Genomic DNA, 68563 nt, shown 5'->3' on the forward strand with positions numbered 1-68563 from the left:
AGCTTTATCAGAACATTGGACCACAAATTGGTCATTATATGCGTGTGTGTGTGTGTGTGTGTGTCTGGGGAAACTAATACAATGTAATCAAAAATAATTAGATATATTTTGTGCCAGCTATTTCCCACTGTTGTGGCAGATAATAGCCCTATATTTGTGTTGTATATCAGGTGGATGGTAAGAACTGTTTCTACTAACTTTCTATTTATCTTTACTAAAAAGAGTCTGTAGTCTTAGCCCTCAGGCTTTAGGTTAACAAATTATCTTCTGTGTTTGACTTTGGTGAGTCCTCAACAAATAACAACCACAATGTTGGAGGTCATAGTAACCCGCTGCATGAACTTACTTGCTTGGCCTAAATATTGCAACATAAAGTTGTTATTTCATCATTAGATATGAGGAACCACAGAGGCCACTTCCTCGTAACAAAATATTCGTGATGTGCAACGTGATGCTTATTAAAGTTGCAGAGAGTTTAAGACCATTTTATGCTATTGATATAAATTAAAAAAGAAAAACACTCAGCCATATCCAGGTCAGCAAAAATGATCAAGGTCATGTCCACCCACACATCGTTCAATACTTCCTTGATATCATTATTGTGACAGGGCTCAAATCCACCACGCATCTCAGACTGATGATATCTGACTATCTAAGTGCAACGGAGAGTGGGTGGGCACAGTCCTTGAGTTTAGTGCATTAAAGCACATGGAAATCAATTTGAAAGTAATTTTTCCTCTAATCCTCTGCATGGATTCCTGTCTCCTCAGTCAAAGACCTGCCGCTGCCCCGGTTCGTGGTGGGGAAGAACGAGGCGGAGGCGAGGCACGCAGCGCTGTACACAGACACGGACGGTCTGTACCCGGCCTCCGCTGCTGCCGTGATGCCCAGACCGCCTGGCTGGGTTATCCAAAACAAGAAAGGTCCCCCAGCATCCACTTCACTTCCTGTCCATGAGGTCGTCCAGCCCCTGGCGCCAAGCATAGAACCACAGGTTAGTAATCCTACTCTCCTCATATAGAAATTAACACGAATGGTGCATTTCCACTACAGCGCGGAGCGCGGTTTAAGCGTGCCGTGCCCGGCCCGTTTTTGGTTGCGTTTCCACTAGGGGTAGTTCTGGCTAGCGGGTACTTTTTCACAGTTTTCTGGCTCTCCAAAATCGAGGTTCTTTCCGGGTCAACAGCCGGGCTGAGTATGCTAAACTAGTGAGAGAATCGCTGGCAACTACAACAAGATGAACATATTTGACCGTGATTTAATTGCAATACACGTTTCAAAATGATGCCGAAGTAACAACATACTGATACCGGTTAGTAAAAACCATGAATTAATGCTTTGACAAGTCTGCAGACAGACGGCAGGCGAAAAACCTTTTAAAATGCGTGTTTTCTGAATGGAGATTGGCTAAGCTAACGTTGTATATGCTCCGACCGTCCACACTCACAACAACGGCCTACAGACAGAAATAAACCAGCGACTGTATTCGCCATGACACAGACAGTCTGTGGTTTGTACTTGTTTAACTTTTGTCTAGTTTCTGAACATATATGAGGAGCTGTGAGCTCTGAGTGCTAACAGCTAACGGCTGATGTTGGTTTTGTGTTTCACATTGAAGATGACGTCACGGCTCCGCCTACACTGCGTTACTATAGTTACTACCCCAGTTCCTAAACTGTAATGGAAACGCAGCATAAAGTGAGCCTGGCCTACCAAGGCCTAACTATACCGTACTAAGCCGTGCGAGGCCCTGCAGTGGAAATGCGCCATAACTGGTGTACAAACAAACATGAGTGTTTGATATCATCACGTGTCTTTGCTCTTTTGCTTGATTTAAAGATACTGTACACGTATACATGCAAAAACAATAAATGAAGGTATTAGTTTAGTTCGATTTTCTTATTTTTCTTATTCTTTATTTGGGGTCGTAGTATTTGTATTGCATTTTGCTCAGTGAACAGTTTAAATACCACACAATTGCAAACAAACCAAGATACAATAAATGAGTAAATAAACAAGCAAAGAAAATACACACAAAATAAATATAAAAAAATAGTAGACATGGGGTGTTTTTCTGTGTTAAAGAAAAAAGTTTAGTAGTTATACATTATTTATTTTTATTTTTCCCACAATTAATAACACATTGAACTTTACTTTCATCTCCTTTGCATTTGATTTCCTCCCACCACTGAGTGCAGCAGTTACTAAAGATATGCTGTCCTGTTTCCTGTGTTTTTTCCTGTCCATATTTGTGTCCGTAAAGCTCAAATGACTATCTGAAGTTTCCTGCTGCTGACTTTTTCTTACAGTGTGTTGCCTCTGATTAACGTAGACCGCTTATCTATTTCCATCTATTGTGAAATAGCTAGTAGCTTGAACATCCCTTATCTGTGATGAGCAGATGATAAAAGCTTTGAAGCAGTCATTTTTGGCCGTGGATGTTCGAGATGGAAATCTTATAGTATTTGAAATGGCATCTGAAAGTGAATATACTCATAACATGTGGAACCATAATATAACCGTAGAGGTGACACTTCTGCACACTGAGCTTCTGCTTCCTCACAGTGTGTCAAATTAAGATTTTATAACGCTGCTTGTCAGAAGCTGGTGATTCTCATTCAAGCTGTAATTGTTTACTGAATGTATTTTTTATCTGCATACATATTTCATGTTTGATTGTACTTGTGTGTGTTACCAGCCTGAGCCAACGTCCCCGGTGGTTTCCCCTCACCAGTCTCCCCCCACCTCCCCTCAATCGTGGAGGAAACACAAGCGTCAGGCCAGCGGAGGGAACGCAGACAGACAGCCGGTCGTTGCTCCAGCTGGAGCCGTGTGGACGCACTTCAGAGAAGCACAAGCAGCCGGTAACATCCCGACCGTTGATATGATGGCATATTGAATTAATGTGTAGCTGCAACATGTAGTCAACTAGGTGATGGACAATCAGTTTATCGATTGTAATTTGTTGTTTGTTTAGAAACAATGCCTGCATTCTTCTGTGCCAGTCTCTACAGTGATCCAGCTTTTCTGTTTTATATAATTATTGACTGAATGTCTTAGCGTTATAGACTGTTGATCAGACAATACATCACATTTCAAGCCGTCACCTTGGAGTCTAAGAAACGTAGATAGCACATTTTCAATATTTCCTGATTAATTGTCAATATAATCATCAGATTAACTGATAGAGAAAATAATCATCAGTTGCAACTCTTAAGTTTTATGGCGCTTTTCAACTGCAGCACGGTTTAAGCTTTTTTTTGCTTTTCATCTAGGGGTAGTTCCGGCTCAGGAATTTTTTCACCTTTTTTCTGGCCCTCCAAAATCGAGGTTCTTACCGGGCCAACAACCGGGCTGAATATGCTAAACTAGTGACGTAAACACTCGACTGCTGAATGGTCAGAGAGAATCGCTGGCAAGGGGGCTACAACTACAACAAAATGAACATATTTTACCGTGATTTAATTGTAATACACGTTTAAAAATGATGCCGAAGTAACAACATGAATGCGTGTTTTCTGAATGGAGATCAGATCGATCAGGCTAAGCTAACGTTGTATATGCTCCGTCCACACTCACAACAACGGCCTACAGACATAAATAAACCAGCGACTGTATTCGCCATGACACAGACAGTCTGTGGTTTGTACTTGTTTAACTTTTGTCTAGTTTCTGAACAGATATGAGGAGCTGTGAGCTCTGAGTGCTAACAGCTAACGGCTGATGTTATGGTTTTGTGGTTCGCATTGAAGATGACGTCACAGCAGTTTTACGCAGAGTCGCTCCGCCCGCCGAACAGCCGATCGCCCCGCCTACACTGCGTTACTATAGTTACTACCCCAGTTCCTAAACTGTAATGGAAACGCAGCTTAAAGTGAACCTGGCCTACCAAGGCCTAACCATACCGTACTAAGCCGTGCTAGGTCCTGCAGTGGAAAAGCGCCAAAAGACAATGGAAAGAGGCGACAAGATGAAGGATAACTCTTGGAGTGTTTTCTAAAGTTGAAAAGCTTAAATATATATTTTTAGATGAATAACACATACCAGCTATTATGCTTTGGTTACAGTTGTATTAACTCCTTATGGACCACCAGTGATGAACATTGAGACAAGGACAATGAGAAAGACCTTGCAGAAAAGTCAGTACAGAGCATATTAGTTGTGTTTGTATTACTTCCCGATGTTTGCAGCTTGTACATAAATGATGTTTGCTGAGAGTGGCAGTTACATCAGTTAGTCATTAGGAGAGCAAAGAGGAACATCACATGCCCTGAGCAATGCTTTCATCAGCACAAAATGTGTCAAAGATACTCTGGTAATAAAGCTGGTATGAACATGATCCCTTAAAAACTCCAAGTCTGAATTGATTAGCAGTTGCAGCCCTAATCCTCTCCTAATAACACGTGTGTATCATGGAGATGTAACTGTATGTTTCCTCTCCTCCTCCACAGGTGCGGTGCCCGCTGAAGGGATGTGGCCGTCTCACTCGCCCCCCCCTCCGGGTCAGGAGAGTTGGGTCAGTTTCACAGCGGACACGCCGCCATCCAGCGCCATCCCAGGAATGCATCCCTCATCAGCCCAGGTAGGGCAGTCCAACACTTCTATCACCATCTTAATAAAGAACTGATTTCCCTTTTTATAAATTGCAGTTATATTATGTGCAACTCACTTTTCGTTGAGGTGGCTTGGCTTTAAATTCTTCAGTTGTTTAAAATGTTCAGGATTTATTTCTATAAAGCACACAATCGGCATTTGTCTTACCCAAGTCCACATACATAGAATTTAACTACAGACTACTGATAATACATCAACTTTACACAGACAATTGGGTCTTGAGATTGTGAAAAGGACAATGGATGGATTCTGACAGGCTGTGATAATCATTGCAGTCGTCATCACCCTCTTTTATCAAATGAAAAGGCGCCATCGGGCATTACAAACATAAGATATCTTACTAACTGAAGTGGTGACTTAAACATATATCAATGTTTTCTCTGCCTGCACTTAGACCTTAACTCTTGTGTGACATTGTTTAGGCAAAGTTGAAAACCAGCCCCTGTACCCAGTGTCTGATTTTAGACAGACGTCATGCTGATCTTTTGTTTCTTGAGTAATGTTATTACATTATCTCAAATATGAGATGATTAATGGGAACTAATGATAGGCTTTCTGACTATCCTACTATTCCAAATTCCTTGAAGAACAGGACTTTTTTGGAGGAGTAACATTAGAATATTATGATATGCCACATGTAATCAACAGTCATGGGATTTCTTTTTAACAGTTTCAAGTGTAGAAAAAGAAAATTCATACAGTACACATAGGACATGGTTTATTCTGAATTTTAATATATATCCATGTATATTAAACCAGTGCTGTTATCTCAAATGTTTCTGTAAATGTCCCATTTGTTCCCCATAGGAAAGCACAACGATACGAACGGTGGCCTCAGGAGCAACAGCCAATGAGATGCAGCGACAGACGAGCGGCTACGATGATCCGTGGAAGATCACGGACGAGCAGAGACAGTATTATATAAACCAGTTTAAAACCATCCAGCCAGATCTAAACGGCTTTATACCTGGTAGGATTATGCAGAAAAAAACACAATAAAACAAACGTTTAAGGATAATTGTTTAACCATCAGTTTCTTTGGGTTTTAGGTTCGTCTGCAAAAGAGTTCTTTACCAAATCAAAACTACCGATTTTAGAGTTGTCACATATTTGGTGAGTCAACCCTTTTATCCACAAACACTATGATTGTCTGTGCTGAATGTATACAGTTGTTTTGTGAGGACTGCAGACTCACCTACGTCTAATGTGTGCTTTGAAGGGAGCTGTCAGACTTCGATAAAGACGGGGCGCTGACCCTGGATGAATTCTGCGCCGCCTTTCACCTGGTCGTGGCCAGGAAAAATGGATATGACCTCCCTGAGATGCTGCCTGAGAGCCTGATGCCAAAGCTGATTGACCTGGATGACTCAGCAGGTCCGCAAGCCTCCCTCCCCCCACCCTCCCTTCCTCTCACTCTGACTCTCTGTCTGTGTTCCTACCTCCCCTAATGTCCCAACCTCAGGCCTCATAAAGCTTGTGAGGTTACAGCACTGCAGTTGTAGTAAATCTATACATTTACTCGGGTGATGAAGTACTTTCTATAATGGAGCTGCTGTAGGTTTCTGCTGCCCTTTCAAAGTTATATACAGCAAAGACAGACTCAATTATTTGGTAAATTAGACAATTGTTTTCTGTATTTAAGGGAAAGGTAACACACTATGCAAAAGTCTTATTTTTTAAATATATATATATAATATCCCCTTAAAGGTAGGGTAATTCACAACACTTGTTATATTCCATGGAATGCTCTTAACATCCTGATAGCAATGAATATATGAAATGCTTTGACAATGAATACATTAAAAAAAATCATCTGTGGAAGCCGTGGCGCTGTAAAAAGCACGACCAATCATCTGAGCCGGCCCGGCTAAAATAACTGGATGGCCTACCTGCCTGTCAGCCTTCCATCTGTGCACAAACTTATCTCGTGCCCTCATTGGTCATGTGCGCGTTCGTGTGTGTTGGAGGAGGGGCTCTGTAAGGAAGTGGCAGATTTTTTCCGGCTGCGTACTTTCAAATTCTAGCGCACTGGAGCTGGTTTCTCCATTCTTACCTACCCTACCTTTAAGAGCAGTTCCATTAATGAACTGCTTACAGAGATTTGGTATAATTTTGTCATAATATTAGGTTTTACTCTTGTTTGCCTTTTAAAAAAAAATGTTTTATTACATTTTAGATTTATAGAGGAAAACTGAGTATATCTGTCCTTCAACAATTACGTTTTTAAAGAGCAAAAACTAGCAAGAAAAGTATTGACAACTTTCTCAAACAACAAATAAAGAGATTATGTATTGCCTTTTGTTTGCCACCCGGACCCTTCATATTTTAGTTGTGGAATAACATGGCTTACCTGTGTCTAATGTTCTGTGTCCAGAGGTCCCGGACCAGGCCGCGGACGTCGGGTACTCGGGCTCCCCGGGCTCCCCGGTGGAGGTCACCCCCAACAAGTCTCCCTCCATGCCTTCACTCAACCAGGCCTGGCCCGAGATGAACCAGAACAGCGAGGTTCACAACACAAACATTTCTTATTGCTCCATGTTCGTTTGCTTTGCTGTGTTGCATTTGATTCATCATGATTAATTGCTGAGGGGTAAATGGGTGCTTTTTCTTTATCCATCCATCATGATTTGACAGCTACTTCATCCTCTTCATCATCAAACATAATTACTGATAATTCAGCACCTCTTCTCTCACTTCCTGTGCTGTTCTGTGTGGAAGTCTGTTGTTCCCACGCCCGCCGATGATGTCACATCGATGGCCGATGTCACACGACGGACGCGGCTCGGGCTGATGATGTAAATGTGTGATGTCACTGCACTGGCTGACTGACATGTTTTTTCTCACTGTCTGTCTGTCTCCTGCAGCAGTGGGAGACGTTTAGCGAGCGCTCCTCCAGCTCACAAACTCTGACCCAATTTGACTCTAACATTGCACCAGCTGACCCTGTAAGTCAATCACTTAGTATGCATGGTTTCACCATTAATGGACAGACATTAACCCTCTCTGGTTCTCCATGAGCTCTCTGTCTCTCTCTCTCGTTCTCTCGCTCTCTGTCTCTGTCTCTCTCTCTGTCTCTCTCTCTCTGTCTCGCTCTCTCTCTCTCTCGCTCTCTCTCTCTCTCACAATAGCTGTGTTTCCATTTAATTGTCAATAGATCTTTAAGCAAAATGAATATGAATGCTGGTGTAGAGCAGGGCTATTCAATTAGTTTGGAATCGGGGCCGGTTAATGAAAATGATCCAAAGCAAGGGGCCGGGAAAAAGATGGCTTGAAATATGAGCAATCATATTAAGAGCTTCAGATACAGTAAATACTACAACAGCATAGTGGAGTGCTTATATTGTGTTTCATTAAATCAAACAACATAGCCCCAAGGCCTTTCTAGATCTAAATGGCAAGTTCAGAACTCAGTAGGCCTACATGTGAAGTTAGTTTAACCATCAACATCATTTCATTTGATTTCATTTAGGTGAAATTATCTAATCATTCACGCAGAGATGCAATCAATGACAGGAGTTGTCACTACAGTAGCTAGTACAGTAGGTGGGTTCGAAACCCGAGCCCGCCAAAGTTTTCAGGCAATGTCTTCCCCTCTATCTCTCAATTTAACACCCTCTCTGGAATAAAGGCACTGTGGCCCAAAAAAAATTATTAAAAAAAAGTTGATTATATTTTAACATTATACTCAAAGGGCCAGTAAATATCACCCCGCGGGCCGCCAGTTGAATAGCCCTGGTGTAGAGTGATAAACTGCTACACAGTGTAGTTTTGTCAGAAGTTAGCTTTGTTTTATACATGGCAAGCAAGCGGTGTAAAATAAGTAGTGGTTGGAAATTGGAAAACAAACGAGTCCATCTTATCCATTTACAAGAGAAAAATGGGGGAGAGGTTTTCAGGTCTATAATAATATAATAATTGAGATGTACGGAGACAAAGACACATTTCTAATGCATTTGCTGAAAGAGGAACCAGCGGAGTGCTGCAAGTTAGATGCTCTCCACATCATAACGCATTCCTTATTATTGTTTCCATATCCTGGTTATCACATGAACTCCTTTTCGCTTTCGACAAAGGCAAAAACAGCCTTGAAGCGAGTTTAAAAACAGGACATAAGATTTAATTTTGACGTTTCAATACATATTTTCGAATGCTTATTTGGAAAGTGGAACACAGCTCTCTCTCGCTCTCTTTCTCTCTCGCTCTCTTTCTCTCTCTCTCTCGCTCTCGCTCTCGCTCTCGATATCTCCTCTCTCGATCTATCTCTGCTCTAGCTCTCCCTATGCTCTATTCCTAGCTCATTCTCTCTCCTCTCTCTATCTTTCGTCTCTATCTAGATCTTCTGCTCTCTCTATATATCTCTATAGCTATCTCGCTTCTTCTTCTTGCGCTCTCTCTCTCTGTTTTATCTCTACTGCTCTCTCTCTATCTCTTGTCTCTCTCTCTCTCTCTCTCTCTCTCTCTCTCTCTGCCTCTCTCTCTCTGTCTCTCTCTCTCGCTCTCTTTCTCTCTCTCTCTCCCTATCTCTCCCTCTCTCTGTCTCTCCCTCTCTCTCTCTGTCTGTCTCTCTCTCTCTTTCTTTCTGTCTCTCTCTGTCTCTCTCTCTCTCTCTCTCTCTCTCTCTCTCTCTCTCTGTCTCTCTCTCTATCTCTCTCTCTCTGTCTCTCTCTGTCTCTCTCTCTGCATGATGTTTTTTCAAAGTTCAGCAGCAGCCAGTGTGTGTTGTGACTTGGCTGGCTTAGCTTCTATTGGACATCACTTGTTTTCTACAGTGACCCCACCAATCACTATTGCATTTGCAGATTGTCACAGATAGGTTTTTCCATATATGGTCAAATGCTGTAAGTACTTACATTTGTTTGGTGCTGTGTCATTTACTGTGGAAGTTTCCAAGTCCTTTTTTGCCCCTAAAGCAGAATTTCCTCACGAATAGCTCTGCACTATAAATCAGGCGAAAAACTGCAGTATTGACGACCACTATTTTCCCTTTAGCAAGAGTCTGCATCTTTTTTAGAGTGCTTTTGGGTACCTTGAAATTCTGGGCAGAAATCCCAGCAAATAAATACTGAGTGGTACCTGAACAAGGATGTCAAATGTCCCCCTTAAATCTTTGGAATGGCAAAAACTCAGAGTTCAGTACCTGTACCTCAAGTACAGTTTATGTACAAAGTAAAGCTACTTTCTTAGTACGTTAAAAGACTCTGATACCACAATCATATTACAATTACAAACTCACTTTAATACTTCAAATACAAATGAATCCAAGTGGCAGAAGGAGGAAAGCCTGACAAAGTAATTGGAAAATAAAGTGTTCCGAAAACGTGGATTACAAACGTATCCTTCTTTAAAACGTGTCTCTCTCTCCCTTCAGAAGTCTGTCTGTCTCACCTCCTGTAACTTTTATCTGTTCTTCAGGACACGGCCATCGTCCACCCGGTCCCCATCCGGATGACACCCAGTAAGATCCACATGCAGGAGATGGAGCTGAAGAGGACCGGCAGCGGTGAGACAACCTGCTGCCTTCAGACTGACTTTCCATTACAGTAGTGCAACATTGGATAAATGAGTGTAGTTTTTAGGCACAGCTACAAAGCCATAGACGAGGTTTTTAATTCCAAATGTATGACGCGGCACCGTAACCAGTGGCACACTAGGAATAAGTGGAATAAGTGTGTAAAATATTTAAATTGTATTTTCGGATCCTGAACGAGACCGCCGCCAGAGCGCGTCTCCCCGTTACCTGCAGGAGGAAGCCATGCACGCAGCGCAGCCCCGCTCTCTTTAACTCCAGGCGACTTTCTGCCGCTTTCCTTCATGGTGCAGTGCTGATCGTTTCGCCACGGAGGAAAGCACAGCTGCCGCGCCGGCACTTCACAAATTGCAGTACCCATAAGGAGCTGTACAAATGCCGCAGTTTTTGCGTGGCTGTGTCTTTAGTTGAAAGCCCAGTGGCGATCTGCTCATCTCTCCTCTAAATAATATGCTACACAGAGGCGGACTGGCCATCTGTGTGTTCTGGAGAATCACAGAACAGACGGTCGTCCTTATTATTATGCCGGTTAAACCAATTATTTAAATGTGTTTAAACGGCATCATGTAAGTTGCGCTGACAGGTGAAAGAGGTCCACACACTGCTTCCCCGCGGCGAGGCTCCCCCCCCGTTGACAATTCACGAGCGTCAGCACACTGATCTAAACATTTTTTTTTAATGGCACTTCATATCAAAAAGGTTGCCGACCCCTGGAGTACATCATTAACTGTCCAGAACATTGTGTCTCCTACGATGTGAATCAGGTAGTAAGAAACCAAGAGGCTGCTGTTTGTTTTGAGTAAACAGTACTTGGCGTCATTAAACATAATCACTCTGGATTTGATTCATAAACATACAGTGGAAATATTCCGTGGTCATGTTTCCCAAGCTGTTCCTCAAGATATTTAGTGATAAAATGAGATGGTCTTCACCCCGTAGAGCTAACTCAACATTTGTTTTATCTTAAACCCTCAGACCACAACCACCCGACCAGTCCGCTGCTGTCTCAACCTCCAGAGCTGTCCGAGGAAGCCAATCTATCGACATCCATGTTTGTAGCCGCCAACGCTGTCGGTGAGTAAAGGATGGGCTGCTGTGCCAGGGAGATGTTGAAAAAATACAAATCAATGCAACATTTGTTTTTTGCCCACTTTCTTCCTTGTCAAAACCTGGTGCCTACATTACCCACAATGCAACTGCACTACAGACCATTCAGCCTGACATACTTTTGCATTATATCCAAGTCATCAATCACATTGAGGTTGTAACTAACTGGAATAAAATGTCTTCACATGCTGATGTTTTGTTTATGGGATGTGTTTTATTATCTCTACCTTAAAGGTGATGGCTACAGCAGTTCAGACTCCTACACCTCAGACCAGGAGCCAATCACAAGACAAAGGTCAGTATTGATTTATTGACATGTCTTTGTGTTGTGTATCCAAGTTCCTGTACCTGTTATTATTTTTCCAATCTGCTCTGATCAATCTCATTGTAAACAGATTAGCGAGAATTTGTTCATATCTTGCCTCCGATAAACATTCCTGTTGTCATCTTGCAATATGCTAATATATATAAATAGTTATCACGCAATAAACCGTATTTAATTTAGTCTTAATTTACATTATTTAACTTCATATTCTGTTCTCGTACATATCATATTCTATTGACATGTATAAAGATTTTTATCACTACTTTGTATTTTGTGTTTTTGCATTTGATTATATATGTTGCATTGTTGGAGGAGCTCAGGTCAGAAGAATGTCATTGCCATTTCTTTGAATTTTAATTGAAGAAACATATTTGTGTCCAGGTCTCTGTCGGGGACGTCTCCAGAAACTCTGAAGGTGGTAGCCCCCCCTCCGCCGCCCCCCCGCCCGCACCCCTCTCACTCTCGCTCCTCGTCTCTCGACATGAACCGCACCTTCGCCGCTGTAACCGCTGCAGGACAACCGCCATCTTTAGCCATAACTTACCCACCCGCTGTGCCTCCGAGACCCCTCCCCACACAGGTGAGAGGGACAGAAACACTCAATGATGCAAATTCAAAACCCATCTCTTCGCATCGGTCTTCCTTGTAAACTAATCACCTAGTTTCCGTTCAACATTACCATCACTTCAGTCACATGCTTTTATCACATGGCAATACTTATGTTGCTGTATAATGTTTTTATAATTTTTATGCTATGACATTTGTACAGAAAAACATCACCCAACCTATCGCATCGTCAAAATTAATTAAAAAAAATTATATAGGGTTATATAAATTGTATTGTGATCTGTATACCTATACTATGTACCGTGCGCCTTGGCTGCATAGCATTTTATTGAATTACTTGAAAGAAAAAACTCCTGTATCAAGTGTCATTTTACTCATGAAGGCCTTCACCCCTCCCCTCCCTCTTTTCAGTCGTCAGCACCACACACCGGGCATCGTTCGGAGGCTGAGGTTGTTCCAGGCGGTCCTGCGGCGCTCACCACCTCCACATCCCCCCATCAGATTCCCCATCAGCCCAATTTCGCCGACTTCAGTCAGTTTCAGGCCTTCGCTGCGACTGACCAGCCTTCCAGCCTGCCGGAGGACGATGTCCACAGTGAGCCAGGACAGGTTTGTGTGTGTGTGTGTGTGTGGTGAAATTGACATCTGCTGTGTTATTGAAAATTACATTCAGAGTTTCACAACAATGTACAAATTGCATTAACAACAAACTAGCTGGGGTATAGTTGTCTTAAGAAGAAAATACATTTGATGAATGTCCAAAATGATTACCCTTTTTTAACTTCTCTGAGTATATCTTTTGAATTACATTGTGTCTTTTCGTAATTGTCGCACAATCCCTTGCATGTGTGGGAAAAATGACAGGCATCATTTTAAAGTTGACACCCAAAGTGTTTCCCATTGTCTGTGTTCGTCTCAGAGTGTACCATCTGATGTTTTTCTGTGTGCCGACAGGTGGAGAAGCCTTCAGAGGGCGCCGGCCCTTTAAGAACCGTGAAGAGTGACGGCCAAGTAGATGAGAGAGTCCCAGCCACTGTCAGCTCCGTAAGTCAACATATTCTTCTATTAAATATGAACTGAATATATTATCAACTACTTCCAACAATACTTATCAACCATTAAATATCATTAAACCAAAGATATTCAATATACCATTTACTTTTGTTTCCCCGTCAGGCCAAATGTTCTGGGTCTGGTCCGTTAGGCCCGCCTCCCAAACCTGTGCGCCGGAGGTTGAAATCTGAAGACGAGCTGCGACCGGAGGACGAGGCACCCGGTCCGCAGAAATCAAATGTCATCGCTGCCGTCCTGGCCACTCAGCCCTCCATCCCCAGGTAGGACATTCAGTTAGTCTGTGAACAAGAGCTTTGGAAGAACTATGTAAACTTGAGTTAAGGCAGTGGTTCTCAAACTTTTTCTGTCATTCCCCACTTTGAACGGGTGGGCCTTTTCAAGCCCCACCTGTTCCTCATCGCTCCAATAAAATGGTAGGCCAAGCTTAAAATTGTCAAATGTATCGTTCTATAACAGGGGTCTCCAACCTTTTTTAGGATGAGAGCTACTTTCAAAAAATAAAACAAGTCGTGAGCTACTTTTACATTAACATTATGATATGCTTACCTTTAACCTTTGTGTGCTGTTTGGGTCTGTGGGACCCGTTTTCAGTGTTTACTAAAATAAAATGTATTCAATTTAATTATTTTAACCTGCTTTATTTGGGGGTGGACCTAACCTCCTCCTGAGCACAAAATGAATTTATGGATACAGCTCTCAACACTCATATGAAAGGGAGCTGTATACTTTTCAATAATCCAAACATCTTTAGAATATGATCACAACCAATAACAAATCATTTAAACTTGTTTATTCTTATCTTATGTTACCTAGTTAGCATTCTTTTTTATTTATGCATATTTTACTAATCACTCCCCTTTTAAACAGTTTTTTTTATACTGTCCTATACACATTGGAATGATTTCTTACTTTATTTTTTACAACTAGGCTATATTAAATAGATAAAGGTGTGCTCTCTCTCTCTCTCTCTCTCTCTCTGTCTCTGTCTCTGTCTCTGTCTCTGTCTCTGTCTCTGTCTCTGTCTCGCTCGCTCACAGAGTCTGTGCTCCTCCGTGGCGATGACGGCTTGCGTTAAAAAAAAATAAAATAAACATAGGCCTATTGGGCCACCAACGGCAGGGCCGCTGCCGTTGGTGGGCTGCTGCATTCCGTGGGCCGGTACCGCATCCGCCGCTGCAAACACCCGCCGTTGCGAGGCTCCGGCGGGTCCGGCGCAGCAGTGCTGTGAAAGTCCACCGCTGTTGCGTGTCTCCGGCTGTAACAGTCCACTACCGCCCGCGAGGACCCAGGTTCGATTCCGGCCTGAGGTCCAAAAAAAATAAAAATAATAATAATCTCCCGTTCATCGCGTCCATTCGCGACCCACCAGTGGGGCGTGCCCCACACTTTGAGAAACGCTGAGTTAAGGTTAGCATTTTCAAAAGGGGGGTTCGTTTAGCATGAAACACTTGAAATAACTAAACCACATGTGTCAAACTCAAGGCCCGGGGGCCAAATCAGGCCCTTGGTGGATTTAATTTCGGCCCGCAGGATAATTTTTAATTACTATTAGATCTGGCCGTCGGTATATTTCTGCTAAAAAGTGAGCAATGATTGAGAGTCAGACCTAAACATTTCAGATGTGTGTATCTCACACTGCATAGTACCTTTTGTTATTCATGTTCTATTATCTTTGCTTTTAAATTAGTGTTTTTAAATGCCATTTTATAATATGTTTCTTAATGTCTTAAGTAAAGCTGTAAAGCACTTTGAATTGCCTTGTGTTGAAGTTGTTTTTATGTTTGTCTTTTTAATCCAAAAGTATGTGTATTTGTGATTTCAGGTCAGTTGGAAAAGACAAAAAGGCGATTCAAGCTTCTATCAGAAGAAACAAGGAGACGAACACAGTGTTGGCACGACTTAACAGTGAACTGCAGCAACAGCTGAAGGTACGCACAATCAAAATAAATAACGATATGACTCTCTTTCAGGCTGGGAAAAAGATCACTCCTAACTTCCTCTCATTCTCCAGGACCTGCTTGAAGAGAGGATATCCCTGGAAGTGCAGCTGGAGCAGCTCAGACCGTTCTCTCATCTTTAACCAACGTGAGGAGGAAAACTCTGCTGTAGTTCATCTGAAGCGAGGCTGTGACCCTCGGTGTGAATCCCCCCCCCTCTCCACCTCCTCTTCCTCCTCCCACCATCTCAGCTTGGAGGCTCCGGCCGGCTGCAGGGTGCTCCGTTAAAACTCCTACGCTCCATCACACACATTAATCATAAACCAGAAGCAACTGAGAGCACAGATCCACCAACAGGAGGAGGCGGAGGAGGAGGAGGAGGAGGAGGTGACAGGAGCGTCGTGGGGGGGGGTGGGATTTACACAAACTGGCACTTTTCAATTTTTCTCAAAAGAAAGTGAGGACGACTGAGAAACGGTTAGGAGTGGCGGACAAAACTGCGAATGCCGTCTGAAGACAAAACTGCTGGTGTCTGATCACTTTGTGAATGACTGAAGAAGAAAGGTGTGTGTGTGTCTGTGTAGCTGTGTTCCTGTTTAGTGATTACTTGAAGCTAGCACCAATGTGTTTATTCTGTCTTGGGGTACGGACTCTACCACACCAAACTCCTTTTAAAATCAGGCACATTTTAAAGAGCAGTGTAGTATTTTTGAGTAGTCAAAGTAATACTTCTTCACTATTTCTTTTGTTAGAGAAGATCCATATCATTTAAATGGAGTCTGTGATTAGCTTAGCAAAGGCTAGCTTTGAGGCTTCCAGAACATCTACACCAGGAGTTTGGTGTCGTCTGTCTCCATTAAAACATACTGTGCTTCTTCTGAACAGGACTGTGTGTGTGTATGTTTTTGTGAGGCCTTACACGGCTAAATCATTATGGTGAAGGCTTTTTGTTTTAGTTTGACGCATCCTGTGACATTAATTAAATTCAGCCCGTGTGTGTGTGTGTGTGTGTGTGTGTGTGTGTGTGTGTGTGTGTGTGTGTGTGTGTGTGTGTGTGTGTGTGTGTGTGGTGTGTGTGTGTGTGTGTGTGTGGTGTGTGTGTGTGTGTTGTGTGTGTGTGTGTGTGTGTGTGTGTGTGTGTGTGTGTGTGTGTGTGTGTGTGTGTGTGTGTGTGTGTGTGTGTGTGTGTGTGTGTGTGTGTGTGTGTGTGTGTGTGTGTGTGTGTGTGTGTGTTGTGTGTGTGTGTGGTGTGGTGTGTGTGTGTGTGTGTGTGTGTGTGTGTGTTTGTGGTGTGTGTGTGGTGTGTGTGTTTGTGTGTGTGTGTGTGTGTGTGTGTGTGTGTGTACTGAATGAATGGTTTAAACTTTATGCCAAATGACTGAACTCTGCTCTCTCACCTCTGTCTGTCTGGGCTGTGTTTTTAAAAACAGAAATGCAACTATTTTTTTTCCCCTTCAGGTTTCTCTTGTGTGTAAACATCTCAGCTTTCTTTTTTAAACATTTCAGTTGCTTTTTTTACCGTCTTTCTTTCACATGGATGGGAAACCAGTTCAAAACACATATTCACTCGAACGGTTTGAAGATTTTCCAGCTGCTTGACTGCAGGGGTCTAAATTTATGAATAATTCTTCTTGTGATCAGCAAACTGCACAGATCTAGAGTTACAGATTTAAAAACTCAGCGGTTTTCTAATCGGGCAGGCGGCACTATGCAAGTACGGGCGATACATCCTCACAACTATACTTAGCTGTTTGTACTATGATAGTAGCAACTGTGTGAGCAGTATACTCTGGTTTTTGTATCGTAGATCTTCCAGAACACCATTTACTTAGTGATTCAATCGGCCTTTTTTCTTTCTTCCTGGAGCTCTCCCCCTGCTCCAGAGGGAAGTCCAGATCAGTGTTTTATCGGGGCACTTTCACCCTAAATGTGCGAGATGTGACCATGGCTGGGTGTAGACGAAGCTTACTACAGACGGAGACCAGTCGACAGAAAAGGAGACCTGAATGACCCAACTGCACTTTGAACCTAACCCCCCCCCCCGCTCCTTGTATTTTTACTTGTTACATCCCTCTTCCTGCTTTCTTTTAACTTGCATGTTGTCCTTCATGCGTATTTAAAAAAAAGAAGAAGAATGAACCACTCATTTTATTTCTTCACCTTGGAAACTGTAAGGTTTTTTGTGCCAGTACCCTAAAACTCTTGTTGGGTTAATTATTTTTTATAAGTGTTTTGTCCCCGGAGCTTCCTGTGTGTCTGAAGAATCTGTGTTCTTCTCAAAGCCTTACTCCCCGACTGGCGTTCAGGTTTCCTCCGTGGCTGACTGACCTCTGACCCCTTGTCCTATCAAGGCTCGCCTTCTTTTTTCTGCTGTTGAGGACGATGATGTTCTTGGTGTGTGTGCGTGTGTGTGTGTGTTATATCGTTTCCAGACCTGGAACTAATACCATTTGAAACCCTATTAAAATGCAGGATTGATTTATGTTTGCTAGCACAACAGCTCCCCGTTCATCCTTTAAACCCCCAAAGGCAATCCAGACAGGCAGAAGCAATCACCTCTTGAGTCTTTGATGGGATTTTGAATGCTATTTGCTCCCAGATCTGTGTTGTATATTGTATATGATACACACTTTTGGACTCATATGTACATTTGCATTAATTGCTGACTAACAGCGAAAGAATATTCTATTTAATTCCTTCTCTCTTGGCTGTGGGATCCTAGATGTTTAACTGCATGGATGTACTGTATCTCTGCAGAGTCAACTAGCAGCTGTGTGATTTTTACACAAAAATAAAAAACGGCACAATATTTTAAACGCTGCTCTCCTTTGTTGTTTGGCTCTGGAAAATATTTTCTGTCTACAGATCGTTTAATGAGAAATTAAAGGTAGGGTAGGTAATTCACTTCAGATACACTTTTTGTTATATTCCATGGAATGCTGTTAACATCCCGATAGCAATGAATATCTTAAGTGCTTTGACAAAAAATCCATACAAAAATGTCATCTGTGGAAGCCGTAATACTGTAAAAAGCACGACCAATCATTTTAGCCGGCCCGGCTAAAGTAACTGGATGGCCTACCTGCCTGTCAGCCTTCCATCTGTGCACAAACTTATCTCGTGCCCTCATTGGTCATGTGCGCGTTCGTGTGTGTTGGAGGAGGGGCTCTATAAGGAAGTCTGAAGGAAGGGGCAGATTTCTTTTCGGCTGCGTACTTTCAAATTCTAGCGCACTCGAGCTGGTTTCTCCATTCTTACCTACCCTACCCTTAAAGGGGACCTATCATGCAAAATGCACTTTTGTACGTCTTTTATACATGAATATGTGTCCCCGGTGTTCCAGGGAACTCACCAAGTGTCAGAAAACACAACCCTCTCTATTTTCCTCCATACCCAAATCTCTAAAAAAGGGTCTGCAACGGATCTGATAAAAACTGATCCAGATTTGAACACTGTCCTGACGTCAGGACGGTGGCGCTACGGCTATTGGGCCAACTCCACCAATCAGGAGGAGACAGCCACGGCCATTGCCGTTCGAAAGCGCTGGAGACGCTGTAGTACATATGCCAGGCCTGTAGATGGTGCTGTTCTCACTGAATCTGCCCTTGCCAAAACAGGGGTAAAACATGTCAAATTGAGCGAAATGAGGCATGGCTAAAATGCATGATCTGTTTGGTATTTTGAAGGAAAAAAAAGTATAAATATGCCTTATATAGGTATGGTCCTACACTATATTATTCAAATATAGAATGATAGGTCCACTTTAAGGTATGATATGAATACACACCTTTTGCCAAAAGGAGAACTTTTTGGGGATGTTTTACACTTTAAAATGAACTCCATGCAATTGTGTCTTTTGCACTTATTGAAAGGTCACAGGAAGTAAACAAATAAAAGCAGTTTTGAGTTAATTTCTTTACTTTTCCCTTAAACTTTGGTTGTTGTTTCAATCATGGATATTTCATATTATGTAAAGATACATTGGAGGAAATCCAGAAATAATTATTTGTTCTCCAAAAAAGTCATTTCATTTTGTAAGCCTGTTTGGTTTCATTTGTTTTAATGTTTTTGAGGAAAACCTTTCATATTTCCAGAAGCAATTACTATTAAACCTAATATCTATATGATGTCAAATAACAGAATAAATCCTTTTGAAATTGCTCGAATTTAAACCAAACCAGATTAAGGAAGAACTCAATACTGCAGTGAAAAAAAGCAAACGATGTGGATGCAAGGACAGAGAAGTACGCATTTGCAAATCGTTGATTAAAACTTGACCCATTACTCTTCAACAAGTTCTAGAGAAATCTCAGGATAATCCGAGCAAACAGGATTTACCTGAGATCATTTTGGAGTGGCGTCACACAAAGGACTGATGAGAGATATTTGTTTTTTTAAAACCATATCAAATCTATAATGCAAAAAGAAAGAGTGGAAAACGTCTTGTATACTTTCAAAAGCCAACATAAAATGTGTCTCAGCATGTGTTTGTTCCCCTGTTTCTGTGCACCAACTTTAAGCCAGAAGAAGTTTGATAAAGAAGTTATATTGTTGAAGTTTTCCATGTCAGCAATTGTATAAATGCAGACCTTCACCACTCTAGCAAGATGGATGCATTTTGGTTCCATTAATGAGAAAATCTCTGTTTGGCAAAGGGTGTCAAGCTGTCCAAAAGAAACACAACGACACTGATTGGGTTTGAGCAGGTTTATTACATCTCTATGTATTCCTTCTTTGCGGGACTGAGGGACTTAAAGCAATCACAAACACAAACTCTAATCAGTGAGTTTAGCTCCAGAGAATGAACCACTTCCACCAACTCCGACAGCAGCTATCAGAGATCTGTAGGACGGTGCATCGGGTAAATAAAGTCACTGACACAACTTGAAGTAACTCACTCCAAACTTACTTAACATCTTCTACAAATCTTAGCAACAAACCAATCCTTGTTTTACTGAAATGTGATGGGAGGAAATATCAGTTAATTCATCTTTATATATAAGAAAAGCTGTGTGCAGATTTCTTTAATATGAAACTCAAGCAGAAAAAGCCCCTTTTTTGCAAAGCCAAGCTCACATGATATACAGCCTTTTGTTGTTATCTACATCTACTGAATATCTTCTCTGACAGCAGGACAAAGAGCTCTAAGGTTACAATATAAATCTCTGAGGTTAAACTGAGTCGTTGTCTAAAGCAGGATTTTGAGAGGATTTACAACAGAGTCAGTGCGTTGGCTTCAGGTTTATTTTCCAGGTGTGTTTATGTGCGGGGTTTCTGGTGATGAGTCCAGAACATTCTCCTGTCAGCAGACAGCGCAGGTTTGGGACTTTATTTGACCATACTGTTGAAAAACAAAGAGAAGGAGATTAGAGATCGTCTGTTACTCTTTTTGTGTGACATGCTATTCATTCATTCATTCATTACCATGCTGAATAAAGTCAGAGAGTAACCAGGAATTGAGGACAAGAACTAAGTGTTCTGTCAGTGTTAATGTTTTTTTTGTCTTTGGAAACAAAATAATTAAAGGTCCCATGTCATGCTTTTCCGGTTATTACCCGTCCCCTTGTGTGTTATGTAGGTTTGTATGCATGTAAACGGTCTGCAGAGTCACAAACCCTCAAAGTACACCCTGTAGCGAGTAAAACTCTAACACAGAAAAGACCTGTCTATGCTGCCCCAGAACGCCTCGTTGGAGATTTCTCTTTTTCCATTTCTTTCTTTCGGGAACCAAGTGATGTAACGACGACCCCTCCGTGGATTGGTCCAAATTGACCAATCCACGGACTTCCTCACACACACACACACTCAATCTTTTCTCAGCTGCAGCTCCGCCGATTTCTCCTCCCTGAGACGGCGGGACGCGGCGAGGCTGTGAGTCGGTGTGTGAGCACACACACAAACTCCCAGCCAGGCTGCGGGTGTGTGTGTGTGTGTGTGTTCGGGCTGGTTTCGCTGTGTCTCGCTGTGTCTCGCTGTCTCGCAGACGGCCACTGGGCTCACAGGGAGGGGGGGGCAGGAGCTCCAACAAGCCGTTTAGGACAGAGAGTGAATATACATACTACACAGAGATGCTGTATGAGAAACCAATGTGAGTTTGGAAAATTGCACAATATAAATCTATTCTAGTAGACCTCAACAATGGAATTATGATCAGTAGAAATGGCCATGACATGGGACCTTTAAGAAAATTAGCTGAAAGAGATAACAAGATTTTCATCAAAAACAATTAAATCCAAATTGTCAAATAATTGAATTAGGTAAAGGTAGCGTAGGGAGAACTAGTATGCGTTAGATATTGTGAGTTAAAAAGAGAAAGTCTATCAAAATGGAAAAACTATAGTTATTTAAATTGGTACCAAAGCACTTAAGTGCAGTTTAGTAACTCTGTGGTCGTTTCCATTATGTAGAACATTTGAAATTCTAGCAGCTCTACAAACGATATGGTCGGTAACCTTGGGTTTATGTGGCAGTGCAATGGACAAGAACATGAACAAGTAGCAAGGAAACACACATTTAAAGAAATGTCGTTTTTGGATATTATACACCAAATGTGCTGGACACTCACACGCTGCTCTCCCTGTAGCGATCCAGAGCCTCCTGGGCCACGACCTCGGAGAACTTGGGGTCGCTCCAGGGAATGTCGCCCGGCACGCTGACGTTCATGGCCGGAGCGTCGAACAGCTGCACGGACACGCTCGTTTCTGCCGGCTTCTGCTCCTCGCCGGGCTTCTCTTCAGCGTCACTGCCCGTCACCTGCAGGGAAAGGTAAGAGGATCAAATCCACTGGGTAAAATAAGGACAGCAATGAATCGATAAAGAAGTGTTCGCAGTGGAAAGGTATTGAAGTAGAAATGGTTATAATGAGATAGAGAGCCTTTGCAGACCATTCACATGCAAACAAACCTATTTAACACACTACAGGAAAGGGAAAACCCCCAAAAATATCCGTATACATTTTCTGTAGCAGACTTTTAGAAATTCATATGTTGTTGATTGAGGAGAGACTTCATCACACACATGGAGTTTTGCCACAGGTGTACGTACCGTGACCGTCTGAACCTGGAAGACGTCAGTGATGTTGGCCAGAGAGGACACCCAGCCGAACTCTCTGTTGAGCATGTCGAGGACGGAGGAGGTGTTGAGCATCTTCTCCTCGAACCTCTTCAGGAGGAGGTTGTACTGCTGAGTGAACCGCTCGGCCAGGGCCAGCGCCTCCTCCAGCTCCGCCTTCAGAGGGCCTTCCAGAGGCTTCCTCCCGGAGCAGTCTGCGGGGGAAATATCATCAAGACGCACGAGTAAGGTTAGAAAAAACACTTATCTGATTACACCGGGATAATAAGGACATTTACTTTTTATTAAGTGCAGGATTTTTGGCAATTCAGTCCAAGACTATATGGCCTATCTGACCAAAGACCTTTACTGTGGTGTATTTTAGGTGTTATTTTTGACGATAGTGGCCAAAAATCACTTATTTTGGGCTTAACACTTCATTATATCTGAAAAGACTGACATCAAGCACTGTTAGAAAGATGAAATGCTATATCTCACCCATCTGCTGGATTTCTTTGCACTTCTGACACTCTTCTCTGAACTTGATGCAGCCGGCTGAGTTGCGGCGGATCTCCCTGCAGGTCATCGAGCCGTCGCCAAAAGGTTTGGTGATGACCACGTCCTCGTTCAGGCTGCCGTCTGCAACAAGACACAAAAGCAATCAAAATCAAATGTTCGTTTTAAGTACATGTATGATTGAAAACTAAGTGAAAAACCCTGCAAAATCCACTTTCAATATCCAACTTGATATTATATTTTCGCATTATTTCCCATGATATGACACAAATGTGCATACTGTACATGTATGAGGAAGTTTGTATACCCAATAATTGCATTTTAATGGTTAAACGGTTACCTTTTGACTTAGATGGGACACATTTTTCCCTTTGTCACACTTTAGTTTTTTCCACAATGCAATAACAGTTTGCATACAGGTGGCCTGCCTTTTTAATCAACTGGTTTTTTTCATACTACTTTAAAAACGAATCTACCTCACTGCTTAATGTGTTCTTTTTGACCTGGGTTTTATAGATGAGAGTAAATGCTATGAACAGACCTAACCTAAAACGACTGATCTGACTGAGGGCTTCTACAGTTCTGATTTATTTATGTCAGAGATGTACCTTCACTGGGAGCTGTGTCTGAGTCCACCATGGAGCCCATAGAGCTGAAGATGTTTCTGCTCATGCCCATCATCGGGGAGAACAAATCCTGGAAGCCGTGGAACGGATCTCTGAAGAGCGAGCGAATGCTTCTGCTCCGACGAGTGAACGGTCCCAGGAAATCAGAGAAAAAGAACGATGGAGGGTTGAAGTGCAGATGGTCAGCCACCTGAGAAACAACAACAACAACAACAACAACAGAGACACCGCCCGTTAATGCCTTTGATTCAAGATCCATTATCAGTGTTGGGAAAATACTGAATGTAATCATCCAATATCAGAGTCCACATGATAACAAAGGTATCCCAACTGTAGCTGTGTGCATGACAGGATGTATGATTACCTAGAAGAGCATCAGGACTGTTTTAGGCATATGATAGCTATGTGATTAACATGATGATTCAGCCTCTATGGAGATAGACACATAGCAAGCATGATCATTTCTGACGTGGAGCTAATCTGAACTAAACATTGAATACTGCTTTCTATTCCTCCATCTTGTGACTGTGTAACTCCCTCTCTTGTATATCAGCATGTGAAGGACACTGTTCAGGAACTAGTTGATGCTCTGTATGTGATGACTACTTCCATTCTTGAGAGGATCATAAACACATGGATCCTGATTATTGAAGCTCAAGCCGGTGACGAGTGATATTTTTCTAACAATCATCTAACAATTCACCACACAATTCTACTGTTTGAGCTTTTATATATATCTCTGTGTCCAGTGTTTGTATCCGTCTTACCTTCATGCTGTTTGAAAAGATGCTGTTGACACCGTGGGCCATCTCGGAGTATTTCTCCTCCAGGTTGGTGAACTCTTGGCTCTGCCGCTGCCCCTCCTGCTGCAGCACATCCATGTTCTCCCCGTTGATCCAGATGGAGAAGGGGGACGTTCTGTTCAGCACCCCTTCCAGCTGCAAGCAAAGAGTCATTCTTTATATTTAATATCTGTATAAAATATGTATTTGTTAAGCTTATCAGGAGAGACAAGAGAGGGAGAGACTGGGGTTGGGTTAGAGTTTTTTTGAGAGGTTTCTGCTCCTGATACCAATATATGCCAAGAAAAAATTGCATTACAGTCACTTCCTATAATGAACCAGCAATAGGGATTCATTCTCCAAGCAGTGTTTACGCAATTAAACTCCATTATGACCTTAAATAATGGACTATAATCAAAGCTCTGTACATGTTATCTTATCTTATGTATCATGTTCATACAAATGCTCAACTTTTACTGTGATATCCTGTTTCAATAGTTACTTTATCCCAGTTTATTTTTGCTGTATTATTATTTTAATTTGTATTCTGTGTTATCTTGATTTTGACCTTGTGTGAATCCTGTTTTTCATTCTGACCCTGTTGCTGCCATAAACGCCTGAATTTCCCCAAGGGGATAAATAAAGTTCCATCTTATCTTATCTCTTAGTATGAGTACATGTATTTGTAATGTTCTGGTCCTACCTGGCGCCCCACCAGTCCAGACCCACTGCTGCAGGTACGAGAGTAGTATTTGACGCAGGTGTTCTTCAGGCAGGGCTTGCACTCCTCCCACAGAGCCCTCATGGTGTCGTTACAGACCTCCTCCTCCTGCTCCAGCTTGGCCTCCATTTCCTGAGCCGAGCGCATTGCCTCCTGAGGGCAGACAGAAACACACATTTAAAGGTCACCTATTATGCAAAATCCACTTTTTCATGTCTCTTCTACATCAACATGTGTCCCCTCTGTGGAAAGAGATTCTGAACGTTTCAGGAAAAAAGATTCTCTCTCTTTTTGTCCTGAACCATTTCTATAAAAACCTGTCTGAAAATGAGCTGATCAGATTTTGCCCACTTTATGATGTCATAACGATTTTCTGGCTTGTGTAACCATTAGCCAATCACCAACCAAGGTAACCCCCCCCCCCCTTATCACCTGAATCTCCTCCTAGAGCACCATTGTGTTCTTTTTAACCAAATATCTCTCAGAGGGGCGTGGGGAGGGGCTCCTTATTTTCATCTAAAGTAACAGACAGAGAATCAGCACTTTGGAAACAGGGCTGAAACAGAGGGGATTATGGGTAATGCTGCAATGATCTGTTTGGTGTTTGGAGCCAATCAGAGACAAGTTCTGTATATATCTGAGAGCTATAATATATTGATGAAAAACAGTATAATAGGGGACCTTTAACAGGCAAGCTCTTATTTTGGCGGGATTGTTTATCATTAGTTATCGTTGCATATAAGGTTTTTCTACGGATCAATTTGGATGTATGGATCAAATAACCAACCCAAATTAAATACATTTTGCTTTGATATGGAATAATGATGAGCTGTTTCTACCTCTTTTAGGTCCTTGGTCTTCTCCAGGGCGTCCAAAAACTTCTGATGCTCCTCTGAAGATGTCTGCATCACGCTCTCCATCTCCTTCACTCCGTTCACGGCAGTCTCGATCTGTTTATCCAGAAACTTCTCCCCCTGGATGGAGATCTCTGTAAAGAAGAAAATAAAAGGGAATGTATCTCATATCCACTGCAGGTGAGGGTTCTTGTAACTTCTGCATTTCTGCCCTCTTTGACAAAACTGATTATTTCATGTATTCAATAATTAATTTGTTGGTTAACATGTATTTATATTTAATATAATTCAATAACCTTTTAACTTCTTGCTGGGCGCCTGAAACGGCCACATCCTCACATATTCATAAAAACATGAATATAATACACGGGGTAAGTGTCTTTCCTTTTCTGGGACCAGTTCAAACTAAATGACAATGCATTTGTTTTCTCTATTAATATCTAGCTATTGAAATACTGTAACTTTAGTGTCAAATGGCCAGGGTTTTAGACTTTTGTTTCTGAAATATATTGCAGGTAACGGGTATTATAAAATGTGAAATCCCAACCGTTTTTAAAGAAAGAAAAAACATGTAATCTTTGTTTTTTTATTGAAGTCTTCTGATGCCTTTGTCGAGAAACTTACGGTTAAGATCTTCTTTTGATGGAGGAACAAGACAGTTGACTGAAGCCAGAATTAAAGCCACCACGGCGAGGATCTTGGACCCCTTCTTCTTCATCATCATCATCATCATTAACATCCTCTCTGACTCTCACAGGGCCAGCAGGCAATGATGAGAAAAAAAACTGGAAAGACATGAGCATACAGATTCAGTTTCAAGTCCTGTAATGTTGTTGTAAAGTCCCTCCATCTCCACTAGAGGGCGCCACGAGCTGTGGAGAAACCAGAGACCTACGCAGGAGATAATGACCATCATTGCTCAGCAGTTTTCCCCCCTTACACAGCGAAACCTAAAATAACCGCAGTGATCAATACTGATAAATAATTCAAACTGATCCCTGATGAATGCATCATTTTTCTTGCATGCTGTTCCTTTCACTAAAAGCAAGGTCATTATCAATCCGCTGACCTCAGATCAGTGTTTCCTGTGCCTTTAGCCAACTGGGCATTATATAAAGAACAGCAGGAGCTTTTTTCTGTTTACCCAATGTTCCTCTGTGTTTGGTCAGCTGCCAGTACAGACAGTTTTAACAGACAGACACATTTTGTCCACTTACAAACAAACACATAGAAAGAAAGTAATCAGACAGATGGACCGGCCTTATCTCGGCTCGGTGAGGCTTTTCCCAAACAGTTTAAATCTGCTCTCTGTTGATTATTCCTGCAGCAGGGTTTAATCCTCCCTTTTCCCTTAAATACATGGTGATCTAAATCCACCATTCAATCAGTCCAACTGCGTAGACACCTTGGCGTTATACCTCCACTTTTCTGAGCTTTAAAACTGAACCAAATCAGATAATTATGAGCAGAAAGATGCTAAAACACACCTTCTCGTCACCCTTCTAACCCTGAGAGATCACGAGCAACTCATTTATACATAGTGATTCTGTCCATTTGGTCAAAAAACACTTCAGATCAGAGCTTACAGGGATGCAGTGAAAAGTAAATTGTTGAGTATCTGTATTCAGTGTTTTTATAAAATGTCAAAAATGAAATATCTCAAATTCTTATGTAAACGTATTGATCAGACTCCTCCCCTCCTCAGTGATGTTTCTGCAGTGCGTGCTCGCCCACCATGAACTGTTTCTATGGAAACAAGTAAAAATGATTTTTTACATCATATTTGGGATAAATCAGTCCCCAAAAAGTGAGCTATTAACATACAGTTTCTGCACTTTTTCAATCTTATTCCACTTTGTCTGGCGGTATAACATACACAGACCACTCAGTATTGTGAAGTTGCAAACTTTTCATTCAAGCTCAGATGTTCAAGATATTTTTATGGCTGCTGCATTAAATATAATTTAAATATTTAATACGCAGATAATCTAAATGTCAGCTGACTTATTTAGTATTTTAGGACACAGAATAACACAACATAAGGATTACCTCAAACTCAAATGGATTGTGTCACCTTGTAGATACATCTAGTTTACAATTATATTTATTAATAGGATGATAAATTCAGTAGTGTCGATGTAAATTCTCTCATTCAATGTGCTTGTAATCTGCAGTGAGAAATGAAAAAGAAAGGACTGGACGCCCACCTACTGTAGGGCCTAAAAAAAACTAAAATGTCCTACTTTCTCCATATGAGCTCATCTGTTCACGATGTTAACACGTACAGTGCAGCAAACTGCGGCGGCTTGCACAATGAGGTCATTATTCATGCCACAATAAGCCTCTCGCTTTAATGACCAGTTACTGGAAGGTTAGTGAACAGGGGAAGACTGGGACCAGTGAGACCTTTTTTTAATGAGAAAAAAAGTAAATCTTGACGTGCAGAGAGAGGAAAGAATGAGAAACACATGAGGAAAACACCGAACCTGAGAGAGCTAGACACAGAAGGGAAAGGTTAACGGGGAGAAAGTCAAACATATAAAAAGGAGAAGGAGAGAAAGGAGAAATAATTTACAAGGCAGAGGTGGAGGGACATTATTTGCTGAATAGCAGCTGCAGGGACCCTGGTTACACAACTGAAAGAATGCAAACCCAGCGACCGTCCAGATGTTGCCAGAAAGGCCTTCCAGAAAGTTCTGTTTCAGCTTTGTGGAGTAAAATACAGTAAAAGTGTTTGTGTCTACAATTATTTTAATCTAAAACCGATATTATTACACATATGGTAATAGTATATTACTATTATCTTATCAACTTTGTATTTTATTATTATAGTAAATACTATATATCATGCTTTTCTCTTCCATTTCTATTCTGCATGCAGCACTTAATGGCATTGTTATATTACTATATAGTCTGTCACACATATTGCATTGTGTATATCACTACATGCTATGAAGCTGAAACTATTTATTGATTTGTTGCCTAAAATAGATTGAAAATGATCTTTTAAATATTATCTTTCTTGAGCTTCAATGCCCTAAAATATCTCTTAAGAGCCTTTATACATCCGCTGATATCTGCTTGTTTTCTGCTTCTGTCTTATTCTCTCTATTAGAAACTCAAACCTACACGAACAGCTCTCTCAATAGCAGAATACGAAGGACGAATTCATCTAATCTGGATCATCAGGGCTTCTTCTACAACAAATGGGACACTGGCACATGTGACCTCATTTTGGCCTCATTTCAGGTGTTTGGGGATTTGAGTACCCAACGCATACACCTGTCATGTGGTTATGGAGAAATGAAGGTCAGTTCTAAACTACAATACGCACAATACCTTTTTATTTTTAGAACTGTTGATATTACAAATAGTTATTCTAGGCATATGCACATTGGAGGAAAAATATGACTGCCAGAAATGTATTTTTCTTTCAACAGTTCATTAACAAAAAGCATGTTAACGTTCCTATTTCACTGTTATATTGGTGCTTGGTGTGCCCAATTTAAAGTGCATCAAAGAAAAACAACAACATGATGTCATCTACCCTAATCCAGTTGTTTTGATCCAAAAATGGAGGTCACACCCATGAGTAAGCTATACAAAGCAGCAGTCACCTTGTCAGACATTAAAACAACTAAAAGAACCACATTTAAAAGACATGCAAGCTATATAATATACAGCCGAATCAAAGTTAGAGATGTTGACATGTCCTGAGCTAAACATGGGAAATATGTTGCACTCTATTCTATTTTCATTTGGCATAATAACGCTTTTATCACGACCCTTGCATTAAATAGATTTTCTAAAAGCATCACCAAGCTGCAGATTCTCTACAAAATAAAAGCCCCTCTGACTCACCTCTGTTTGTTTCCTGAGACTCCAGACCGTCTGAAGCTGCGTCGTTCTCTCTGCTGCTGGTTTTTATACCCGCGGATAACTGCGAAGGTGCAGACACGTGACTCATGCTGCACGGCGCCGCTACTGTCAAGCTACAGCAACATAAAAGCCCACTTCCGCTATTGCCCTTCAAAATAAAAGGCTATCATGAAAATGTCTTTCAAAGTTTGGGGAAAACACAGTCATGGTTAAGTATTGAGTTCCCTACTTAGGTATAATTACTAAAACCACACTGTAAAACCCATAAAAAACTAAAAATGTGGCTTTTCTAGGTTGTCATACTGGCTCACTTCTAACGGTTTACTGCCAACGGCTAACTGCTAACGGTTAAAAGCTAACAGCTTAATGCTAATGGCACGAGGGTTAACTGCTAGCGGCTAAATGCTAAGGGTTAGCTTTTAATATAAGACTTGCTTTCCATGCTTTTTTTTATTCAGAGAGGGGATGGTATCTCGTCAAAAATAAGCTTAAATTATATCAAGCACCTTTCTGAGAGGATTAACAAAGTAGAAAACAGAAGGGACAATGTTGTGAAGTTTGGCAAACATAGGCAAATGGACCAAATTGACGGCTAAGCAAATTGATGAGAACAGGTATGTATTCAACCGGATTATCACCTGTGTGGTTAATGTTAAAACGTACTACTGTTATGTCACATTGTGTATTTCTGGTTTCACATTCGTTCAAGTAGGTTGTTTACCTGCCATTTACCACCTGGAAACACCACTGCATAATTCCTGAATATGTTTTATGTAGTGAGAAGATATTTATCTTGACTTTCATCAATGATGCATATTATAGCTATCTGTTATTAGAAATGTCACTATGATTAATGGCTATTTATGTGTACCACTGAATAATTACCTTGTTTCCTCTACCATTTGTAAACAACATTGTGATTTTATTTTGAAATCTGAATGCGTTTAATTCTTGTTATTGTGTATAACTTTACCTGGCCTGAGCCTGAGGACTTGACTAGAATATTTGTAATTTACTGGCAGCAGCGCTCAGAGACAAACAGTTGATTCATCCTGACTGTGACTCAACATTTACCAGCCCCCCTTTCACCTTTTCACAGACAAACATGTGACCTAAAACTAAAGTTGCATGCACAATTCATAAAACGGTTTCCATGTTGGCAGCAAGTCTTTAGCAAAGCCTTAAAATGTGTATTCAATAAATGTGCATATGCATACTTGCCATCTTAAAATGTAAAGGAAATGGAAACAGGAAACATATGCAATGCAGCCATCATTATTGTTATGGATGGCAACTGAGCTTTAACTGCTTTCTCAGTGCTTAGTCGTGAACATGTTTGTTTCTTTAGTGAAACTGCAGTAGGCCTACACTGTACAGAAGGATGTGGGAGTTACCGGTACTAAAACAATGCAACAAAATAAAGACAATCCTAGAGGCAGTGTGTTAGTAATGCAATCTCACCTTAAAACTGCAAAAATGACTCTGAAACCAGTCGTTATTGATCACACACACACACACACACACACACACACACACACACACACACACACACACACACACACACACACACACACACACACACACACACACACACACACACACACACACACATACACACACACACACACACACACACACACACACACACACACACAGATGTTTACAGTGTATTATAATACATCTTGTGATATTTGATAAGTTTAAACATGACCCTGTGACAAAGGCTCAGGAATCTTCTGGTACTTTAACTAATAAAGAGTTTATTTTGGAAACTGTCAGACTCAAAATTGTCACAGAAAAACAACTAAGTGCAATAGCTGATTGTAACACTAGGTGGCAGGAGCTCCATTCTTATACAGTACATTCTCAACACTGAGTACCTACAGTACTTGACTGTGTATTTTCAGTTGTTTGTGGAGTGTTATATCTTTCCTTTTATACACAGTATTTATAACACATTTCTGAGATTAAGTTTAAATGTAAAAATAATATTCAATATCTTATCCCTTTTTCGTTTTTTTAACACACATTTAGGGAGTCACTTTGAGCCTTTTAAGAAGCATCCCACTGGATCTAAAATAAATCAACAGGAGTGAGCAAAACATCAGTGTGAAAAGACAGAGTATAGAGAGAATATTGGACTTCTAGTTAAATGTGAGTGGGACAAAGTGAAAAAATGTCCTCTACACTCGGTCCAATATGGCCCCCATGTGTGAATTCCAGCCATTCGGGACACAGCACCCTCCATTAAACAGCAGCCAGGCGTAACTGCAGCTTTAGTTGATTGAATCTATGAAACAAAGTTTATATCCATTGAAAACCATGCATGCAAAACTGACAGACAGTGTTTAAATCATAGTGATCACGTTTGGGGGGAGTGGGACAAACCAGATGTCAACTGTAAAAGTGTTCCTGCATATCACTTTGTTCCTGTTTTCCCACACTGTTTTCCCACACTGTTTTCCCACACTGTTTTCCCACACTGTTTTCCCTCACTTGCTGTATTTCTTTTTTGGTGACTAATTTGTTTCACCATCTACTCCGGATGGAGCTTCATCGAACAAAGATGGATGTGTTGTTGCAAAAGATCAAATTGTTGTCAGACATGCAGTGCAGAAGATGGGATTCTTGGAGCATCTTGCAGAGTTTACCCTTTACTCCCTTGCACACGCACAGATGCTCCTCATCCTATACATGCATAGGGAGATGTAAAATGTGCTTTATTTAGATTTTTCACTTATTTTTGAGGCATTGGCGCTACAGGATGTTTCTGATAAACAATTCTGGATAACACATGCAGTTTTGTTTTGCCCAACAAATTAGGACAATGATTGTCATCCGGACAACAGACCAAAACAAATTTGGTTTTGGCATTTGTTTTAACGCAAATGTGGAACAAATGGGATTTCCAATTTGTCCTGGTGCTAGTAGAGATTTTGTTGAGTGTGTGACTCATTAAGTTCCCTGCACTTTTAATGGCATTAAAGGTCATTGAATAAAACACATTTATCTACGTGTGCGTAAGGTGCATGCAAGTTCTTCTGAGATGTCTTTTTAAATCAAACTTTTGTGGTGTGAGGTGATATGTCATATTTCTCAAATGTTTGCCCTTTACTTGCATTGTCTTGACTTTTTGAAATGTTTCCACAAATGTCCCAAACAGCATCCACTTTGCATAAAGAAGCAACGGGGGTTTGGGGAATGTGGGGTCAATTTGAAGAAACTGAAGCATAACAATCATGTTTTTTAGATCTCACAAGACACAAGACTTTAAAAGTCAACTGCAAATAAAGGGATACGTCTTGTTGACCATTACAAAAATACGACAACATCAGCTGTCTCTACTCTTTCTTTTACTTCCTATTTTACCGGCAGTAAAATAGTTGGAATACTCGATCGATTTTGGCAGTTTACTCCAACATTGGCTGGCTCATGATGTTAGTATTTAAAAATATATAATTATGCATGAGAACCAAAATGTTTATTCCTACCAAACTTTTTTATCAAAAAATGTTACCTACATGTCCCACAATGCATCTTGACTTTATATGTTCAGTTGGAGATTAAGTTGTGATGCTAGTAAGCAACTAGCCTCAGGCAGAGATGAGGAGCGGGATATAGGTATGTTAAACTTATTTCTTTTGATTCCACATCTCCATCTTTTTTTTATCTTCAATCTTGTAATGTTCTGACATAACTGATGTTCAATTATTAAAACTTCACATAGCTCTAAAAGCTCAAAAATGTGCTTAAAAACCCACTCTCCAAGTCGTAACTAGTTAGTTAACATCTGTACAACTTATATGAGAACATTTTACACATTTTGACAAAAACAACCTTTGTTACATTTGTTACCAGCTTATGTAAGTTAGATGTTTCCATCACACAGGCCAACGGTGCACATGTGGAGTTAAAACTTACTGGCCTGGAGGTTTGTTTACTTTGTGTCGTTCAGTGTAAAAAGTTTACCAGCTGTAGATCCTGTGTGACTAAACTAATTATCTGTTACATGACCCTTTGAATTCTTCTGTTTTGCTCCACTTTGTGTGTGTGTGTGTGTGTGTGTGTGTGTGTGTGTGTGTGTGTGTGTGTGTGTGTGTGTGCGTGTGTGTGTGTGCGTGCATGCGTGCGTGCGTGCGTGCGTGCGTGCGTGCGTGCGCTCCACTGTTAAATTGGCCACCGAATTAAAGCCATGTAGCTCTGCAGCCAATACTGGATCAGTGGCATGGATTCCAACATCTTCATACACACGCAGAGGGCTCTGAACGAGCTGCTCCGCTGGCTTCCAACACAAAACATAATTATCAGCAGGCTTACTTGGTGGTAGTGAACGACCCGTGGCTAACAGATGAACTTCAAACATTTGGACGATTCTGGTATCAATTTCGGGGAAATGGTGTTTCTGGGTAGATTCATGGGTATGAGTGTGTTGGAATGTGCATGATTTGGAAACTTCACATTCCGGTGGCTTCAAGATCAAAGTCCTGCTGACTGATGTTGGTCATTAAATTACCTCTTAAGATCCTCATTTGTTCAAACTGTAGCATCAAAAGCTAAAATAACTTGTCAAGAAAAAGACGGGATGGAAAAAGGGTCTTCAAAGGCATGCAGGGATGTAGAAGTAATCAGCAAAAAGGCGTTATGCACTAAGATGTAATACAGAACAATTTGACTTTTTGGGCTGGAAAGTGTTTATCTAAATAGCTTTTATTTATTGTGTGACCATTAGTTGTTGTGGGTGTGTGGGATTTCAGCCTTTGCAGACCATTTACAAGCAAACAAACCTCTATAACACACTACAGGAAAAGAAAAACCCTAAAAGCATAATAGGGCCACTTTAAGTCAATAAATGAAAATGTATTTCTACCCTGGTATTGCTACTTTTACTCAAGTTATGACCTGAGAGCCACCTCTGCTGATGTCTGTGCAAAAATACACGGTGGTTTTCAAATTTTTTGGATGAGTATGAATCTAACAACCCACTAGAATAATACACACATCTTCTCTTTTTTGCAGAGGCAGGAGAGGAAATGAAAGAGGTGAGAATCAGCGATGCCAGATAGCCACTGGAGCCGCCTCGTCAGCTGGAAGGCCGGATGTGTGTGTCGGTGAGATTATTACACCTGCTGTTGAGTCTCACACACGCATAGTGGAGGTTAGCGTGAGCAAGCTGAGAAGACTGCGACCCGGTGCCAGATAGGGATTATAGCTTTGACATGTGTGTGTTTGTAGGAGTGTGTGTAGGTGTAGGTGTGTGTTCAGAGAAACTGTTTTTCTGTCCCACAGGCCAAGGCCACTGAAGTTGCTCTCACACCACAATGTTAAAACATTTGTTAGCAATTAGCCTTAGCCACAAACTGACTTTCAAAAACACATGGACCCTCCCCCCCCTCCCTTCTTTTTTTCACCCTGTCCCCTTTCCAGTCCCTCCTTCCCTCCCTCATTTTCCAGTTTCTTTGTTCCCCCTCCCATCTCTCTCTCTCTCCCTTTCTTACCACCCTTCTTCTTTCTCGTCCTCCCCTCATGCTCCATTTCCTCCCTCTCTCTCTCACATGGTTTCTGTCTGAGGAGGTTTAGTTTCCTCAGGCTCTGGATGGGAGAGGGATGATGCCAGAAAGCTGCAGGCAGACACACATGTTCAGAACTTAAGAGGAGATTTGGGCAGTTTCCTTCTGCACTAATAGGTTTAAAATAATATATGAAATAATCTACAAATCAGGCTGCAGAGGTGTCTTTTTTTTTTGGCCATACGGAATAACACTCAATGTGGCAGAATCCTCAGGTGTTTGCTTGTTGTTCACCAGTTTTCAAACATGTGGAAGTAAGACTTTTCGGGACTTTTGGGCGTTCTTCTTTCTTTGGAAAACTGGAAAACCTTTCACGAATGAGTTTGCTGGCACCTCAAAGGTACATTGGTGACTGCCTTTGTTGTTCCTGGACACTTGCTTTGTGGAAAACAAGGTGAAGGGGACTGCAATATCACCACCATCACTTTGAGCATCAGAACCACAAGTTGTTTAAAAAGGATTCTTGAGAGAGGAATCATGAAAGGTACAGTAATTTCTTTCTTGAGCACCTACAAATTCCATCTTCTTAGTCAATTGGTGCAAAAAAACACATCTTAATGATACCAGGGTGCATTTTCCAGTGTGAAAAATACATTTAAATGTCGACAGGAACAGTCCCTGGCATTGTGGCATGCAGGCAGGCACCTGCACAGGGCACCAGCGCCTACATATGCTTCTCATCTGTTCTGAAACCTGGCAGCGTGGATCCTGAGAAAGACCAGGGTTTGTTGTTCTTGGATGTGAGGCTTTGATCAGTCAGCTTTAAATCTCTAAATGTGTGTGCGTGCACACCACAGCCCCGTTTCATAAAACATAAAATGTTCTATAGCCCTGGCAATCTACCACAGATTGACTTAATATCCCGCTTTAAGGAGAAGGAGTGAAAACATAACATTTAAATTTGAGCTTTCTCATAACATGGCATGAAAGGGGAGCTGCCCCCGGCTTTGAAGAGGGCCGGGGCTGGTACACGGTTCTCAGACGTACAGTACGAGAAGTGAAAGGCTGACAGAAATGGGAGGATACGGTGGGAAGGGGCAGGAATAAATCCCACATGTCGGGTAGCAGCTTCAAAAGATGCTGACATATTCATTACTAACAGAAATCTGCATATAATTGACTATTTCCTGTATTTATTTTTGTTGATATGTGAAATCTTACTATATTCTTCCCATTTTAAAAACTTGGAGCTGCCTCTTTCATTGGGTTTAGTTTTGATGACATTTCAGTTTCTGTGGTGGCTCTGTTTTATTTACCTTAATGCTATAAAGCTCGCACCCAAACAGCAATTATTCAATTATAGCTAAACAATTAAAACAGTTTTATTTACACTGCAGCAACACCAGCCTAGCCATTTCTCATGTAATGTTAAATGTGAAAACACATGAACAGAGCATGTGCTAAGCAGACAAACAGTGTTAGTGTTATGTTACAAAATCTGATCTGAATTTTTCCTGATCATACTTATTATACTACATCTAACTAGCTCCACACTGCAATACAAAAGCAAAGAAAATTATTAAAGGTCCCATGTCATGGCCATTTCTACTGATCATAATTCCATTGTTGAAGTATACTAGAATAGATTTATATTGTGCAATTTTCCAAACTCACATTGGTTTCTCATACAGCATCTCTGTATAGTATGTGTATTCACTCTGTCCTAAACGGCTTGTTGGAGCTCCCGCCCCCCCCCTCCCTGTGAGCCCAGTGTGCTCTGATTGGTCAGCTCGCCCACTCTGTTCTGATGAGTCCACCACGGTTACAGCGGAACATCAGTGATTATGTGTTACAATGGCATTAGCAACCAGAAAATGACACCAGTAATGACAAACAGATGAGAATGCTGCGTGGGGTCTGGGTGCCGTGTTGGCGGTACGTTGTGCGGCTCGCTGCTGCGAGGAGCGGACAGTGTGAGCTGGGTTCATTTCCTGTTTGCTGCGTGGGGTCTGCGAGACAGCGAGACATCGCGAATGGACGCGGGAAGGGGGGGGGGGTGCTGCGAGGCTCCACTAGCACCACCCCCCGCACCCCCAAACGTGGTGCACCTACAGTATAAGCGCGCCACAGTTTCGCCGCTGCGAGGCTCCACTAGCACCTACAAAGCTACATAACACACACGGGGACGGGTAATAACCAGAAAAGCATGACATGGGACCTTTAAATCTTCCATTGACCATTCACTTAACATCATTTGTGCCGTAAAAGATATGAAAGCAGGCATCACTAGGCAGGTCTTTGTAAACTGTCATTGTGGATATCACTGCTACTGCTAATACCCGTATTGACTGTTTGTTTTAAACAACAAAAGTTTTCTGCAAAGAATACAGCCACCTAGCTATACGTATCGTTTTTTGAGCACCAAATTAAAGTGATTTCGGTAGTGGGTGTTTCCAAAGTTTTTGTGTTATAATATTATTCAATATGGCTTAGTCATTTTCTTTGATGTGGATTCTTGGATTTAGGTTTGCAGAGTGTATAACAATTTTACTTCTTTACATAAACACCTACAGGCAATCATGGACAGCTTATGAGTAAAAATAAAAGGAAATCAAATCAAACTTAAGTTTAGGTAAGCACATGTCTCTGCTCCAGGCGAGTGTCCAGGAGAGTGTCCAGGAGAGAAGCTGCCTTGAACTACGAGTCGATACAGCAAATTAACTCTCAAGAACATATACAGTTCTCTGCTCAGCCAAACAGTACAGGAGGTCTGCTGATGTGGTTTCCAGCCCTGCTCGACCAGAACCAAACATGCTGCCTCATACATTCCTAACAGGGAGGAGGGGGAGACACAGGAGGTGAGGCAGGTGTATGGTTGGCAAAGGAAAAGGAAAAATTGAGCAAAGAGGAGAAAGGGAGGTGCAGAAAGAGACATTCAGTTTTTTATTCCACATTTGCTGTGGCAGCGTTATACATTTAAAGTCATTTTGAATTTGGATAAAAGGAGAACAAGATGAATGTCCTATTGACTTGATTTTTCTGTTTACAGTGTACACTTTTTCCATTTATTTTTGCCATCTTGGAATAATTATCTGAAATATCTCTGCTGTACTTCTTCCTGTTTTTAAACATGTACGTAAACACGGCTGAAACTGCAGCAACTGGTCACATATTAAGAAGTCAGTGGTTAGAAGTAGCAGCTTTTTGTTACCACCATAAAGGAGATTGTTTTCGGTTAGGTTTATTAGTTTGTCTGCAGGATTACATTAAAGCTACCCTGCATGAAACCAGCTGTTAGGGTTAGGGTTAGGGTTGTAGCATTGGCCAAGAAAGAACCACTTAATCCAAATGCAAATCACAGGGCAGATACACACAATCGTTTTTATTACTTTTCAGTTTGTTTTAGATGTATTTTATGGGCAATACTGTTCATGTAACTCTTATAGTGAATGGCCAGTATTCGCACAGTTAGGATTGAGTTAAAAAATACCTGATAATGCTAACTTAACATTAAGTTTACATAATTATTTAAAGGGGACCTATCATGCAAAATGCACTTTTTGATGTATTTTATACATAAAGATGTGTCCCCGGTGTGTCGGGGAACTCACGCAGCATCAGAAAATAAAACCCTCTCTCTTTTCCTCCGTTCATCTCTAAAAACGGGGCTACAACGGAGCTGATCCAGATTTGCGTCCGATATGATGTAATATCGGAAATGTGGACCCACAGCACTATCAGAAACGTTGCTATCAGAAACAATGCCCGACTGTTTTGGACGTAATATGGTCGGTGTTTACATTAGCATCGCTAACACTCAGAGCTAACCTGTACTGGAGAGCATGTGTGTGAAGAAGCAGGAAATAAAAAGGAACTCACCTTGTGGTATAACCGGCAAGAGAGAAAGCCTTTGAGCTCCATACTGTTTCAGAAATAATCCTTGATAATCCATGATATGGTGTTTCATCACGGCAGTATTTAGTTTAGACAGTAGCTGCCGGGTCCCGCATGAGCTCAGCCCCCTCCTTTTTTTTTCATCAATTTTTTTTTTTAAAGCTTTATACCCCAAATCAGCACTTTTGAAACAGGAAGTGAAATAGAGGGATATGAGGCATGGCTAGAATGAGTGATCTGTTTGGTATTTTGGGCAAAACACTTCATAGACATGTTTTTTATATATTTGTATATATCTGAGACCTATGCTATTGCCTACAAATAGCATGATAGGTCCACTTTAACTTCATTTTGATCCGTTTCCTTGTCAATATGAACAGGCAACAAATTAGCATGCTAGCTGTCAATAGTTGGTTGTTTCTGTTAGCTAGCACTTGGCAGTTAGCGGAGTATGCTTTTATTGACAATTAACAACTAACATACATATTAACTCATTTGTGTGGTGTAACTCATTTAAATTCACTGACGGTCAAATATTATCTAAGAAAACCCTCATGTTATTATGACTAGACTAACGTGTCCACATTTTTTATTCAAGTGTCCACTTACTTTTAACCTTATATTTGATGGTTCTTTGGGAAAGATGTTCTTATGTTTTATCTCCATTATGTGTCTGTAGAAAAGTCCCTATAGGAGGTGATCCTAAGAGATAAGAGGGCAAGTAAAAAAAGTGAGAGGCCTGTAAATAAAGCATTAGAGAATATGGTAAACGCCCTTTGGCCTCAAAGCCGTGTAAACTTAACAAGGCATGTCTGTGTCTCAGCATGGCAGTCCAGAGCGGTTTTGGTCCTGAGAAAACATGATGCGTTTACGGGATCTTGACTCTGAAAATCTCTCGTTTCACTGCCTGACCACAATAAAGAAAAAGTTCTTGTCATGGCTTGTGAAAAACTTCAGCTTCGCAGTCTGAAGCAACACATACCAGGCGTTAAAGTTTGCGAGGAGACCACACATTCCAGTCAGAGGGCAGCTAAATGACTTGGATGTCAACAGAGGTTTGGAGAGGGACTCATTTGGCTTTATGAGTTGTGGTCAAGACCTCCACTCTAATCTGGAGCAGGGCCCATCTCGGGACTCCTGGTTTCACTTAAAGCTGGGAATTACTGAGGTTTTGAGGGGGATTTTTCTGGTAAAATGAACTTAGTAAAATAATAAAGGCATGACAAGTATCTTTAGTTGTGATTCAAATCCCACCGTGAAGTGAAGTTATTATTGTTTTTTTTTAACAGCATACAGTTATTCTATCAGAGCATGTATCAAAAGTAGGTAAACAGATCTTCACTTTATAGAAAAATAGGTGGAGTAACAATGTAATTACTGCTTAACACCAAGGCAAACAAAATCCCACACAGACAGAAGACAAACAGACATACAAAAACAGACAAACAGACAAACAAAAAACAGACATACAAAAACAGACAAACAGACAAACAAAAAATAAACAAATAAATAAATAGAAAACCAGTCAGCTAAAACAAAAATGTCAATAATAAACAATAAATGTCAGTACGACAGGACCTCCTCCCTGCGACAACCCGTCCAGTGTTGAGACCCCTCCAAAAAGCAAAAGTTTAATCAGGAATGATTGGGAACTTTATCCTATATCCTATCCTATAACAAATTCGAAAAAAGGGCTGAAGTGAAGTGAAAGGACACTCAGGGCATGTTACCCACCAAGTCTTACACAATCCCCTGGCAAAAGTTAAGTCCAGAGGGAGAAAGAAGGGAGGGACAGGGTGGGGAAAGGGTTTGGAAAGTCCAAAATGCCCCTAAGAGGAACCACCACAGAGGAACCACAGACATGAAGTGGTGCTGAGGGTTAGCTGACTCAGGATCAGGCCTGGCGCTGCGTTCACAGACACCAAAGGTCCAATGGTGAAAGAGTAGACGGAGGGAGCTGAGTGGGTGAAGAACAACATCCTGATATTTCAATTTGTTCGTACTTTGTAAAGTTTCGAGCCTTGCTTTCGCTTACTAGTAGCCAGGGGCGGACTGGGACTACACATCAGCCCGGGACTCTCTCGACCGGCCCACTTCAGTAAGTAATTAGCCTACCGCTAGTAAATTGTGACTTATCCGACCGGCCCACCTCGGTGCTGCAAGTAAATACCGCTAGCAAATTGTCAACGGGGGGGGGGGGAGGGGGTGCTAGTGACTTATCCGACCGGCCCACATCGTCCGACCGGCCCACTTCAGTACCGGCCCATCGGGTTTCGTCCCGAACGCCCCTGCTAGTAGCCCCGTGGCTCATCTGTAATTGATACTCACGTCCACCTGTACAGGAATCCATGTGGAACTGATTCGTAACAATCAGAAATGTTTATAAAAGCTCTGTAAACTAACCTGTAACTTGTCCATCCCACATCCTGTGTGCGTCGCTTGATATTTTCATAGGTGTGGCGGCTGGTCCACTGTACACCAGCTGAGCCAGCAACTTTAACTACAGTTTAAGACTGAAAACCCTGGTCTGCTACACAGTAAGGTTGCTATGAGGGAAACGTATCTCTCCCAGATTAAGCAAGGAAACAGATCTATTTTGATTATAGTCAATATGGTAATTTTCCTGACCTTGTTGTTTGCCTACTTTTATTGCATCCTCTGCTATTCAGTCCATCCTTTTGAAGAAAAGTGTAGTTTTGTTAGATAAGGTTTAATATATTGTGTCTAGCTTGTCCCTCAAGTACACATCCCTACAGTGTATTTACTTCTTGTCACAGCACAAGTGCACACATGCTGCTGTGTGTATTCTAACTGCAACCACCATTTTCCAACCTCAGTCTGCCCCACTGTCTGGAAAAACCACCTGTCTGGTCAGGTCTCTCATGTAAAGTGTGCCTTATTGTCAAATACATTATTTTAAGCCTCTTAGTGCTCCAAAATGTGGTCCCAAATATTTAAAAAGTCCTTATGTCAACCCATAGGGCACTAACCAATGATGCAAACAGTGGCCTCACATGAACACCACATATGTTTTTCAAATGTTCGAATGTGTCGCCAAACATAAAGCTACTTGCCTGCTTGTGAGTTCAGTACTAATTGTATATTTAGTGCATTTTTTTCTCAATACCCCCCTTTAAAACCCTGAAGAGGTAAAATGACCCAGAAGTTCACAAGACTAACAGCAAATATGAAAAGAAAAAAAGATGTGAGGCAGAAGTTTGTTCTAAATCTTGTTAATCATGCTGCCATAACCACTTTTAGCGCTGTCAAACCTTTATTTTATTTATTATTTTTCAAAGCAGTTTTTTTATAGAAACCAGAAGACCTTAAAGGTGGGGTAGGTAATTTTGGAGAAACCAGCTTGTGTAAGGAAGTGGCAGATTTTTTCCGGCTGTGTATTTTCAAATTCTAGCGCACTCGAGCTGGTTTCTCCAAAATTACCTACCCCACCTTTAATGCATGATCGGTTTAAATGATCTGATCCCTCTCTTGAAAGCAAAGTGACTTATCTGTTAACGTCATGAAGGGTTTATGCAGATAATCCATTTTTGTTTATTTGGTGATAATTGGCAAATAAGGTTGTTGATGACGACTTGCTTGAATTGTCAAATTGTCAAAGCCTGTGACCTAAGATTTTCATCGACATAACTACACTGTAGCTATGTACGTATAACAAATAAAAGCCTTGAACCTTGAAGTGTACATTTGACAATGAAAGGGTGAGGTAACTGATTAAGACTGATCCAAATACAGTTTTCAGTTTTTCCAAAGTGTTCAGCCATTGCCTGACTGTATAGGTGTGACCCGGTAGGCCCGGTGCTGTCAGACCCGCTCAGTTCTGCTCTGTGAGTGTTGGACAGGTCGACTTCCTCACTAACGAGACTTTAGGTTTTTTTCAGCAGGGAAAACATGAAAGAGAGAAAAAAAAAAGGCAGGGAGGTGAAACATAACCGAGAAGCTAGACAGATATTTGAGGGTGGATACTGATCGAGATATTGTGGAATTTCACCTTTCAGAAGCAAATAATGTGCTGACATTCAAACATTTTAATCTGATCCTTCTTTTCATGCCACAGAAACGCCCAAAAATTACAAGTATTCAGTTTCCCTCCAGAAGTGCATTTTAATCAGGGTGGGAACGTTTCTGAAACAGGATTTAGATGATTACTCTCCACTTGAACCCAGAATAATTATGGTATGAGATCCTTCTCCTACACTCATCATACTCATATTGCTTTTAAGTTGATGTTGAATGTTCACTGTTTAGTTATATCTTTGAAAAAGCGTGACTGATTTTAGGTGGCCAACCTTTTTAAACAGTTACCTTTCAAGCATTTAGGTCAGAAGCTGTACACACAACATTTGAATTGTTTCACCTTATAAAGTTGATGGAAATGTTAGAAAAACAATTGCACATTTACACATCTAGCAGACACAGAGCAACGTTAGCATTCTTTTTGTTCGTGCACTTCGTATATTCACACACCTTTTTAGTTTTCTGTTGAAATCCTGAGAAATATACGTGGCTCTTTTAGTCTCCATTTGCTCCGCTATGTTCACCAGACTTTGTGATTCTTTGTTTGTCTTAGGAAAGGATATGCCTGCTGCTTAAAACCATCTTAATGTGAGCAGTGACAGTGAAACAAAACAGTGACGTTAAGGCCCAAACAAAGTGCTTAAAGATACTAAGGTGATCCGTATAACTGAGGGGTTTGTTAGAGTTCACCATCCTTTACTCCTCTCCTCCCTCCATCATTATGTCCGCCTCAGTGTTTTGTGACCTCAGCTTTTCCTTCGCTCACATAAACATTCACCTCATCGTGGCGTCTGCAGGCCAAGTGTTCTCTTCTCTATCTAAACTTTACTGACATTGTTTTAGGAGATTATATCATGTGTTTTCTTTATTTGGTTAAAGCCAAAGTTAAACAATCATGCAATTCCATAATACTACACAGACTGTTATGGTGACAGCTCTCCTTTTGGATGAACACAAATATGCAGTTTTAGGTTGCATTCAAATAGTCTGATGTAGAAATGAAAGATTTGTATCTGTTGGAAAAAAACAACTGTATTTATGGCAAATTATGTTTTTGACATTGTGTGCAGCTGCTCCTGGTTTTATTCTCTTCTGGCTTTTTCTCGTCTTCTCTCCCGATGAGAGGCCACACTTTTCTTCATGTTGAGCTGATTCTGTGGTTAACCAGATAATATTTTGCAACATTTTGTATTGGCTTGAAAAATGTTCTAAAACAAAAAAAAGAAAGATATTTGATCAACTCAATGTGTGCTGTAAACTACAAATCCACACTTACAGTTATACCAATGTTTCACTTAAAAAGAAACACATTAAAGGTTCCAACATTAAGTGTAAGACAAGGTCTCACTTAATGCATCTGCTAATAAGCATTTTGTATCTCTTTCATTGAGAATTGCAACTTCTTACGTTGTCTCCACCAATGTATTGTTTAAAGAAAGTGTGTCTCAAGAACTAAATATTCATTGCCTCTGGTGTTTATTTGACTATTTAGCCATAGCTTTAACCAAAATAGTAAGGGCATTATAAAGGCCTCCTGTTTGAATATGATTGGATGTTATTAGTCAGCTGATGAATAAGCAGCTAAAACCTTTCAGAGCCACTTTAAAGCTAACAAATGGTGTGTTTTTGAGACCGACGACATATATATTTAGTAGAATATTAATTGAAATGACATCACATCTGTCTAGACTCAGTCAACACACTTTTTCCACATTTCTACCATCAGAAACGCCAGTGCAAAGTCACTTAGATGTGCTTTATTTTAGGGACATGTCTGGAGTAACATGTGCACGCATACATTATGTAATAAAACAATGTTTTCTTTTGGGCCAGCTCCATTGGCAGTACTGACACGGCACCATGACCACAATCCAACTGTCTCTCTTCAGCTTCTCAGCAACCTGCCAAACCTATTTTTTCCCGTTAATGAATGTGTTTCCCTGCTCTTTTCCTCCAGAAACAGCCTCCAAGCTGCTCCACCGAGTGTTTACGCTTCTTAAACAAGTGCCTCAGGTGTGGGGTTGGGTTCCAGTTTGGGTGGTGTACACTTAATGACGTGTTGTATGAAATCCATTGCTGTTAGATCCAGTTATGAAAACATGACTTTAAATGCATTCTATGTGTTTTATTAAGCCATCTGGTTATATTCTGTGGACGTCATGTTTCTTATTTCAGCCCAGAGTGTATGATGACAACCTCATCAGACACACAATACTCCCACCAGCATCAGCGCACAAAACCAACAACTGTTCTCATACTTTTACACCACTGTGGGACCGAGTTCTCCCGAGTGAGCAGAGAAAACATTTGAGCAGAACAAAAACCTTTCCTTTTTATTGTGCTGAGATGGCAGCTTCACATTGACCATGCCCAGTACAATGCAGACTCCAGAGATGGGGGGGGGGGGGGGGGGGGGGGGGGGGGGGGGGGCTGTGGGGGATTGTTAGGCAGCTGGTTTTTCATGATTTATGACGGGAGTAATAAAACTTGTTGGTGGCTCCAGCTGAATTGGTTTCAGTCCTTTAAATGTCTGTTTTTCTCTTGCTTTGGCAGACAGCTATGGTGGATACGAGAACCAGCTTTTCAAAGGTAATGATCGAGGTTTTCTATTGTCTACGAAACATCAATGTTGATCCGCACATTCAACATGATTGTCCGTAGGCTTTTCAGATTAGATCCTGTATCAATGAATAAAAGGGAGTAACTGACTGTAATCAGGCAATTATAACTAACTTTATTTGTATGATGTTACCACTCATCTCTGTTCTCCATATGCCTATAGAACAACCATTACTCTGCATAGTTAACCCTATGGATATGATCTGGACTATGATTCTAAATGTGATGTTACAGAAGATAAGAACACAAAAGTGCAGTTTGAGAGATCTGCAGTAAATAATGCAACCTACTTTTGGGATTTTTTTTTACAAGGACATGACAATAAACACTACAAATATTAAACCTTTTGCAAACCAGGACTGCTGTGTTATTTGGTCAGTTGTAAGACATCGTGTTTTGTTTACATTTGTTCCTGTTTTTCAGAGGAGGATTTCACTGGAGAAGAGGAAATGCCTTCATTTAGAGGTGAAGGCCACACACATACACACAAGTCTAATAACAACAAATAATGTGATCTGTGATATGTTCTTTTCCACCAATGACATGCTTTATACACATATCTGTACATGCATGACTTGAGTTTTCCTGCCATCGTGGTTATGCAATGCGAATACTGAATAACATTTCACTAAGAAATAATGCATCAACTAAATTAATTTAAAAACTAAAGTTGCAACTATTCCAACAAAACAAACAATCATCTTATAAAATATCCTGCATTGGTAAAGATTAAACTATTACTTAAAGGGGACCTATCATGCAAAATGCACTTTTGTACGTCTTTTATACATGAATATGTGTCCCCGGTGTTCCAGGGAACTCACCAAGTGTCAGAAAACACAACCCTCTCTATTTTCCTCCATACCCAAATCTCTAAAAAAGGGGCTGCAACGGATCTGATAAAAACTGATCCAGATTTGAACACTGTCCTGACGTCAGGACAGTTGCGCTACGGCTATTGGGCCAACTCCACCAATCAGGAGGAGGCAGCCACGGCCATTGCCGTTCAAAAGCGCTGGAGACGCTGTAGTACATATGCCAGGCCTGTAGATGGTGCTGTTCTCACTGAATCAGCCCTTGCTAAAACAGAGCTAGAAATTGTCAAATTGAGCAAAATGAGGCATGGCTAAAATGCATGATCTGTTTGGTATTTTGAAAAAAAAAAAGTATAAATATGCCTTTATATAGGTATGGTCCTACACTATATTATTCAAATATAGCATGATAGGTCCACTTTAAGCTTTTAAAATGAGGGCTGCTATCAGTAATACTCGGCTTTTTTCCCCCTTTGATTGTAAAGTAAATGTTAATACAACTTTGGGTTTTGAGGCTGTCAGGTAATTTGTGAATTGTGATGACAATATTTGTATCCTCTCTAAACAGCAACTTGTAACTTGTCTTTTGATGACCTTGAATAATCAAATCAAATGTTCGTGCATATTAGATTCTGACTTTTTTGTTGGTATTAACTTATTCAGTCACACATATATTCATGTCTGTTTATATTGATTCTTCATGCAGGTCGCAGCAGGGGCGGCTGTCTGAGGTGTCAGCAGAGCCACTCCCTCCAGCTGGCTGTCAAAGTGCTCTATGGCTTTGTAGCGTTCCTCATCATTACTGTGGCAGTGCTGGCATCGCTCGGTAAGTTTTCTTTTACAATCACGTTGCAGTCGATGAATCCTGTGATGAAGTCTTTAAGCCCTCCATATATCATCTCTTTTGCAGCTTTCACACCAGCGCTTTTCCCTTTCTAGCTCCTAGCGAGAGCTTTTCTGGTTCAGCTCCGGTTTCCCTTTTCAGCTCCCGCTCTGTTCACACTGCCCAGAGCTGCCGCTGCTGCGTCATGACGTCACAGTTTACGTCGCTGATTTTCTCCCACAACAACAACGGGCCGGGGACTGCATCGGGTCGATGATCGTGTTGCTTTTAATCATACGAAGCCAGATTAAATTAAATAACGACTTCTCCAACCTTATACTTTTTTCCAGAGTGCCGTGGTTCATTGTTTATTAATGTGTTTCAGCTGCATTTACCGACTGCTGCAGTGCTGGCTGCTCTTCCACGGGAGTTTATTCTCCCGTTAGCTCCGGGTTAGCTCACACGGCTCTAAAGTATTCACTGTCTGACTGTCACACAAGCAGCTGATACATATCCCCAGTTCCCCTTAAGTGAATGTGTGTCAGTCTGAATTGACGCTGTTTGGCATCACAACGCTGTTATGAAAGTTTCTCTCGTATAACATGGGTGATGTTAGCATAGCAACCGAAGCTAAACTGACTACTTGCTAAGCCGTTTTCTACAGGCACTTTTTACCGGCGTATTTTTCATTATGATTCTACTTGTGATAGTCGGACATGACAACCTGTACAGCCCATGTATCTCCACAATGATCAATAACAGCGAACGGATGGTCAAAGTAAGGTTTCCTGCACGCCTCGACGTAAGAGACGTAAGCGACGCCGCGTCATAGCTCCGAAGCTCTTGCCTCTGGACCGACAATTTTTTGGAGCTGGAAGTGAACCGCATTCCGGAGCTATGACGCGCCGCCGCTGCGGTGTGAACAGGAAAAACCGGCGCTTTTCCAGCTCCAGCTCCGAGCAGGAGCTGGAAAAGCGCCGGTGTGAAAGGGGCATTAGACTCCTCTACAGAGACACTAACCTCTCAGGTAGATGCAGTCAACACCCTTGCAATTATTTTTGATTATTTCTCTGATAATGCTGATATGCATTAAGAAGTGAGAAGAAGGCTTGTCATGGAAAAAGGTCATATTTTTCTATGTGCTGTATGTGTGTATTAATTAAACACAGTCATTTTAACTCCAGACAGCTGCTCAGCACCAACAGCTGGTTCTTACATTAACATCACATTTTATTGGGTCTGAAAGTCGTAAATCTTAATCTTTTACTACTGTTTTGGGGATCTCAAGTGTACAGAGCGAGAGTGAGGCATGGTGAGAGTGAAGTAAAATCGCACAATGCACGAAGAAGCTATTCAGGTACAGAAACGTAATGTAGGCCCGTTTACACCCGGCATCTTGGGTGTTTCAAATGCAAATGGTTAGATCTTTTGAGCTAGCTCTTTCAACCCATTCAAACATGCATACCACATACACAGAATCACATCTTTTTATAGAATGCTTTATACACAGAAACAGAGCTTAGTTTAGATTTGGTCTCGTACAGCTGTGCTAGAGGTTGACTTGAGTATAAACAGAAAAGATATTTAACTTGGCTGCAACTCCAAACTGTGCATGTGCACGAGGAAAACACAGAGAAAAATAACCTTTGATTTTTCTGTTTCCTGCTCAACATCTGTTTTATAAAAAAAACACATTCCTTTAGTAACAAATGTGGAATGAAGCAACACATGATTTAGCTATTTGCAGATTGTTTGGAGTGAATTGAATATTTTGCCATGCGTCACTTCTAAAGCACTCCTATTATACTGTTTTTCATCAATATATTATAGGTCTCAGATATATACAAACATGTCTGTGAAGTGTTTGGCTCCAAATACCAAACAGATCATTGCAGCATTACCCATAATCCCCTCTGTTTCAGCCCTGTTTCTAAAGTGCTGATTCTCTGGGTGTTTCTCAATCGCGAGTACGCTTGCTTGGTAGCACATGTCTGCCGAGCATCTTGCTTCAGAAGCGAGTCAAGAATACTTCCTGACATTCGGAAAACAAAGAGTGGAACAGGCTAGCAAGTGTGCAGGTGTGCGTCATATGAGAGGCCCCGCCTTACATCTTCCGCCACAGATTTGGGGAAATTGGTCCGTGCGCAAAGCATTGTGGGGATTTTAAGACCGCGAAGTCTACTCATGTGCACACTCAATATTTCTCCAAACGGAGTACGCCGGGCTCGGTAGATTTCCAAGTATACTGGAGATTGGAACAGTACTTCGGCGGCACTCAATGACGTAGTATGCTTGAAATAGTGGCTCTGAAGCAGCTTTACTCGCGATTGAGAAACACCCTCTGTCTGTTACTTTAGATGAAAATAAGGAGCCCCTCCCCACGCCCCTCTGAGAGATATTTGGTTAAAAAGAACACAATGGTGCTCTAGGAGGAGATTCAGGTGATAAGGGGGGGGGGGGGGGGGGGGTTACCTTGGTTGGTGATTGGCTAATGGTTACACAAGCCAACAAATCGTTATGACATCATAAAGTGGCCAAAATCTGATCAGCTCATTTTCAGACAGGTTTTTATATAAATGGATCAGGACAAAAAGAGAGAGAATCTTTCTTCCTGAAACTTTCAGAATCTCTTTCCACAGAGGGGACACATGTTGATGTAGAATTGGATTTTGCATAATAGGTGACCTTTAAAAAACCAAATACTGTTGCATTGTTGCAGAGTATTGAACAAACAAGCCATGCTCAGCGTCACTGTCACAGCAGCTAATACAGTGGAGCAGGTGGTACGTGCAGAACGCATGTGGAAGCATTTATATATGCAAACATACAATGGAACAAGTCTGCATTAATCCCCTGAGTCAGGGCTTAGGATGCTGAAAAGGTCTGCAAACACACATTATACTAACTTACACTCCCACAAACTCACACTCACTAAATAATTGTTGCTCTCTTGGGAAATATGTGGGGAAAGAAGCAGGACCTGGCCAGCTGGCTAAACCATCATTCTTCAGTGTTTGGGTTACGTTTCTTAGCTAATGAAAACTTGGTGTCAGGCCTTAAATTACAACTTCCTGTTTTTACTACTTGAAATACTTCCTATGTCCTGTCAACACCGTAATACTGCTGATGTTGATCATTTTTTAATCTATTCCTCAGCATGCAAAAACCATCATAAATAATTGTTTGCATGTTTAAAGCTAATGATTTGATTCCCAATTGACTTTCACTGACTTCTGCAAGAGCAGAATCATGCTCCTACACTGAAACATAAATATTGAGCTTGGGAATAAGAGTATGTCATATTCCAACACAAGAACAATTTTCTTTCCAATAACTCAACTGTCTTTGTGTTTCCAGTGTTTAGGAAGGTCAACAACCTGTCTGGGGAGGAGTCCGTCTACCACAACAAGATCACCAGGGCTCAGCAAGGAATAGAGGGTAAAGAAGCTTTAGTATTATATCATACTATTATAAAGTCAGGGGGACCTCATAGACCCTAAACATAAGATAAGATAGTACTTTATTGATCCCAATTTGGGACATGTTTGCAGAATTACGGGAAAACAAATTTAATTGGAAAATGACTCGCCACAGAAGTTTATCTTGTAAGTTTCTTGGAGCTAGCAATACACTTTTTTTTAGACAAATGATGAATTTAGTTACATTTTATTCTGACATTTCATACATTTCTACACAAAATCTTCATTTTTTTACGTAATTGACAGCACTAAAATAGCCTGCATTGGCTGTTTTCTATAACCAAAACGCTAAACATTGTTAAATGTTTAGAAACAAATATTCTTGACGACCTCCACAAGGTCAATTTTGTAGCTATTATGGATCTTAAAGGTACCGGTAAGAAACCGGCTCGAGATACACTTTTTGTTATATTCCATGGAATGCTCTTAACATCCCGATAGCAATGAATATCTTAAGTGCTTTGACAAAAAATCCATAAAGAAATGTCATCTGTGGAAGCCGTGGTACTGTAAAAAGCACGACCAATCATCTGAGCCGGCCCGGCTAAAATAACTGGATGGCCTACCTGCCTGTCAGCCTTCCATCTGTGCACAAACTTATCTCGTGCCCTCATTGGTCATGTGCACGTTCGTGTGTGTTGGAGGAGGGGCTCTGTAAGGAAGTGGCAGATTCTTTCCGGCTGTGTATTTTCAAATTCTAGCGCACTCGAGCTGGTTTCTCCAAAATGACCTACCCCACCTTTAAGTGTTCAAGTTTCACTTTTTCTGAGGAACTAAAAGATTTCTTGTTCAAAAACCTATCCTGCCTCACTGTCTTTATTTCTCTACCTCCACCTCAGATCTGAGCTCCACCTCTAACTGTTCGGGCTGTCTGGATGTGACTCTGTACAGCGAGGAGATTAGCCGACTGAAGAAGGAGTTTGAAGAGATCCAGAAAATGATACTGGGACAGGAGCAGGTACGATAGACCACACAACAAGCTCTAACAGACAAAGGCTTCATTTCCAGAGATGGGAAAAGTACACACATCCTTTACTCAAGCAGAAGTACAGATACTCGTGTTTAAAAATATTCTGGTAAAAGTAGAAGTATTGACTAAACTTTTTTACTCAAGTAAAAGTAAAGAAGTATGGGCTTCGTAATGTACTTAAGTAAAAAGTACCCATAACTACCAACTGTTTTAAAGAGTACCTGACCTCCCTTTATATTAATAGAACAATAATGTCATTGTTAGCTAATGAATGTTTCCATGCTGAACAACGGCAACATGACAAAGTTTTCATTGGTCCCTCTTCTTTAGAGAAGACCAGGAAATGATGGATACACGGATCGTGTTCAAATCAATAGGCACGCAATGACTCTAAATAATAATGATCACGCCACCAAACGCACATTCAAACTAAAGTAACAAACCTGTAGAAAGTAGAAAGTACAGGTATTAGTGATACAAATGTAAGAAGTCAAATTAAAAAGTTGTCAGAAAAATAAGTAGTGGAGTAAAGTACTGATACCAGAAAAATGTACTTAAGTACAGTAACAAAGTATTTGTACTCCACTACTTCCCACCTCTGGTTATTTCCAAGGTTGTGTTTTGTTCAACCGAAGACATTACATTTCTGACCCTTTGGTCCCTAAAGGTCCTGGATGGGGCCTCCCAGACCCAAACAATGCTGAAGACCACCAGCAGCCGGCTGACACGCGACATGCAGAACCACCTCATGTCAATCAAACTCCTCAACCAGTCGCTGGAAAGATACCTGGAACGAGTGGAGGGCTGGAAGGAAGTGATCGAGGAAACTGAAGAGAAAATGAAGACGCTGGCGGAGGATCAGTACGAGATCAAAGCCACGTCGCAGCAAGTCAACATTACAGTGGCTCTCAGGTGAATAAAGGATAGAACAAGAGAGGGATGAACAAAGCTTGATCTAATATTATTCTTCATTGTGTATTTTTTCATCAATGACAAAATAATAGATATGATATTCTAGCTTTAATTTTGAAATCCTATTTTAGCCATTTTTGTAAACTTCATGTCTTCGTCCTGGAAAAAAGATTGTTAGCTATATTTCACCACAGTTTTCATTAATAAAATAAATACTTTTACAGTATTCATATGATTTTGCTAGATGCTTATCACGTCTCGTTAGCTTCATGTTCACATTGTGTTCATGACCTTTGAGTGAACTGGCCAAGAGGGAAATCAGTGGCTGACAGAGTCAAAGTCCCCACTGCACTTTTCTGACAAGCAAATCATTGTTTATGAAGCAAAGCACAGAAAGAATAATAACTGGGAATTCCGTTTTGAAAAAGGCACAGCTGGAACACATAATGCTGATTCAGACATACTGTACAACGTGACCAATTGAGATAGATAGACTTACAGACAGACAAACAGACAGACAGACAGACAGACAGACAGACGGACAGACGGGCAGACGGACAGACGGACAGACGGACAGACGGACAGACGGACAGAGAAACAGACAGACAGACAGACGGACAGACAGACAGACAAACAGACAGACAGACAGACAGACAGACAGACAGAGAAACAGACAGACAGACAGACAGACGGACAGACGGACAGACGGACGGACGGACGGACGGACAGACGGACAGACGGACAGACGGACAGACGGACAGACGGACAGACGGACAGAGAAACAGACATACAGATGGACAGACGGACAGACGGACAGACGGACAGACGGACAGAGAAACAGACGGACGGACGGACAGACGGACAGACGGACAGACGGACAGACGGACAGACAGACAGACGGACAGAGAAACAGACAGACGGACAGACGGACAGACAGACGGACAGACGGACAGACAGACAGACGGACAGACAGACAGACAGACAGACAGACAGACAGGCAGACAAACAGACAGACAGACTAGACAGACAGACAGACAGACAGACAGACAGACAGACAGACAGGCAGACAAACAGACAGACAGACTAGACAGACAGACAGACAGACAGACAGACAGACAGACAGACAGACAGACAGACAGACAGACAGACAGACAGACAGACAGACAGACAGACAGACAGATAGATAGATAGATAGATAGATAGATACAATTTGATTTAATAAAACATCTTCTCATCATATACTTTTTGGTAGCTTCCACAGTTTTTAAAAATGGAAAGATTATGTAATAACGTCTTCTTTGTTTTCCTGTGCTCTCCAGTACACAGTGGATCGATGCCTTGCAGAGGAACGCTGATGAGGAGAGTCTGGTCCTCCAGAAGTTGACAACCGACTGGCAGAACTACAGCCAAGTTCTGAGCGCAATGAAATCCAACACGAGCAGCACCACACAAATAATGCGCTCCCTACAAAACAACATCGTAACAGATCAACAGAGAACCGCCATGTCCACTGAGGTGTACTACGACCTCACACAGCAGGTGTGTGTCTGTTTCAGTTTTCAAGTTTAATTTGAAAAAAGCAACTAAATATTGAAGTGGTCTGCGCTTTTACTGGTAAAACTTCTACAACTTACGCCAGCCCCACTCTAGTGTTTGGGTAAGGATGGCCTCAAAAAGTCCATGGCGTATCCATCGCTTAGCACGCACACTCATTAACTGTAACGGTAAAATCCTGTTGCTTTATAATCAGGTTTGAAATGTAAGGTTTGAAATTAGAGACAGACTATTATGGTTCATCCCAGTTAACACAAACTTCCTCTATTTTTACCTGTTGTCTTGATAAATTCTTTATTATGTACATTTCCAATCGCAGGTGATGAACCTGCAGATGCAACTCGACAATGTTACCTCTTTCATGGATGAACACGAGGAGAACTTGCATGACCTGCACTACCATTCCAGGTAACACACATTTCATACATGTACATATGAGAGGGCATCGCATTGACTTAGTTGGTATCCTTTTATGCCTGATTCTAAACTTCTAAACATCCAAGTTTTTCCTTTTTATTCGGATGTCCAAAGCAAACCATTTGCATCCAGCATAATAAAGAAAACTTAGGCAGTTTGTCCTTTTGAATTTTTATTACGATTGCTAATTGCTAATTTGAGTAAAACATGTGCTTTCCAAGTATAACCTTTGCTCCGATAAGAGTATTGTCATTCAGGAAATGTAAAAACCGACCTGGACTCTGCAACCCTTCTCTTTAGGTACTATGAGAATCGTACAGGTGAGCGTTTCTCTGCATTGGATAGTCGTTTGAACTCCATCTCCATGGAGATCGACACAATCTCCTCCAGCATCAACGCCACCGTCAGCCACGTCCAGAGCATGTTCAAGTACATCAACATCGAGAGCTCGTCCTGCCAGAGCCGCATGGGCCGACACTCTGAAGATCTACAGGTAGGACACATTAAAGAGTTCTTTCTTCCATCCTTATGTATGCTTAACAGCTGAAGTCCTCCTGTGTTTGTTGGGTTTTTTCTCCTTTGAGTCTTTCTTTCTCCTCACATCTGACGCGTCCTGTCTCTTTTGTCCAGAACCTCAACAACACGGTGTTGTTACTCCTCCACTTGGCCGACACACTGAGACAGCAAAACACGTTGTTGAATGTCCGAGTGGATGTAGACGTCAGGAATCTGTCCATGGTGATGGAGGAGATGAAGCTCGTGGATGTGCACCATACCACGCTCATAAAGAACTTCACTATAATAAAAGGTACGGTACTGGTTGCCATATATATGAAATGAATAGGGCTGTCAAAATCATGGCTGATTCTGTCTATTCTTCATGCACTGAATTGGTCAAAGGGGTGGACAAATCTGCTAGTTATCTCTAGAATCTGAACTGAATCAGCCGCAGTGCCCTGAAGGCACTTAACCTGGAAGCCTAAATGAATTATAAATAAACATAAAAAACCCATATTCGGTTATTCCAAACCAAAATTAATTTAAACGGAAATGATGACGATGGACTCAAAGCGAACGATCCCTTTGGGTCATCTTACTGATACCAACACCAACCAAACCTGTGATGAGAACCAACACTCATTGCCCAGCCCGCAGAAATATGCATTCAACAATCAACAAAGAACCCGACCCATAAACCACAAAATTAATGTAATGTAGTTTTCAAACACGCCTAAAAAAGCGTCAGGGTTATGAAGCGCTTTTATTCCTCTAAAAGTAAAACCAATGACAATTAGGTTGGACAAGAGTGTATTGACCAACTAGTCAACCAACTATAAGGTGTCAGCCCTTGAAATGTACACTTAACTTTTGAACTGAACCTCACCATCCTCTCTCAACAGGTGCTCCTGGACTACCCGGGCCAAAAGGGAACCGTGGTGAGAGCGGTTCGAAAGGACCAATGGGACTGAGTGGGACTAAAGGTGACCGAGGCCCGCAAGGAGGCCGGGGAACTCCTGGAGAGAAAGGTTCTCTCGGGCCCAAAGGAGCTCCGGGTGAAACAGGCCCCACTGGAAACAGAGGTGCAGGAGGGATCAAAGGAGCTAAAGGGCCTATTGGCCCACCTGGACCGCGTGGTGAGAAGGGCCAGAAAGGGAACGCAGGCCTACACGGTTTAGACGGAAACAATGGGCACACAGGTGTTTTAGGCCTCCAGGGTCAGGCAGGACTCCCGGGCATCATCGGGCCACCAGGAGCCCGGGGGAAACCAGGACCAGTGGGACCGCCTGGACAGCCGGGATACCCTGGGCCCCGAGGCCTGCCATACCCTCAGGCCCCCGTCAACACCCTGCAGGGGGCCGGGATGCCAGCCCCCGCCACCATGAGGCAGTGAGAAGATGGACCCAGAGGTGATCTGTCTGGTACCAAGAGGACTTATTAACCAGATGAAGGAAAATCATCCATTGTGACTGGGGACGCAATAATCCAGTTTCTATGGGATTATGCAAGAAAAATCGAGAATTCTTATGAACAAAGGCACCATTTCAAAAATGGGATTGTGCTTTAAAGGGGGCATTCCCCTGATATAATGACATGGCCACAAGAAAGGAACCAAGAGGACGGTGTAGATAAGAGAAAACAGAACTGAACTGTTGTTGAGAAGGGAGATGACACAGTACCTGAAGCCAGAAACAGACTGCGTTTGGACAGAAAATGGAAATGTTCTTATGTTGGAGGAAACTGCTGTCATGCACATGGGTCTCTTTACATCTTTTCACGAGTGTTTCCTTGTCCAGGAAGCTAAAGAATACAAAAAGCTTTGTCCATGTACAGTATGATGACATAGTATGCGATTTTACCAGAATTAAAAACTTGTTTTAGATGATAATATGAATAGGAATGGAAAAAAACACCTATATTGAAGTCTTGCCTGGTTGAATGTACTTGGTTGAAAATGTCGAGGTTGTTGTCAAACCAACAAAACCTCCTTGGGCAATAAATAGAGCTGTTAACCAAGGATAAGGACTAAAGTGATGGTGTTTCCCGTCCGAGCTACTCAAAGGCTTACATTCCCATATTGGCACAGAAACAAAATCTTTACTTGTTACATTATGTACACATTGACACATTATGTTCAGATGGATGGCACTTTATTGGTTCTTAAAGTGTGACATTGAAGGATTTTTTATCTTTTGGCATTTCAGAGCAGGTACTCTGAAGACTTTTCTTACATCTTCTGCACGAATATGTCATTTTATGATCAGCGATTGAAGAAGTAAAGTTTTAGAATTCATGGCTTCTGAATTTGCGCTCGAATGACTTTTGTTTTACATTGTGTGCAACGTTTGCTTCTATTGTTGCCGTAAGAATAAAGAAAGTAACTCTCTCTTCGACCTATGTTGAAACGTTTTGGTGTGAAGGCTAGGCAGATCACTCATTCAATACAACAATGCATAATAATGTAACACTTGAGAAAGCAGAGGAATGACCAAAGAGGGTTTTTTAGATCTTATAAAACAAACATAAATAACCTTTTATATCACATGAAAATCTTTCAAAAAGGGAAACTTACTTTTTTGGAAAACCTGTGTGTTGTAATGAAATGCGACTGGCTTGCATCGAACTTCAATAAAGCTTTTTTTTAACTCGTTCTCAGTCAGTGTCCTACTGTACTTCCAGAGCAGCGTGCCATTGTTGAGGGAAAGGGAGTGGACATTAATTAAAAACACATGTCCAACCCCTCCCATTGGATTTTTGAGGTAAACTTCCACGGACTTAAAAATATTCGATTCCCTGTTGTTTTAACATTTGCCATACGATTAACATTTTGTAGTTCACAGTAGAATTCAATGGGTACAGTTGTCCATAAATAAGAGTTTAGGATAACAAACAATACATTTGATATGCCTAAAATCATCAGCTTTAAATACTTTCAGAAGATTTTATTGTAAGAATCAGCAAACATTCATGTCTGACACATGGCTTTTGTGCATGTTATGTTGTAGAAACTCAGCTCCATGTAGCGGGCCGCCCTGATCTGCTGACTTGATATTTTCAGCATCTCTTCCTCAGTGCTGAAACATGCTTGGTGGGATGTTAGTAACCTGATCTCCAAGAAAAACTTCCTTCAAGAATCCACCCAAAGCCCTTATTCCTGCGGTTCTCATAACTATTAGTTATGAGCACGCAATATTTGCTCTAAATCACTCGCTGTTTTCACCTCTGAAACCTGAAGCTGGAGCGTAAAATTGCTGCTGTTTCTGATCTATGAAGCAGGAAAATATGGCTTATATAAAATCCAGGATAAGATATTTATAGGTCTGAATTTAAATGCTTTACTTACACATCAGATTTCCTTCAATCTGACAGGTATAATTTGTCCTCTTATGGAGAGCTGGACCTCCTGCTGGCAAACTATTTCCACACGGGGAGCTATGAATCAGTTGGTGGACAGGGCAAAGTATAACAGATGTCACCACAAGAGAGAAGTACTGAGAAAACAAAGAAACAACGGAAGAAATGGAGGATTTATGGTAGGTATGAAGTGGACGAACAGACTATAAATTCACTATAACTCCAAAGGTATGACTTGTGTTTGGCGAAGGGAATTAGCAGTGTTTCCATCTACTTACTTTGATACACATTGAAGTGTGGCAATAGAAAAGCTGTGTAAAAATTGAAATTTGATAAAACTTCCTTCACTGTGCAACTTGAATCATAACTCAGCTGCTGTCGATGTCTTCCCCGATACACATTTATATGGTGTTTTTCTCCCGACAGCACAAAACATGGCCTTCATCATCTGACATGAAGGAACTATTCAAACATGCCCAATTCAAAAATAAAGTTACATCTGCTCTCCATTTTTCTCCCATAGAGTTTTTAAGAGCATTATTTTTCAAATGTATTTATCATGGGGTTTTATTGCATTTAGCCTATGCTTTTTAAGTATTATTGACCTCTGAGTAACCCTAATTACTAACCCCCTTCACCTGCCATGGTGTGGATGAAACTGGTGCAGGTGCAGGGGATTTGTAATTAGTCTTTCTCAGAGTCAAAGGCAAAAGGGCTGTGGATTAACCTCTACACTCTATAGACAATAGTTTAATCTCTGCCTCATAATATAACAAAATGTATGCTAACAATATAAGCCAAAACAACTTTAAGAGAACAACAACTTCATGTACGAGCTGTAAGTTTGTCAACTTGTTGTCGAAATGGCCCAAAAAATGTATGAATGCAGATTTAATAGTAAAAAGGTGTCAGGTGATGATTGACAAAGCTGCAATAAATACATCCTACGTTGTACACCGTGTACAATTCCTAATCATTACATTGAAGTTAAAACAAATCTGTATTTAATCTTTTCAATGTGCTTTCCATTGAGATCATATCAGTAACAACAACATGCAGTTATTTATGTTTCAGATTGTCAGCGCCCCATCACACTGAGGTTCCCTTGAGTAATACGGGGGCTAAGGGAACCTGTTTACATTGGCAGGAATCACTTGTTAATTTCGGTTTGCCATGTACACCACATGCTTACAAACAAGGTATATTTGAGAACTTCAAATTGCCAGGGGTCGCAGGGGGATTTCTGGAGGAGGTTAATTACTGTGTTCTACTTATTATAGTGGCTCAACATCTCTAATCCATGAGAAAACAACCCCACGAATGTCCATCAAGACGAAAACCTCTTAAGCGTCCTCTTTTGGGTAAATTAGGAAAGCAGCAATGTTTTTATTGTGGTTTGAAATGTTTAATCGACCTGGAGGTAGTATAAATACTGTAAAACTACAGCTGCGAGTGAGGTTAAAACATGAAAATCTCCAACACGGACAGAGACAAAGAGAGTCCGAGGAAGTGAAGTAAGACATGTGAATAGTGGAGGCATGGTGTGCTATAGCTGTGGTGAAAAACACCAATCTGAGCCAGCATAAACCCAAAGACCAGATGTGCTTTTCTGGAGCCAGCTCTGACTTTTCCAGGTGGAATATATTTGATCGCTTTGAGTAATTCTCTCACCCTAGAGGCATAGCAACAGGCTGAAAGCTCTAACATCATAATTTATTTTTCTCAGAGTCATTAATGACCAGGATGTAACACCTCTCTCCCTCTTTCCACCAGAACACTGTAAGGCTGATTGGCTGCGAAGTGGATTGAGTAGCTGTGATGGACTGTAATGGAGTAATAGCTACACCCGAAGGACCAGGACAGCTTTCTGCTGACTCATGAGCTGATCTCATACCTCACCATAGACTGTATGACCTGCACATGGGTGAGAGGAGATTTTCAGTTAGTGTTGGGTCTCATTCGACAAATAACCTTACAAAGAAGGGGGTTAAATGAACAGCATTCAGTATCTTTGGAGGTTGGCAGTGCCGTGACATAGCAACAAAAAGAAAACAGAATTATTAACGTTACTATCTGTAATGTCTATGAATACTTTATTCAAACCATTGGCTCTGTGATACCAACTAGCTTGCTGTTCTCAAATTAGCCTACATAACCAGCTAGTTTAACAAAGCAACCAGCAACTGTGGCTGCGAGGGAGTGCGGTCGTCTTTCAACCAGAAGGTTGTGGGTTCAATCGGAGGCCCGTGCAGCCAACATGTCGATGTATCCTTGGGCAAGATACTTAACCCCGAGTTGCTCCCGATGGCATGGCCAACAGTGTGTGAATGTTAGATCCTAGAGTAAGGTAGACTGCTCTGTATGAATGGGTGTGAATGGGTGAATGACATGTAGTATGTAAAAGCGCTTTGAGGGGTCGTAAAGACTGGATAAAGCGCTATATAAGTACAGTCCATTTACCATGTAGTGTATCTAGGTAAAAGCCACCTAGCTAACCCTCATTTAGCTACGTTAGCTAGTTAGCTGCCACTGCACAAGCCTCCAGGAAGAGCACCGCGCTTCAAAGCCAATTTTCGTAGAGGCCACACCATGTAATAAAAACGTCCATGCTGTGCTGTGATGTTATTGGACCAAAAAAAAATAGACTTACATTGGCAAAGAGACCCTACAGTCAATCAGTGGATCTTTTTTTTTGGTAAATCAACTTCCCATTAGGGAAACCTAATTTGCTTGGAGATAGCTAAGATGTTAAAGTTGCAAAAAAATGCTAAAGGTCCAAACCATTGTCACTTTTGTTCCTCCTTTCAGGTGAAAAGACACTGAGGAACAACTGAAGTAACAGGTAAATGTATCACTCGGCAGTCAAGCAATTGACCAGCTTTCATAATAATGAACAGTAGCCCACCTCCAACACTGTATGGAGTTATTTTATATCCATGCTATTGCCTTGCATCACTCTTGATGAGTAAAAAGCTATCATTAGTTACATACCTTTGCTTTGTCAATGCCCCTTAGCTAGTTAAAGTGGTATATTTAAATGATATATTGTAGGGCCATACCTATATAAGGTATATTTATACGTTTCTGTTTTCAAAATACCAAACAGATCATGCATTTTAGCCATGCCTCATTTCGCTCAATTTGCACCTTTTTTTTAGCTCTGCTCTGCAAGGGCAGATTCTGTGAGAACAGCACCACCTACAGGCCTGGCATATGTACTACAGCGTCTCCAGCGCTTTCGAACGGCAATGGCCATGGCTGTCTCCTCCTGATTGGTGGAGTTGGCCCAATAGCCGTAGCGCCACTGTCCTGACGTCAGGACAGTGTTCAAATCTGGATCAGTTTTTATCAGATCCGTTGCAGCCCCTTTTTTAGAGATTTGGGTATGGAGGAAAATAGAGAGGGTTGTGTTTTCTGACACTTGGTGAGTTCCCTGGAACACCGGGGACACATATTCATGTATAAAAGACGTACAAAAGTGCATTTTGCATGATAGGTCCCCTTTAAGTAATTTGGCAAGTTTGCTAACTCACTTCAGAGTTCACCAATCAGACAGTGTTTTGCTGAAGATAACACCTTTGAAAACAATAACATTTGTGACACGTGTTGCTGCAATGTTTTATGAACTTATTATTTACTGAGTCATCTGATTAACAGAAAGCAAACGTCAGTGACTCTTCACATGCTTTTTTTCCCTTTTAAAACCTCTCAAAATGAACTCCTTACTCAAGTTAATTCTTATGTCAATAACTACTTACATTTTTATTAAGATCGACAGCAGTGGCAATTGTACCCCCAACCCCTGAAGTGTTAACACCACTTATTAATATAACAACTTTGCAATACAGATCAGTTCCTTTTCCATCTTATCTCTGCATCTCTTTCATGTATGTTTAAAATGTACGGATCTCCATGCAGAAAAGTTACACACTCTGAGTAATTGAATAACATTTATATTTCATGCTTTCCCTCAGCTGTCTGTCACATTGATTCCCACGTCAGGTTGTGTAATTTCAGTCATGATGACATTGAATCTGTCAGGTGGTACGCAGAGAGACATTACCTAACCTCGACCAACACACATGCACACACACACACTTACATACACAAACACACATACAATTTGAGACGTTAGCTAACCGTTGACTTGACAGGCCCCCAAAGAGCTCATTACGTAGACAGCTGTAAAAACACACTTGGCCTTTCACTACAGCTCAGGTAACCATTAATGTGTGTGGGAGAGAGAGGGAAACATCGGAGAGCACACCTGCTGCAATGTGTGTAGTGAGTCAGCAACTAACTCTGAAAATAAATAAAGAATTTAGGACTATGATTGAAATTGTGAGATTGTGAGTCCTTCCACCAGCTGTGTTGTCGACTAAAGGTACATGACTGGACCCGGGTCAGACTGGAGTCTCAAATTTGATGACTTTACATTTGACAAAATCAAAAGAGCCTTGCTACTCAACTTGATCTCTAACATCAATGACGTGTGACTTCACCTTTTCACTTGAAAATACTTGATACCTTACCCCATATAAATTATGAACTTATTTATGTGCCACGAATCAATTCTTCAATCCCAATTATGCAATGGTCTACAAAAAACCCAGAATTGCAGTTTGCAGGTTTTGATAAAGATTGCATTGTAGTTATCTGAGACGGTATTGCCTGGTAAAATGTGTAACTTACCGGTGACATCCAAAACAAAGATGTTGTTTCACCTCTACCTACGAGACTAAATAGGATCATCTATCCCTGCCACCTAACTTTAGTTTTTGAACGAGTAAAAAACATTTGTCAAAACTATTTTTCTGGGGCTTTTACAATCCAAAGGTTGGCTGCACACCGGTATTTTTTTTGTGGTATTTAGCCTTTATTTATACAGGTGAATCTCATTGAGACACAAGGTCTCATTCTCAAGAGAGACCTGCTCAGTGGTAACACCACCACACAAAGTTACAGACAGACAGGACACTAAACACAGAGGCAACAATCAAATAAAACATCGTAAAAGGTAGTCAGATATTGCAGGTGCAGATGATTTCTGCTTTTTTTAAATTAGTTTAAAATCTGTGATGGGTCTCAAACTGGTCAGCTTAAGTTCCTACTGAAGTGTGTTCCAGGTTGAGGGGGCAAAGTATGATATATATATATATATATGGTATAAATGTTCCCTTGCTTTTTTTAATATTTTGACTTTTGATTGAAAAAAGGTCCCGGACTGACCTTTTGAACCCTAAGTCACGCAGCTTAAGAAAGTATTTCTGTTGGCAGTGGCTGCAGCGAGGAGAGTGAGACTCACTCCGGGCATAGAGCGTCTGCAGAGTCACGACAGGCGATGGAGGAACAGTCTGAACCCGGTCTTTGTTTACTTCACAAGTTTCCCCTTGAAGTTTGGAAAACAGGAGAAGTTCTGGTCCCTGTTTATCAGGTCAGATCATAACAGATGTGTCAAGTTGACACCGGAAGAAAAATCATTTAGATATTTTGATAATATGCTTATTAAACATTGTTTTAAGACTCAAGCTCCTTTCACATGCATTGCAGCCCTCAAAATGAACCCTAACCCAGACATTACCATTGATGCCAGAATCATTCGGAGTGGACATCCAACAGACTTTACCCTGACAACTCATAGGTCTGTGTAATAGGCTTTAAACCTGGATTAGCAAGGCTAGCAAATAATATATCTTTACTTAAAGAAGGAATTGAAAAACTGACTAGCCTGGTTTTGTAAACAGCCTCTGTCTCACTGAACTCAGGTAAATTAGGTCAGGTCTCTATACTTTAGCCAGACTTCACTGGGTGTTTTCTTACTATAAATGCAGCTTAGTGGAAAGATAGAGTCAATATGATGGTCACTGGCGAAATAAATAATGCCTAATACCAGAAAAGGTTATCAAAATACATATTGTCTCGTCACACACCTGTTAACCTTGAGCAGCAGCCCGGCTCGTACTCGACTATCTGAGGCTTTTTTCCTCCACTTTATGAGAAATAACTTGCCTGCTCTGATAGGATTTAAATGAATAAGCATTTCATACCGAGACTAAATTAAGGTATTATATGTTTGTTTTCTTTGCATTGCAGCAGGGGAAAAGTGAGGTCTTGTATTATTATAACCATGTGTTTGGAGTTTGGAGTGAGGCTGCAGCCCAATGAGGAAGATTATTCTGCACTTACCGGCCAGAGGACTTTTGCTGATCTGTTTTCTTTCATTTTATTTTTGGCATATTGATCCAGAGAGTATAGCATTGGCTCCAGAAACTGTCGTGTGAACTTGTTCAGTTTTTAAGTGCTTATTTTATTACGGCTAATTCCAATTAAATACTTCATCCCATTTAATGAACCCTTACGAGAAATCGTAATGAGTAATGCCCCAGAAGCATAAATCCAAACATTACACAACACATGCGGCCGACTTATCCAAATAAAAATACAAGATGTTTTTATCAACAACAGAAAAATGACTACAATCCTGACGTAGAGTATTGTAATAACGCTGAGCTGTCTTATTGTGCTTGTTATTTTTCACAATCCTTGAAAATAAGCATTCAAATCCTCTGTTTAAAAAAACTCATGTCCAGTTCACTATCAACATCTTAATGTGGTTAAGGATGCTTTGGCTTTTTTCGTCCGAGAAAGAGCTCAAGGGATTTTATCACTATCGTGTAAATTGGTCGTCTGATCTACTCTTTTTCAATCTAAAATGTTTCGTTTATGAACTGCATTTCAATCAGGAGAGACGGTTTTGATGTAATAATACATATTTATTGCGCAGATGCACAAATGAATGCAATGGTAATTTTGGCGATTAGGCCCCGTTGTGCAGGAAGTATCATTCGGGAAGGTAGAACCGATCCGATGAAACCCCCCCGGGGTCTAGACACTGGTGGTTGTGAATGGATAGTTGGGTCGGTCTGAAGAGGAGTGGTTTAGCTTGACCCTGGATTCAGAGGGACCGGAGGTGAAAAGGGGCGGAGGAGGGTTGCGTAGAGTCACCTGAAATGACAGCTGTCAGAGGGGGAAGAGCAGACTTAAAAGGTTTGACAGAGCGCTATGATAGGCTCTTGGGAATAGAGCGAAGTGATTGGTTAAGCTGAAGAGTGACGCCCCCGGTCACTTATTGAGAGGAGAGAGAGTAGTAACATGGGAATAGAAATACGTGAATGAGTAAAGACGGTCTTCCTGGTTGAACTTGCGCTGAGCTTCATTTGTGCTTTGTCTTTGTTCTTAAGCTTTAACAAACAAACACTTTGATTGTAATAGCTTAAAGCTTTTGGTCCTGGATATCATCATTGAAATCTAGCAGCAATATGATGGTGGTCTTGTTGTGGGTTGGTGGGTTTTCTCTTATTTCTTCTCCTGTTTTGTAATCTTATTTTCTTGTCATGCAACGGCCACATGGCAGACAGATGTTGTGACCTAGAGTTGTGACAGTTTCTCAACATTAATAAAGAATAATGTGGTTTTTAAATAATAACATATTTCTCTTCTACTAAGCCATCGTCTATAAACTTTCGTCAACTCAAGAAATACTTCTGACGGTTTGAAAATTCTGGTGCTCTTCAATGAACTGTCAGAATACATTTTGCAAAGATTTACCACACATCAGGGATTGTAGAAAGACTACTATCTCACCATCTCACTGCATGTTTTAGCAATACACTTTTCCTGCTGTTCCATTACGTTGTCTTCAAGTCCGTTTTAAAGTCTTGCATTCAGCGTTACTTCATCATTTGTATTTCACTTTAAAATGTAATGTGTTTTTCCTAAGCCCATGCTACACTCTTTCTCCGAATTTCATGAAAATATGTCCAGTAATTTACCCGTTATCCTGGCAATGAAAAGAAAAACAAACCAAGCTGAAAACATAACCTTTTTGGTGGCGGTGATTATTCCATGACTCTGCATTTCCTCTCTTCATTTTGGCCTGTTTTAGCTCATTGTTTTTGGACTATTTTCCTATATTTGGAGGTTAATTCTCCAAAAGGCAGGGTGTGTTTCCACAAATCTGCACCCAACACATGACCCTGTACAGACACATGATAAGACCCTTGGTTAACCCTCATTGAGAGTTTTTGGGAGGAGCTGCAGAATAAAATCCTCCCTCATTTCCCTCCATGTGTTTAGAATAACAGAGGTGCAGCTGCTCACATCACTTAACTCTGCTCTCTGGTGTATTTCAAGCGAAGCAGGGCCTCGTTCACTCAGCACAGCAGCTCTGCCAGAGGAGGGATGTTTGCCATTACAAATTTAAATAACCTTTTTTCCCTGTGTTATGTAACCAGGATCCATACACTGCCATACAGCTGTGTTCTTCCATACTGTAATACTGCCCTTACACGTTCAAAATAAACACTGCCAGAGACACGCATGCATAAAATGACTTGGTTTTCTAGTAGTCGAATGCACATTTAAGGAATGGAAATGAGAGGAAAACAAAATCAATGTGTGCCTATTCTAATAACGTCATTCATAATAATGTGACCTAAGGATTCTCTGTGACCTCGGAGAATATATCTGATGGTTTAACTACCTTACCTGCTAATTTCTAGACATGAATGAAAGCAACACGATAAATACGATTTTTTGTTGCACAGGTTGTCGGGACCGGCTCCTAATTAAGAATTGAGAGCAGCAGGGTGCCCTCTTCCTTTCACTGCTTCATAAACAGAGGCAGAGAGCAGCACTCTGATCCTTCCTTTACTAAATGCAGTGCCGTGTCAGCAAGAAACTGGCCTTTACTGTAGGTCTTTTTGAGACTTTTTGCCCCATAACCCTCTCTGATTATGGTTGAATTTAGATATTTTCGATCAACAGTTTTGCTTGTCTAACAATTTTCTGCAGGCTTTTTTTGTTTATTGGTTTATTTATATCAAAATCCATTCTTACACATTTTTGTATTACTCAAGAGGCTGGATGTTCCGAAATTATCGGACACCCAGGATAACTAAAGAAGACCTGCTTCAATCTTAAACATTTTTGAGAGATTGGAATAAAATCTCCTGGAAGAAGATCTTCTCAAGCACAAACTACTATACAAGCACTTTGTAGAAAAGTCTAACGTAATGTGAAGGAGCAAGGGCATGGAAATTAACTTTTCGAATGTTAATAATAAATTAAGTGAGGAACTACTAGTACTACCTGGCAAACTGTAGACCAGTGTGTAAAGTTAAAGTAGGCCCTGTTAACAGATAAGGTAACATGTGGGGTACCACAGAGCTCCATTGTAGGACCATTGTTGTTTTGAATATGAATATTGATGTTATGGCGGCAATAGAGAAATCTAAAATGATGTCGAATGCAGATGATTCTACCATGATTGTATCCCGTAAAGTCAAAAGGGTAATACATGAGGCTCAGAACAGAACTGTAGTTAGACAAACGTCCATTTTATTTAACATTTAACAGAAAAGCAGTACAATTTTGGTACAGTGTGGTAAATACTTGTGTATGCTGCTCTTGCTCTTTTGCACTTTTTGCATATCATGTATTTTGTTTTTACCATGTTTGTAAAATGTAATTTTCTTAAATGTTTAATGTGAGGGACTGCGGATGGAAACTAGCTCAAAGCTAAATCTGGCACTGTTACGCTTGACACATTTGAATGTTTTAAGTGTTCATTACTGTGCATTGTCCCTGCCAAATAAACGATTAAATAAGGAAATATTATAGACCCTTAAACCAGAGTTACATGCCTTTGAGTGTCTATCAATAAATTCCTCTTATGGGAAGAACATACCAGCTAAAATCTTTTATAAAACTGCAAAACAGCTTCAGTTTAATTTATGTCGCCACACTTGTTGCAAAGCTGTAAATGTGACTGGGCCTTACACATTTTAATGGCAGCTGTACCACTGTGGGTTTGAAGAAGTCAGGGGGTCTCAATCAGGGCAATCAGAGATAATTATGGGATGTTTATAATCTTAAGGCCTAAAACACACGTAAACATGTACGCACACGCAGACAACCACCCACACGACACATTCTTTACTCATTCACTCATGTAAACAGAAAACAACGACACTAGATAGATCCCTCTTTTATGGAAATGTTTTTAGGGTATCTCGGTCTAAAGTTTCTAGATCCTCAAGAGCTCAA

General features: G+C 41.1%; 3 protein-coding genes across 6 annotated transcripts in view; 2 read left to right on the forward strand and 1 right to left on the reverse strand.

The window, feature by feature from the left end:
• The window catches only part of reps1 (RALBP1 associated Eps domain containing 1), a 19565-nt gene extending 3532 nt beyond the window's left edge, over positions 1-16033 (forward strand). For 3 of the 4 annotated variants that reach the window (XM_034135631.1, XM_034135634.1, XM_034135633.1), the window contains exons 3-19: positions 771-994; positions 2699-2864; positions 4452-4582; positions 5422-5584; positions 5664-5727; positions 5834-5988; positions 6989-7119; positions 7479-7559; positions 10027-10114; positions 11117-11215; positions 11483-11543; positions 11955-12153; positions 12552-12749; positions 13095-13184; positions 13317-13474; positions 15037-15142; positions 15226-16033. In XM_034135631.1, the coding sequence (XP_033991522.1) occupies positions 771-994; positions 2699-2864; positions 4452-4582; positions 5422-5584; positions 5664-5727; positions 5834-5988; positions 6989-7119; positions 7479-7559; positions 10027-10114; positions 11117-11215; positions 11483-11543; positions 11955-12153; positions 12552-12749; positions 13095-13184; positions 13317-13474; positions 15037-15142; positions 15226-15294 (2183 nt within the window). In that variant the 3' untranslated portion in view covers positions 15295-16033. The remainder of the gene's footprint in view (positions 1-770; positions 995-2698; positions 2865-4451; positions 4583-5421; positions 5585-5663; positions 5728-5833; positions 5989-6988; positions 7120-7478; positions 7560-10026; positions 10115-11116; positions 11216-11482; positions 11544-11954; positions 12154-12551; positions 12750-13094; positions 13185-13316; positions 13475-15036; positions 15143-15225) is intronic. The other variant, XM_034135632.1, reaches the window with a different exon arrangement.
• A 3810-nt stretch (positions 16034-19843) lies between these two features.
• clu (clusterin) lies at positions 19844-29645 on the reverse strand. Its single transcript, XM_034135576.1, has 10 exons — positions 29562-29645; positions 26325-26485; positions 25686-25834; positions 24829-24999; positions 24111-24281; positions 23326-23533; positions 22700-22840; positions 22196-22416; positions 21717-21904; positions 19844-20492 (listed from the first exon to the last, which is right to left on the reverse strand). The coding sequence occupies exons 2-10, from the start codon at positions 26437-26439 to the stop codon at positions 20480-20482; spliced, it is 1377 nt and encodes a 458-aa protein (XP_033991467.1). The 5' UTR covers positions 26440-26485; positions 29562-29645; the 3' UTR covers positions 19844-20479.
• Positions 29646-35132: 5487 nt separating this feature from the next.
• scara3 (scavenger receptor class A, member 3) lies at positions 35133-57750 on the forward strand. The gene is made up of 12 exons (XM_034135577.1): positions 35133-35630; positions 45569-45604; positions 46058-46099; positions 47156-47275; positions 50630-50710; positions 51591-51709; positions 52389-52633; positions 53953-54172; positions 54507-54595; positions 54905-55097; positions 55235-55412; positions 56005-57750. The coding sequence occupies exons 1-12, from the start codon at positions 35624-35626 to the stop codon at positions 56493-56495; spliced, it is 1821 nt and encodes a 606-aa protein (XP_033991468.1). The 5' UTR covers positions 35133-35623; the 3' UTR covers positions 56496-57750.
• Positions 57751-68563: the final 10813 nt, after the last annotated feature.

The sequence above is a fragment of the Trematomus bernacchii genome, unplaced genomic scaffold (genome assembly GCF_902827165.1).
Source record: "Trematomus bernacchii unplaced genomic scaffold, fTreBer1.1, whole genome shotgun sequence".
Classification (NCBI taxonomy): Eukaryota; Metazoa; Chordata; class Actinopteri; order Perciformes; family Nototheniidae; genus Trematomus; species Trematomus bernacchii.

Bases quoted from the DNA above. Each gene is read 5' to 3' on its own strand.
- scara3 (XM_034135577.1), top strand. The intron at 46,100-47,155 runs GTGAAGGCCACA...TTCTTCATGCAG, and splicing joins GGAAATGCCTTCATTTAGAG to GTCGCAGCAGGGGCGGCTGT. The intron at 51,710-52,388 runs GTACGATAGACC...TGGTCCCTAAAG, and splicing joins TGATACTGGGACAGGAGCAG to GTCCTGGATGGGGCCTCCCA.
- clu (XM_034135576.1), bottom strand. From the start codon at position 26,439: ATGTTAATGATGATGATGATGATGAAGAAGAAGGGGTCCAAGATCCTC. The intron at 22,417-22,699 runs GTGAGATATAGC...TTTCCCCCGCAG, and splicing joins CAAAGAAATCCAGCAGATGG to ACTGCTCCGGGAGGAAGCCT. The intron at 21,905-22,195 runs GTACGTACACCT...CTTTCCCTGCAG, and splicing joins TCCAGGTTCAGACGGTCACG to GTGACGGGCAGTGACGCTGA.